Here is a 60,948-nt window from a genome sequence, read left to right as displayed (position 1 = left end):
AGAAGATGTTCAGCAGTCGCTTTAGCCTTAAGAGTTTTTGAACACGTTGACACTCACTGGAATGCCCCCTCACAAGCTATGTTTGAAAGTTCGGAGCGCCAATCATGTTGATTGGAAACACCAATGGCGAACAAGGTCTCTGCAATGCAACAAGACTTCGAACCGGCCAATTGACAAGAAATTGCATTGATGTGATGATGATGACTGGCTCTCTTTATGGGAAAATAGTTTTCATTCATCGCATTACAATGATCAGCAGAAACGAAACCAGTCTTCTGTTCCAACTCCGACGAAGACAGTTCCCTGTTTAAGTTGCATTCGCAATGACCATCAACAAAGCGCAAGGACAAGTCAGTTCATCATTTGGGATTGTATTTGCCATAGCCAGTTATTGCTCATGAATATTTACACGTTGCATTTTCAAGAGTTACGTAAATATCAAATGCCACCGTAATTATTGGAGACCCATTTTGTTCAGAAGAGGATGCTGGCTGTCATCTCCAGCGAAACGTCGTACAACAAGACTAAGAAAATCCTGCGTGGTCTTTTTTATATTCCTCCTCTTCCTCCAGTTTTGATGAAAACCCAAATTATTCGGCACATTCGCCCATGGCTTGCCAACCTGATTTGTATTCTCTCGGTCAGATGGTGGTGGATAATCGTGCTTAATTTGTTATCCTTCCTCCCCGCGCACCTCCGATTAGCACGGTTGGCTACGTATGGTGCGAAAAAAGTTAAACATACATACGTACAAAATATTACCTGACGATTTAACCCAAAATAAACGAATTATGAATCGCAATATCGTTTGTGGAAAGCCTACGTATAAAATGAAAACACGTGTGATTGATCGTGCCCCTCCTTATACTATATGGCAGTGTTCTTCATCGCAAGGCCCGCGGGCCACTGGCGGCCCCTGGTGGCCTTCAGTGCGGCCCCGACACAGCACAAAGATTGAAAACACCCCCATCATCGTCATTCTATCAAACCAAATTGTTTCAAATGTGTGGCGGCCGTCGCACTGATGATGCCTTGTCGGCGAAAGTGCCCCCCCCCCACCTCTGAAAATTAGTGACGAACACCACTCTACGCGCAGTACCTATAGAGAGCACTTGTGCCCGTTCATGTGTGGGAGCTGCTCCACACGCAGTGCACTGCAGGACTTGCTGCGTCTGCAGTGGAGCTTCACGCGCATCGATCCGTGCAAATAACAGCATGCGGCAGAGCACATCGCGCGCGTTGTTACGACTCTTAAGGGCCACCGGTGTGTGATTAAGCCCTCCTCGTACCTCTACACTCTTGCTCACACTTCCATCTCCGTGCTCATCGACCGCTCTGTCCGAGCGGCGTTTATCCGCGGCTATGCAACAGCAGCACCCGTGCGCCATCCTTCAAACGACGGCTCAGGGCTCTCACCTGTCCAGGCTCTCACCTGTCCAGGCTCTCACTCGTCCAGGCTCTCACCTGTTCAGGCTCTTCCCTGTCCATGCTCTTACATGTTCAGGCTCTCCCCTGTTCAGGCTCTCACCTGTTCAGGCTCTCCCCTGTCCAGGCGCTCACCTGCTCAGGCTCAATCCCTGTTCAGGCTCTCAACTGTTCAGGCTCTCACCTGTTCAGGCTCTCCCCTGTCCAGGCGCTCACCTGCTCAGGCTCAATCCCTGTTCAGGTTCTCACCTGTCCAGGCTCTCACCTGTCCAAGTTATCACCTGTTCAGGTTCTCACTTGTTCAGGATCTCCCCTGTTCAGGCTCTCACCTGTTCAGGCTCTCACCTGTTCAGGTTCTCCCCTGTCCAGGCGCTCACCTGCTCAGGCTCAATCCCTGTTCAGGCTCTCACCTGTTCAGGCTCTCACCTGTTCAGGCTCTCCCCTGTCCAGGCTCTCACCTGTTCAGGTTCTCACCTGTCCAGGCTCTCACCTGTTCAAGTTATCACCTGTTCAGGTTCTCACTTATTCAGGCTCTCCCCTGTTCAGGCTCTCACCTGTTCAGGCTCTCACCTGTCCAGGTTCTCACCTGTCCAGGCTCTCACCTGTCCAGGCTCTCACCTGTTCAGGTTCTCACCTGTCCAGGCTCTCACCTGTTCAGGTTCTCACCTGTCCAGGCTCTCACCTGTTCAGGCTCTAAACTGTCCAGGGTCTCACCTGTTCAGGCTCTAAACTGTTCAGGCTCTCACCTGTTCAGGATCTCACCTGTTCAGGCTTTCACTTGTTCAGGCGCTCACCTGTCCAGGCTCACATATGTTTAGGTTCACTTGTTCAGGCTTGCATGTCCAGTCTCACCCGTTCAGAGTCACCTCTTTGTTCTCACCTGCACATTCCCATCTGTTCTGTCTCACATGCACCGGCTCACCGCTTCAGTCTCACCTGTTCAGGCCCATCTCCTCATTGTCACGTGCCAAGTCTCACCTGTTCAGGCCCATCTCCTCATTGTCACGTGCCAAGTCTCATCTGTTCAGGTTCATCTCCTTATTGTGACATGCCAAGTCTCACCTGTTCAGGCTCATCTCATTGTCACATGCCAAGACTCATCTGTTCAGGCTCATCTCCTCATTGTCATGTGCCAAGTCTCACCTGTTCAGGCTCATCTCCTCATTGTCACATGCCAGGTCTCACCTGTTCAGGCTCATCTCCTCATTGTCACATGCCAAGTCTCATCTGTTCAGGCTCATCTCCTTATTGTCACAGGCCAAGTCTCTCCTGTTCAGGCTCATCTCCTCATTGTCACATGCCAAGTCTCATCTGTTCAGGCTCATCTCCTTATTGTCACAGGCCAAGTCTCATCTGTTCAGGCTCATCTCCTCATTGTCACGTGCCAAGTCTCATCTGTTCAGGCTCATCTCCTTATTGTCACAGGCCAAGTCTCTCCTGTTCAGGCTCATCTCCTCATTGTCACATGCCAAGTCTAGTCTGTTCAGGCTCATCTCCTTATTGCCACAGGCCAAGTCTCATCTGTTCAGGCTCATCTCCTCATTGTCACGTGACAAGTCTCACCTGTTCAGGCTCATCTCATTGTCACGTGCCAAGTCTCACCTGTTCAGGCTCATCTCCTCATTGTGACATGCCAGGTCTCATGTTTTCAGGCTCATCTCCTTATTGTGACGTGCCAAGTCTCTCCTGTTCAGGCTCATCTCCTTATTGTCACATGCCAGGTCTCTCCTGTTCAGGCTCATCTCCTTATTGTCACATGCCAAGTCTCTCCTGTTCAGGCTCATCTCCTCATTGTCACGTGCCAAGTCTCACCTGTTCAGGCTCATCTCCTTATTGTCACGTGCCAAGTCCCACCTGTTCAGGCTCATCTCCTTATTGTCACGTGCCAAGTCTCACCTGTTCAGGCTCATCTCCTCATTGTGACATGCCAAGTCTCACCTGTTCAGGCTCATCTCCTCATTGTCACGTGCCAAGTCTCTCCTGTTCAGGCTCATCTCCTTGTGACATGCCAGGTCTCATGTGTTCAGGCTCATCGCCTCATTGTCACATGCCAGGTCTCGTGTGTTCAGGCTCATCTCCTCATTGTCACATGCCAAGTCTCACCTGTTCAGGCTCATCTCCTCATTGTCACATGCCAGGTCTCATGTGTTCAGGCTCATCTCCTCATTGTCACGTGCCAGGTCTCTCTTGCCCCTGCACTCCTTCCCGTCCCTCCCCTACAGCCAGTTTTGTGATCTCTAAGCACCCCTCTATCGCTGTCACTCATTCCTCAATCCTTGTAGCGGGCCCTTCTCAACAACAGCATTCCATTCTGTAATCGTCTTGTGAGCCGTAACAAGCGCCTTGAGTGGAGGCGCTCTATAAATATAAATTACAGCAATACCTCGCTATGCGAATATTCAATATACGAAGTTTCAGTATAACGGACTTTAAGTTTATTTACCATTGATTAAATGGTAACAAATAATAAAGTAGAATTATAAACGAATACACTGAAATTAACAAATAAGACAATTATCCAATAAGAATGACATTATAATAAGACGTGGATTCATGAGCGTTGAGCATCGCGATGGTCAGAATGTTTACATTTGTCTCGGCCAATCAGCGCGGAGCTGTGGTGTTTGGTGGTGAACGTCACCTACGACTGCACCGTGTCAATGTATTTTACACTACACTGTTGATTGTGTCAGTTTTTTTCCTATTTGAATACTGGCACAGTATAAAATGTAATATTATTTTCACGGAGTGACCAATAAGGTCTGAATTGGTCTGTAATAAGATAGGGCACTGATATGGGGTTTTGCCTAACAGAAACATTTCTCACTCCTGCCGTCAATGACTTGCAGATTACGATTGACAACTACAACCTTTTTCGGCTTGACCGAGGATCTAAAGGAGGTGGAATTGCCATCTATGTTCGTAATACTATCGCATGTTCACCAGCTCACTCCTTGTTTAAAAAATGTTGCTTTGAAGGTTTGCTCTCAGAATAACTCTCCCAAATAATCAACAGATATTACTAGTGTGCTGCTATAGACCGCCTAGTGGGAAGGATGTTGAAGCTGCATCGGCACTGAGAAAGCTTTTTGTGGGCCTCCCTAAAGGTGAAATAGTTTTAGTGGGTGATCTAAATTGGAATTGGCTAAACCCGCCGACCGTGGCCACAAATTTTATAGATGAATTTAACCTGTTTCAATTAATAAATGTTCCCACAAGACCCAACCTAAAAAATCCGGGACAGTCATCTCTGCTTGACGTCCTATTGACAAATGCCCCTCACAATTTCGCAGTGACTGGTGTTCTGGGTAATAACCTTAGTGATCACTCCTTCATTTTTGGGGTGAGATCATCAGCCAGACCCAAAGCCCCCCCTAAAATTGTTGAGAAGCACTCTTTGAGGCACTTCAGCACTCAGGCATTTACAAATGATGTGCTTCACTCGGATATTGATAAGGTGTGTGATATCCCCAACCTGACTACGGCTTGGGAGACTTTCAGGTACACGTTTCTCCAAATCCTTAACAAACATGCTCCGTTGGTTAGATTTAAAATAAAAGGCAACCGCCCACCATGGTATGAGCCTTTGATTACAAAGCTCATGAAAACTAGGGACAAGGCTTGGGCATGTGCTCAGAAAAGTAATTTGGTAAATGACTGGCTAGAATACATGATTTTAAGGAATAGATGCGTAAAAAAATACGGCATGCAAAAAATGCCTACTTTTCCTCCACTCTCTTGGAATCACATGGAAATGCCAGGATTTTTTGGCATCCAAAACAGACAATCTGCCCGTTGAGCTTATCCGAAATGGGGAATATTTTTCAGATCCCCAAAAAATAGTTGACAATTTTAACCTTCATTTTTCTGAAGCTGGTAATATTTTTGATAATGTATTGGGAGTCACCCCTGCTCCTGCAAATTCCTACACCCCTGTCCAAACATTAAACGAATTTAGTTTCCAACCAATCCACGAAAGTAATGTTCTGAAACAACTGTCCTACCTCAAAGGGTCCTCCTCTACCGGAGGAGATAGTTTTCCCGTCTTTGCTCGACTAACTGTTGGTCACCTAATATACAAACCTATAGCCCATATTTTCAACCTGTCCATCAAAGTTGCATCAGTTCCTCTAGAATGGAAACATTCCTATGTCCGTCCACTTCACAAAGGGGGCCCTAAAGATGATCCCAATAACTACCGACCTATCTCAATTTTGTCCCCATTGATGAATATTTGTGAAAAATTATTGAACTACCAAATTAGCAGTTTCCTGTCCACCAACAATCTACTACATCTAAAATAATCTGCGTTCCGAAAAAAATACAGCACCACATCTGCTGCATTAGACTCTTTGAGTCAAATTTACAATAGCCTTGATAATAAGCAGTACTGTGCCTGTCTTTTTCTTGACCTGTCCAAAGCTTTTGATACAGTAGACTACAACACCCTGCTTAGTAAACTAAGTTGCCTCGGTTTTTCCGAGAAGACAGTACAATGGTTAAAAAATTACCTCTTTTCTCGCACCCAAACTGTATTCACAGATGGTTGGAGGTCAAACAGTGTTAAGATAACAAAAGGGGTTCCACAAGGTTCCATCCTCGGCCCCCTCTTGTTCTCTCTTTATGTCAATGACTTGGGCACTGACCTGGATCATTCCAGGGTAAATCTTTTTACAGATGACACGATAATGATTACTGCTGGCCGCTCTCCGGATGACGTGATTGCTAAGCTCCAGGGTGATTTCAACAAACTACAACATCAGCTAGTTTCTCTTAAACTAGTCTTGAATACCTCCAAAACCAAGGTGCTATGCTTCTCACCGGGACGAAAGCAGGACGTTATTTTTCCCCAATTACATTCCTTGAATAATTATCAAATAGAGCAAGTTAAGATCTATAAGTATCTTGGGGTCATCCTGGATTCAAAACTTAATTTTGAAGATCACATTGATTATATTGGTAAAAAGACAAAAATAAAAATTGGTTTTCTGTATCGACACAAGCATTGCTTCCCCCCAATGTTCCGTTTGGAATTGATAAAAGCTACCATACTGCCTCTACTTGACTACTGTGACATCGTGTATAAATCAGCCCCAAGTACTGTACTGAAAAAGCTTGATTCCATCTATCACTCGGCCTTAAGATTTGCATTGAACTGCCCATATAGGACTCACCACTGTGATCTCTACATTCGGTCAAACTTAACATCTCTTAATGTTCGACGGCTTGTGCACCAGATCTTATTTATTCACGATGTACTTACAAAAAAATCCGCAGACTACCTACTGGATCTCCTCTCTGTTTCAAAGAACAAATTTGACCTCGGGTCTTCGCTCATCTACCAGTCTCGTCCCTTCACCTGATGAAGGCCGCTTGTGTTGTAGCCGAAACGTCGTGAGAATATTATTATTTTATCAATTTATTATTTTATTCTCATTCTACGTGACTTTACTGAAAGAACCAAAGAAGATGCTCTAGAGGAGTTGTACACCCCTAGCTGCCACTGCTATTCAGTGGCCTAAAATATGGCTCTAGATTTTGGTGTTATAATTTATTTATGTAGTTTATTGTAAAAAATTGGGTCACAGTCCCTATGATCACTGTTACATTGCATTTATGGCTTTTATTTTGTTGATTTCGAAAAGTTTTTTTGAGTTTTGGCCATGTTTTTGTTTATTGTATACGGAGTTAGACTGATGTCCTTAATCTTAGTTGTATTGTGGTTGTTGTTGTTATTTTGACTTGCATCCCACTGGGATTTTTTGCACACAGCGTTGGTGTACGGTGCTATTTCAGGAATATTTTGTTTTTTTCCTGGATTTTCTGGTTGCACAGTCACATAATCACTTTAAGATGTTTTCTTGTTCATGTTTTTTTGTTTGTTGCGGTTGCACCCGCTTCAAGAGCCGAATGGCTCACAGGGCTATACCAAATAAATGAACTATGAACTATGAACAGCTTTGCGGTGTTGCTGTCGATCGAGATAGCCAAAGTGGTGACGTCATGTCTTATTGTTGTCGGTGACGTCACCGCAAAAGGCCGCCGACAAACCCTCGATGCGATGACGTCACCAGCCCCCCCTCCCCTGCGCGGCGCCGTCGAATGTCGTCACGACGCCGCTTCCGCTCATGCGCATTGCGGCTGCGTGACGTCACCGCCCATCCCCAGCAGGCACGAGAGGCGCAGTTGAAGAGTTCGCGCGAGCGGGCGGCGTCGTCGGCGCTGTGAAGAGGGGGGACAACGTGGAGACAAAAAGCAACCCGAGCGGCCAGAGAACGCGGCTTTCCCCACCACCACCACCACCACCTCCTCCCTCCTCTTCTTCTTCCACGCCGAGGTGAGCGCCTCCGCGATGTTTCGCGCCCCATCTCGAGCCCTGGCGGGCGGTGTCGACCCCCCCCCCCACACCAGCCCAGCCCAGCCCAGCCGCTCGCATTTCCCAGCGCGCATAAGCGTCCGCCGTACCGGAGCTCGCCGCCGATTGGGCGGCGCGTCCGGCACGTGGCGCCCGTTATCGAATCGGACGGCCGCGCTTGCGTGTCCGCGATGCCAATTGTAATGGAAAGGCCCAGGGGGGGGAGCTCGCGAAGATGAGTGGCGTCGAGACCGCCGAAGCGTTGCCGGCAGCTGCGGGCCCGGGCGGCGGCGGCGGCGGCGGCAGCCGCATGAGCTGGCGGGGCTGGGGGCTATTAGCGAGCGGCCTCAGCGCGGCGAGCACTGACAATTAGACGCGGCAGCGGTAGCACGCCGCCGTACTCTCCCGTGCAAGTGTCGCAGTCGGGTCACGGGAGGCGGCTTCCGTGACACACGGCTTTTGTTGGGAAGTGTCTCTGTTGTGGCCGCTGAGGGTGTGGTGGTGGTGGTGGTGGTTGTTGTAGGTCGAGAGAGGCAGCTCGCTCGCTCACTCAGCGCGGCTAATTTCCAGCGTTAGGTCCCAGCGATAATTATCGCGACGGGTAGCGTCATTATTAATAATAATAATGGTGTTCCTACAGCTGCTTGCTTCGCGCAAACGCGGGTAGAAATCTCCCCCATGTCACGCGGGCTGTTGTAATGTTTACTCAAGTGCGCTGGGGGGTGGTGGGTGACTCTGTGGGCTGTGGCTCGTGCCGCCTTGGCGCGTGAAAGCTGCCAAACACGGCAAGGCAAAGATGAGAACCCTCCGCACACGCATCCCCCGTGTAGCCCGGGGTTGAGCGGACGCCGATTGCAGGGCATCGCGGCGCGGGTGGTGATGCTTTGGTGCCCCGCGCCTCCCGATCAGCACGGTTGGTTACGTGCGGGGCGAAAGAAGTTTAACCTGCGAGTACATACACGTCGGGCTGCGTTCGTGTCCCCAGTGTTGATGTTTACACACCACGGTGTACTCAAATATTTAAGGTGGTCCGTCAAATGCAATATATACAAAGGGTACACACGTAAGCGGGTTCAACCGTGCGAGAGTAAATCCGGTGACCTGTACACATGCGAATTTTCCAACGGTGTGAGAGTTGTTGCCGACAGAAGTGAAATTAAACAAGACCCCCTTACGTGCAAATAATATACAGGTATCTAAAAAAAAAGTACACTTACATCCGTGCTTTCCTTGTTTAGCTAGCTTGGCTGCATCCTTCACGTGGCGAGATCGGTGCTGTGTACGTACGGTACCGCATCGTGACATGGAAACCTGGGCCAAGGTCGACGAGTGTACGCCAGCGTCACCACCGTCGTCACAAGCCCCCCATTGATCATCGCCACCATCGTGACAGTAGTCAACGCTCATTCGGTGCAAATAAAAACAAATATTCATAACTCGGCAATGTTTACGGTCGTACAAATGTCGAGGTGCCGCCACTGCGTCTTGCTCGGCAACAAGCGGGCATCACGAGGACGCCTCGATTCAAAATTACCTTAATTTCGCATATACAATTGACGGAATCTCCCTTCTGTTGCTGGATTTATTTGTATTTTATATATACTTTAAATGCCAAACCATGTTTCCTGTACCCACGATTGACGTTAATGGGTTTTGTATCGCCCCGTGCGCTTCGTGTACGATACAGCAATTAGCGATTTTGTTGGCTGCTCATTAACCTGGACCCTTCCGCGTAACGTGTGGCTTGTGTCTAGCCTGCGCGTTAGTTTTTTTTTGGTTAACGATGCAAACTCGAATGTTATGATCGTTTCCGTCACGTTACCACTGACGGTAAATTTGCTGCGTTCTTGGCTTAAAGATACTGATTTATGGAGTAAATATTTTTAATCGTTGTTGCTGTCATCAACGGTGGGGTTAAGTTGTAACAATGGCACGGGAGAGTAGGGCATCCGCTGGTAGCTGTCAATAAATATGCAGCACTATACAAACGGTATCGTTAGCAATCACTCCGCTGTGCTGGCTTTACTGGTCCAGATGACTCAGGTACCCTCCCTGACGGTTCATCCCTCAAAGAGATCGCCCAGAATGCGCGCGATATCGGAAGATCGCAAAAGCGAAGCAGGTTTGAGCCTGGATAGTGCTTTTAATAGACGACCACCATGAATAACACATGTTGTGTACAGCAGAAGACAGTGCGGCAAATCCATTATGCCACTGTACTATGCTCCCACATATATGCTTGCCACCTTCAATCTGCACTGACCAGCGTTGTGAAATTAGGTCAAATAATATGTGTGACATGGCATGGAGACGTCCTAATCCAGCAGTGGATTTCAAAAGGGGGGCTGTGCACGTGCTTACAATAAAAACGTCGACGATGTTCAGTGTCGTTTCATGTCCAGCTCAAGTGGTTGGACAGGAACCATCTTCTCATGCCGCTAGAGAAGCCTTTTATTTTCGGGTGAGAGCACAGGATGTGAACCCAGGACCTCAGTGGTGCTGGCTATGTTATCTGACACGGGTGTAAGATAAACCCCCACTGAGCCACCCAGATTCTGTTTCAATTAAACTGGAACGCGCCCGTGTGTCATTTTGACAGTAAAGTGCTCTTTTTAAACAACACTGCTCTTAAGTGGCAAGGCAGCGCGACATTCCACAAGTGTAGTTCTGTGCGGCAGCATCCAAATAGTTTGCACAAGTTCTGCATTATTGCCTGCGGTAAGGCTGCATTGGGCATCTCGGTGTTAAAAGTAAGACCGCTTTTGGCACTGGCGGAGCCAGTCGGGGGGGGGGGGGGGGGTGGCGCATGCCCCCCCCAATGATCCGATCGAAATTCCTCATTTCGATCGGATCATTGGTGGTTTATTAGTAATAAATCGGCATTTTGCGACCCCCACTGCCGCTGTGTAGCATATTATAGGACAATAGTCTGAGTCCATAATTGGCAATATGTAACGGAAAAGCAGTTATAAGTGACTCAGATATGTGCGCAGTTGCGTTTACAGTACACGACTTCCCTGAAGGCATCAGCACCTTCAGCGAGCGCGATGCCGATCACATACGGTTCGAATTCGACCCATCGCCGCACACGCGTCGAATAAAAAGCAAGGGTCAAGTCCTTACTCACTAAAAACGCCTCTATCATTTTTCATTGCTGGAGGGGTTGCCCCCCTACCTGAAAATCCTGGCTCCGCCATGAGCGTTGGGCATCTCGGTGTTAAAAACAAAATTGCATTGCTGACAATGACTTACATTCAAGTGGAACACTGCCCACGATGAATCCAGTCGGCACACTCGGGCAAAGTCACTGCTCGTGTAAAATGCGCTTCTGAAAGTGCATGCAAAAGTGATTATAAAAATGTGTTTTGGGTTACTAAAAAGTCAAAAGGGCCTTAACATTCATAAGGTCTTTTTTTAATTAAATTTGATTGGCACATCTTCAGTTTGCACGTCCTTCGTTTAACATATCCACGTGACTTTTTACTTCAAATGGGCCACCAACAATATTTATTAATCACTGTAAGCATCTTAGCCAATACAATCGGGTACAAGTGGGGAATATTTTCGACATGGGCTCACTTTCTTATGTTAACACAATCATTCACTAGCCACTGCCAAGGGCCCTTTGCAGTGACAGAAGTGGTTTAGGTATGTTAATGGATTTCCATGTCAAAGGTATTTTAAAGCCTGACCCAGCCGCCAGGAAGGAAAACGTTCTCCTCTCCTGTTGTAAAGTTTATTCATGTAATCGACAAGAAAATAGAACACCGCTGAAAAGTACCCAAAGTAGCATGTACAGAGATGTATTTAAATATTAATGTTAAATAACTGGTCTTAAGAAGGATGCAATGTGATGAAGGCTGATGGACGAGACTGGTGACAGAATTGCAGTCAAATGTGTGGTGACGCCTAAAACGGGGGTCGGCAACCTGTGGTTCTTTAAGGGCTGCTTCGTGACGTTATTTGTTAAGGACCACCGTTTCATATTCACCACGTGCATTGCGGCTCTTGAAATGTTCAGTTTATTTACCGAATTGAGAAAACGGCTCCCCTTGTTATTTTGGTTTCTGACCCCTGGCCTAAGAGGATGACTACTGCGGGCATGGAGCCGATGAGATAAACTGCTGCGCAGGGGCGAGATGGATTGTTGCTTTGCAGGACCGTGAGGGATGGCAACAGTGTGTGGAGAGGCCTTTATTCGGCAGTGGATAGGTCATGAATGCTGATGATGATGAATGGGAGTAATGCTGTTGAGAGCTACTAGCTGAAGCTATAAGCAACTGTCAACATGAGCAATGAGGCAGCACTCAGAATTTGAGGTCACGTGTTAATATTAATCTATGTAAATTGGTGTATTGTTTGTAGTCTAGTATACTGCCTAATATGTGCTAATATATGAACAACGAATCTCGTATTAATTGCTGTTGCTGGGAACATTGATATAATTCTGATATTCTTCACTGGTGATGTAATAGAATACATGTTTTTCTTTAACCATTGAATGATCAAATAACACTGATGCCCAGTGAATATTAACCATTACTTCAAAGTCAAAGTGTCTATATTATGTAGATTATTTTGCTGCTATAAATTTCCACACGATGGACCACTTCGTTGAGTTATCATTTGTGGCTGTGTCGCTTGTGAAAAATAAGCTAATAGCTCTGTGGGCTTTACCTGGTAAGATAACAATAGTTTACTCTACAGCGGTGGTAGTGCAAGCCTGTAACCCATCACTGTGGAGGGAAGGGTTGGTGGATCGTACAAATGTTGTGAAACTCCCTTTCCGTGGGCATCGAGGTACCCTACCCTGACTTGCCGTGAAAACATGGCTAAAGTAAATGTGAACTCCACCTGTTCCATCTATATGGGATAGTATTGCCACCTCGCATGTGTGGCTTCCTCTGGGTGTTCTGGTTTCCACCCACATGTATAAACACTTTATTTATTGACCGATAACACCCTCATATATATAAAGGACAACAGAGCTTGGGCAGTTGTTGGTACTAGCTCAACTGCGTGGCGGATGCCTTCCCATTGTTCTGGTTCCTCACATCTCTGGAGTAATTATCTCACTTCCAGAGTCATAAAATACTGTGCGTTAGCACGTTGCCAGTTGAAATACGTAAATATATTTATCTATTTGTCCCAAAAAGCTTTATCGTGCCCTAATTCTTTCAGATGGTACCTACGCTGGGATGTTACCCAATTCCGTTTTGAACATTTTTGCAGGTAGGAGAAAACGGAAAAAAACCAGAGGAAAATAAACTCCTTTAATTTTTTATAAAACAACGGTTTTATTACCTACTTTGTTTAACTCACGGTCGAGAAGTACGTCAATGGCGCCTGAGACACGCGGCGCCTGCTTTTTATGCGAGCCGATCCCACAGTTTAGGGACTGCGGCGTTTTTGACCTACACAAATATATACAGTGAGGGAAAAAAGTATTTGATTCCCTGCTGATTTTGTACGTTTGCCCACTGACAAAGAAATGATCAGTCTATAATTTTAATGGTAGGTTTATTTGAACAGTGAGAGACAGAATAACAACAACAAAATCCAGAAAAACGCATGTCAAAAATGTTCTAAATTGATTTGTATTTTAATGAGGCGCTGCAGGATTTCAGTCCTTCACGGCGTAGTGTGTTACCAATTGTTTTCTTGGTGACTATGGTCCCAGCTGCCTTGAGATCATTGACAAGATCCTCCCGTGTAGTTCTGGGCTGATTCCTCACCGTTCTCATGATCATTGCAACTCCACGAGGTGAGATCTTGCATGGAGCCCCAGGCTGAGGGAGATTGACAGTTCTTTTGTGTTTCTTCCATTTGCGAATAATCGCACCAACTGTTGTCACCTTCTCACCAAGCTGCTTGGCAATGGTCTTGTAGCCCATTCCAGCCTTGTGTAGGTCTACAATCTTGTCCCTGACATCCTTGGAGAGCTCTTTGTCTTGGCCATGGTGGAGAGTTTGGAATCTGATTTATTGCTTCTGTGGAAAGGTGCCTTTTATACAGGTAACAAGCTGAGATTAGGAGCACTCCCTTTAAGAGTGTGCTCCTAATCTCAGAACATTACCTGTATTAAAGACACCTGGGACCCACACATCTTTCTGATTGAGAGGGGGTCAAATACTTATTTCCCTCATTAAAATGCAAATCAATTTATAACATTTTTGACATGGATTTTTCGTTGTTATTCTGTCTCTCACTTCAAATAAACATACCATTAAAATTATAGACTGATGATTTCTTTGTCAGTGGGCAAATGTACAAAATCAGCAGGGAATCAAATACTTTTTTCCCTCACTGTATGTAAATAATAAGGCGTCCATACAAAATGTAAATTTATTAAAAGTAGCAAATTAATTGATGCCGAATTTGATACAGGCATGCATTGTCACCGGATCTGAGTACGTGTGCAAAATGTGGAATTGATTGGACAACGGGAAGTAGACTAACTTTTGATTACAAGATTTGACCACGGCAAACAGAGGAATCAAGTTAAGTAAAACCGTTGAAAAACACAACACAAACTCCCACACAAGCGGAAACGGCTTAAATATAGCTTCGCAGACCACCTGTCAAAAAGATACTTGCTTGAAACTACCTCTTTACAACACCTCATTGTAGAGTGGTTACAGAGTTTCCATGGTTGTGAATGCGGAACTTGATTTGAGCTGTGAGTGTAACATTTCTCTTCTCTTGTTTCCTGCAATGTATCCTTCAGTATGAGCTTTTGTGTCCCTGTTCTGTCATTCATCATTGCTTTTCGGGGAAGACCATGTAATCATCTGACCAACTTTGTGTTGTTAAGCCCCCCCCGCCACCATCTGACCATTGCGTGTGCGTGCATTTAAAGCACCAGTTATTATTATTATTGCTTCACCCTGCCGGTGAGTTGAACAACAATTCACACAATCACATTCAGCAATCGGATACGACATTTCTCTTGAAGCTGCATCATCGGCATCAGATCCAGAAAGCCAGAACATTTATGCAGGAAGTCGGAATGATCTCGGCATCTGACGAGGAACAACCAATCAGATGCAATAATTGGCTACAAAAAGCAACTTGTGAAAAAACGCTGAAGTCAAAGGAAACATCATCGGTGACGTTGATGTTGAAGAAGGGCCATTTCTCGAAATGTTGCTTATATATTATTATTCCTTTTAAAGCCACAGTGTTATTGACGAATGCGTTGAGTTTTGTTGGTTTGTTATTTATTCGCCAATACAATATCACCAATTATTGTTGGCTAATTATGTTGTTTTTCATTACCCGCCCTCGAACGCACTTCAGAAATACAATCCTGCAATGGTCACAGGGATGAATGGCCGTGCATGTTTCTGCTATTTTTGTGGTGTTGTAGCAACGGCCTCGAACGAGTATTGCTTTCCCACACTCGGCCTTTGCACAGCGAGTGAAACTGACAAAAAAACTAAAACTGAGAGCGGAATTGTGATGGCGAGGATGCCACACAGACCAAGCGGAGCAGTGCACTTCGGCCGTCTCTGCCCCAAGGAGGCGGAGGCGATGAGCTGCGAATCCATTGATGTCGACCCCTCGCCGTGATGACACAGCGTTTGCTACACCTGCAATCGTCCATCGATTAGTCTTCTCACGCTGATGATTCACGCTTCGGAGGCGCACATGTAAGAATCGATTATGTACCGTCAGTGCATGTTATCTTTGCAGCATGCATGCGTACTTCACCATGAGGCAAATATTGGGAAAACATGAGACTGACAAACATGATGAGCGTCGATGCTTAAATCAAATTGCGAACCACAAATTGTGACAGTTCATCAAACCGTGGTGTAGTTGGGGTTGTGGTGGGATGGGAATTGCAGCTTGCTTAGTGCTTAGCGTTGCTTCCCTCCCACTGTTCACGGCTGGGGGATGACAGCTGACTGGGAAATGTGGAATGGATCGATGAGATTCTTGAGTGTTTTGACTTGACCAGGAATCAAATGGGCCTTAATTTGTGTTAGTCTTGGCGTGGGTGGCGCATCTCTGCAACCCGGCATTGTGCTGGCAGGGTTGGTGAATCACGTAGAGATTATCATCATGTGAGACACTGAGCTAGTAGTAGTCCTATCAGGTGATACAGAACGTTATGCAAAATTAGGCTGCTGAACTATCCGCTGGTGGCGGGTGCGTGTTTGTTCCCCTGTGCACTTTTGTTTCCTCTGCCACTCACAAATACTTTTAATTTATTGGCTGAAAATCCAAAGCACAATCCTGTTAACAAATAACACTGCTGACTCTTTACCAAAAGCAGATTCACCGAGTGCAGGGCACTGCCTTAGGTGGCACTTCGTGACAGCCACTCTCACAATCGCAGCTTTAAGTTCAAATCCCAGTCGGTGATACAATTGAGCACACAGAGCTTTCTCGAAACTGGCCCTCGCCGTGTCTACGTGGTGTTTACACTGTTATGAGGCGGTTTTTTTTTCATTACTCAAGCCCATTCCGAGCTTTGTGTGCTTGTGAAGCGAGCCTCAGGGTGGGTGGGGGGGGGTGGGTCTGAGCTGGCGCTGTGCTCCACTGATGCTCATTTCTCTGCTTGCAAATGTCCCAATAAACTCCTGGCTGTAGTTAAATGTTCACCGAGCGCTGTCGCTTGTTAGATTGTTAGGCTGTAAAAAAAAGTCGAATTTATAAAAAATGTGCAAATAAGCCCAATGTTTGTGTTCTAATTTGCATAGCAGTACCCGCAGGTTGTGCACATGACCAGATCACCTGGAATGCACCTGGTCTCATCAGATCTTGGAAGCTAAGCAGAGTTGAGCCTGGCTAGTGCTTGGATGGGTGACCACTATATAAATCGTGGGGTTGTAGGCTGCTACTGGTCTAGTTTGTCAGCAGGAAACAGTTCAGAAAATCCATTGTTCCTGTACTATTCTCCCAAACATGTATGCCACCTTTATTGACTGGCGTGGTGCAGTATGGGTTAAATAAACTATTTTTAGTTTAACATGTAGGCTTTCGCAACCAATAGATTGCGTATATATGTGAACCCAAAAAACCTATATTATAAACTATTTTTATTTTTCGTTTTAAAGCTTTCGTGACTGCAGGGATTCATATTCTTGGTTCTTTCGGTAAAGTCACGTAGAAGGGAAAAAATTAAATAATCCAAGTAAAACCATAAAAATTATCACGACGTTTCGATTGCCACACAAGCAATCATCATCAGGTGTGAAAACGTGACTTTACCGAAAGAACCAAGAATATTTTTATTTTACCAGGTAAGGTCCACTGAGCTATCTAGCTCTTTTTAAGAAGCGACTTGGCTGCAAATGATTGCCGAGTGCATTGGCTTATCACGTGGAAATTTATAGCAGCCAAATAATCTAAACGTATGTTTCTAAATTTGGAGGGAAAAACTGGAGGACCCGGATAAAAAATCTACTCCACCACGGGGAGAACATGGAATATCAAAATATACAGCAGACGTCAGGGTCGGGATTGGACCCACAACCTCCTATATACCAGGCGAGGTGTTTAACATCTCACCACCTGCCATGCGGGGGGGACCGCCGTCCAACATGTTACTGACAGCAGGGACTGTACGTGCACTATCAGGTTGATAATTTTTTTTTATCTATCGGCCTCGAGCACACAGGAGTGGCTTAACCACCGTGCCTCATTTCCAGCGATAAAGCTGTCGCCCCGCCTGAGACTCTGGATAATCCCCCGAGCTTACGGGTGCCGTCACCAGGTGCGGCTGCGACGAGGCCGCCACGTGTTAGCGCCGCGGACCCTGGACCCCGGCCGGCCTGTGCGGCGAGCGCGGCGCGCGCAAGGACGAGAGACGCTCGCCTTGGAAGGTGGCTCAACGAGACCGCATTCCGGGGCCCAGCGACGGCGCTCCGGGGCGAAAATTGAGAGAGCGAGCGAGGCCGCGGGCCGATCGCGGCCAGTGAATGGTCTCTCTCTCAGTGGTCGCGTGCATTTTTTTTCTCCCTGTCCTCCGGTTTTTTACCTCCACTTAGAATCAACGTTCGTTTCGAGTATTTCACTGCTGTAAATGTCCACGCGATAAGCCACTACGTTGAGCTGTTATTTGTGGCCAGGTCACTTCTGAAAAAGAGCAACATAGCTCGGTGGGCCTTACCCGGTAATTATTTTTTTAAATTGTTTAAAAATATCAACCCTGAATCCACTGCTGGAAGAGGAAGGGCTGCTCACTGGCCATAGGTTGTGGGTGTTATTTGACCTTGCTTCACCACGCTGGTCAGTGCGGATTGGTGAAGGTGGGGAGCATGGGAGTGCAGTGCAATTTATTTTTCTGCATTGCCCACTTAGCCCCACACATCTTGCGACACCTGTTGCATGGTGCTCACTCGTGCAAGCGTTGTCCAGGCTCAAGTCTGCTTAATTTCTGAGAAGAGGTCGGGTGATTTAACAATCATAGGCGCCTGATTTTCGTTGTCAGCGTTCGTGCCCGCTGGACTCGCCTAATTAGTAGGCATACAAATAATCCACTCTCCACCACAATCCTCCACTCTCAGTGAATTGGTGGATTGTCATGGTTCAAGTTTAGGTTCAGAATATCAACAAAATACATTGTGTCATTTGTACCTTCTCTTACATTCAATCTTGTCTCATTTGTTCAAATAGCTTGAAGCAGTATGTTCAGGTATAATTTGTATAAATCATTAAATGATCAATTCTTAAACATATGCACCAGTACCTTCACAAATATAAGAATTGATTTAATTTAAATGATAATTGTTTCCCCGCATGTCCGATTAGCACGGTTGGCTAAGTACGGTGCGAAGTAAGTTCAACATACATAGATTCACACAGATACCCATAGACTCGCACAGAGACCCATAGTTTGTTGTCCTACCCCCACACCTCCGATTAGCACGGTTGGATACGTACGGTGCGAAAGAAGTTCAATATACCGCGATCCCTCGTCAACCGCGGGGCGTAGGTTCCTGGAAGAGGCCGGCAGTTCCGTGGTTGGTAAAGTAGAGGGGTCCTATCGGAAACAGGGGGAACCACGGCCATGGTCAGACTCATAGCTAAAATCACTTTCCTCCTTATTAACTAGACACCGATTAAAATACGGTACATGACACAATTTACTACTATAGAGCCAAGAATGTCTGTGTTCCACGTGTGACGTCGCTCCACGTCGGCCAGCCCCCCTCATTAATAGGCATGAGCAGGTGACGTCACTCCACATCGAACAGCCCCCTTCATTAATAATCATGAAGAGGCGACGTCTTCTAAATGGACACCCCCTCCATTAATAATAATTAGCGGGTGACGTCACTCCACATGGGGGGGCGAGGTGCCTCCTCCCCCCTCCTCAGCGTCAACTTACAACCCTCACTACAGAGGCAGAACCCTCACATCACACGATCTCCGTAATGCTATTGAGACGTAGAAGTAAAAAGGAAGTGATGATGAACAACATATTATAACCTTTAAATTAAATAAGTCTGTGTCACCGCGGCCTTACAAATTGCACACAAATGGATGCAATGAATATCACGTCGCGCTCTGCTTTTCGCTTGCAAGTTTCATATTTACTGAAATACACCCGTCCTTGGACGGGCAAAAGGCTAGTAACAATAATATATAAATCAACATTACATTAACTTTACGTACCTTTAATATTAACAATTGTGACGACAATGAGATGATGGTGGTTAGAAGGAAGTGGGGCTCAGCCCACCCTCTTCCTCCGGGTCATGCGTCATCGGAATGGAATCGGAAGAAAAACTAAAACAAAATAACTTCATCGGTACGAGGCTCCCACAAGGCCATGCGGAAGGGCGTGTGGTACAGTTTGGCACCAGGTATCATTGAGTGCGGTCCTATCGCTACAGTTCTCTGCAGTGAATACATTAGAATGTCTTTAAAAACAACGGTGCTATGCCTCTAAATAAAATTGACGCTCACCCCTTGCGCATTTCAAGGTTCAGCGGTGAACGAGACACCCACCCTGCAACTTGCAGAACTCTCGCAATGGGAACAGGTTAATGTGAATGCAGTTGCGATGGTGCAACGTGGTCTATGTGCTGCGAGAATTACAATAATACAGTACTGTACACCAAAAGAGACGGACGGCTGATGAGCTACGCAGAGCCAGGGGTGGCCACAGGTAGCCACCCATGTGGTCCCGTGAAATTTGTAAATGCTTGTTGCGGACCCTCTGCTGACCCATGGATACTAAAATTTCAAGGCCGTGGTCGGTTAATTGGTATACAGATAATGAACCGTGTATACATGGATCCGTGTCATCGGACCTCCCTTGCCAGTAGCAAAATATAAGAATAGATTTTACCCTTTGCGGATCCGTTGTTGGCAATTCCACGGCTGGCGAGGGATTGCTGTACGTATGTACAAACACGCCTGCTGTCTGTAGGAAGCTTTAGCGAAAAACAAATTACACTACTGTCAGCTGTGTTCAGTGCTGGTCTAAGAAAGACCTCACGTTCATAAATAAACAGGTAAGATTGTTTCAACACCAATGTCAAATAATATTTCATTCTGATTTAAAGCTTTCGTGACTGCAGTAATTCATATTCTTAGTTTTTTCGGTAAAGTCACGTTGAAGAGAAACAACAAAATAACAAAATATATATAAAACAATAAAAAATTCTCACGACGTTTCGACCATAACTCAAACGGTCATCATCAGGTGATGACCGTTTGAGTTATGGTCGAAACGTCGTGAGAATTTTTTATTGTTTTATATATATTTTGTTATTTTGTTGTTTCTCTTCAACGTGACTTTACCGAAAAAACTAAGAATATAATATTTCATTCATTGACCCACTGCAGCTCTCAGACAAAATATACATTGCTCAGAAGCATTTGCTTAAAGCAAACTCTGGAATGGTTTTGTCCTCCGGTCAACCTCGCCAGTGGTGTCTGGCCTGTTAAATCAATGTCACAGGGTAGCTTCATGTTATGAGTCTCACGATACCAGGAACCATTAATCACATTGCAGCAGTGTATACATAGTTGTTCAAACCAGCACCCTGCTGATGAAACTTGTTGAAGTTGAGACCATACTGAGATCTGCATTACTGACTTAACAAAATGCGACTGGGATACATTGGTACAAAGGCTCCATGAGTAGATGGGAGTCACAGTTATTCCATTGTAACAATGATGCAAACCCCCATAATGTAATAATAGTTATGTACAAACCCCCTTGTTAATCCACTGCTGGATGAAGCCTTCGCCACATCGTGTCGATCGTGGGGGTTGTTTGACCATATTTTGCCGCTCTGACAGGGTGGGTGAGTGATGGGATGCTGCAGGACTGGTTCACATTCCTCGCCACTGATATTAACCATGGCTTGGAATCATAACTCGGGTCGGTAAAATTCATAGCGCAGTGCACCAATTGCTGTGCCATGTACATCTCCTACAGGGATTTACTTCACCTATTAAAGCCAGCGCAAGAAAGTAAAGGTCTTGATATCTTACCCACGACTAACCCGGCATTGCTTCTTACAAGCCTGTTGATGCCACCCAATGTGGCAGTAGCTGCCTTGTTGAGTACCATTTGTTTCGCGCAGTGATTGAGAAAAAAAATATGCGAACGCAACATTAATCGTTGAGTAACATTCGGCGTTCGCCATTCGTATAGCGCAAGGCTATCGCCAAGGCGCTACGTTTCACGGACAAGTCTGCAGCAGTTTCACAATAGGGCACGAAGTTGCTACGTGTCATCCATGTTGAGTCATTTTGTACGTAATTTTTCACATTTTATTAATATGGACCATCACGTCGGCAAACAAATACCCTACTTATTTTTGAATGACATCATGGGGTCTCTAACATCCATTATAAAGCAGACTGGTGTATATATCTTTGTAGTTATTGCACCCACAGTAAAAACCAGGGAGGCCTTCTGGATTCAAACCGTGAACCTCTGCAACAAGCTGCTAACGCTAGCTGCTGGCCCACGTCACCGCCCTGTAAATGTAGCACTGTTTGCTGTGGGTTGATGCGCGCACAGCCACCCTGGTGTTTAAGCTAATAGTGTCGCAAGTTGGTGTTTTTTTTACGTCATTTGCTGGGCGAGCCATTTGCAAATCCCACCCTGCGCTTACTCGCCTCTTAATTCAATGGGGAGAAAGTGGCACTTTGGGGTCATTCACCCATGTGCGCTTTTTCCAAAAAACAACTTGCGCCTATATGATCGCAATCGTGATCAGTGGTTTCTTGGCAGAGAGCAAAGCGTTTTTTAAATTGATTCCAGATTGTTCCCCCGGGAAGAGCCGACACGCGTTGCATTCAGGAATGGCATGGTACCCGGGCAAACGTGCGTGCTTGCGTGTACCTGCGTGCGTGCACGTGCGTGCGGGGGAGCGGTAGTGCCGTGGTTAGTTCGTACTGTGCTACGAACCCGGTGGCCCAAGTTCAATTCCCGAGGTTAGGTCTGGTGCTGGTGCGTAAACAAGCACTCGGGAGACAAAGGCAGCGTGGTCTTTGCCACACTACCCCCGTAGTGAGCGCTGTGTTAACCTTCATAGGTGCAAACAACACTTGCCCCAACATTCTGTTAAGTGTAGACCAAATTACATGCAAACGCTGGAAATTACTGGGTGTGTAACGATTATCCCATTAACATCCATTTGTTTACTCTTAATTAGTGCACAGGGTGCACAGAGAATGGGGTGTACATGCGTGCAAGATTTGGCCACTTGATGTATGAAAACTACCCAAGTTTTTGTTATTACGTGCTGATAATAATGAACGCAGAAAAACAACGAAGGTAGCAGAGCAGGCATTGCTGACAGCACGACTGAAGCGCCTAGTGCAGGGGCCGGCAACCTGCGGCTCCGGAGCCACAATGTGGCTCTTTAGGGACCGCTTCATGACGTTATTTCTTAAGGACCCACCGTCTTGATTTGAAGCTTTCGTGACTGCAAGGATTCATACTCTTCGTTTTTTTTCGGTTAAGCCACGTAGGTAAAATAAAATAAATGAAAACAACTAAATCAAATCACGACGTTTCGGAGGCAACACAGGTGGAACAGTCACAGCAAAATTGCTGTATCAAGTGAAGAGAGCTCTAAGATACCCGAGACTATATACAGGTTAAGGGGGGGGAGGAGCCAGGAAGGGACGTGGGTGGGGGGGGAGGGCTCAGTTAAGCCGCCTTTTGTTATGTTGCAGGGCGTTCGGGGGCGGTGGTGCACTGCACGAAAGCAAGTACAACCCACTGGAAGTCATTTGGCCACATGGCCTCCCAGTTTTGAACCATTTCCTAAACCACATCAATTCCAGACACACCCATCCATCAAATTCACCATGGAAGTGGAGAAACATGGCAAGCTGCCATTCTTAGATGTTCTGTTTGAGAGGAGGGGACTGATGGCTCTTTGGGACATTCTGTTTACAGGAAGTCCACCCACACATATTCCTACTTGAAGCCTGATTCCCACCACCACCCGGCTCAAAATAATTATCTCATCAAAACATTATACCATAGGGCTCATTGCATTTCTGACCAACACCACCTGGCCAGTGAATTAAAACATGTACATCTGGCCCTCAAGATGAACGGATACTCTGACCGTACTATCCGCCAAGCTGTTTCTCCCACCATACAGAAGCAACCACCTGATACTCCGATCAAAATCATCACACTGCCATACATAGCAGACGTTACCAAAAAGATTTCCAAAATTCTAAACAAACACAAGATCCAGGTCCGGTTCAATACAGTACACAAAATCCGTCATCTGATCCCATCCGTAAAGGATGTCATTCCTGACTTACAGTACCCCGGTGTTTACAAATTGAGTTGTACCTGTGGTGACTGCTATATCGGGGAGACGAAACGACATATTTCTGACCGAATTCGCGAGCACAAATCAGAATTGAAACACGGCATAACGAATTCTTCGGCCGTGGCTGATCATTGTTTCAACACAGCGGGTTCTCATGACATTGTTTTCTCCGATACCAAAGTACTATGCAAACCCCTCCCGGTTATTACCAAAGATTTGTCCATGAAGCCATCCAGATATACAAACATAGACACAACTTCAACCGAGAGGATGGTTTTAAATTGAGCAACCATTGGGAAGATGTCATCAACCAAGTCAAACTTTAGCTGCCTTATAATTGTTCAGCCATTTCCATTTCTTCCAGTGGGGTGTACTCGCTTTTGTGCAGTGCACCACCGCTACCCCCGAACCCCCTGCAGCATAACAAAAGGCGGCTGAACTTAGCCCTCCCCTCCCCACCCACATCCCTTCCTGGCTCCTCCCCCCCCTTAACCTGTATATAATCTCGGGTGTCTCAGAGCTCTTCACTTGATACAGCTATTTTGCTGTGACTGTTTCACCTGAAGACGGAAGCTTGTGTTGCCTCCGAAACGTGATTTAATTTGGTTGTTTTCATTTATTTTATTTTACCTACTTGACTTTACCGAAAAAACCAAAGAGTACCCACCGTCTTGTATTGCCGGCTCCTTGAAATATTTTTTTTTGCTAATTCGAAAAGATAATGGTTATTTTGATTTGCCGACCCCTGCGACCTAGCGCGTCCGTACAAGAGAGACGGTGCCCTCGACTGGGTTAACTCTACTAGGGCATAATTTTCAAGGTGTTGCCAGCAAACTGACCCCTTCTCGGATGGCTTGGATTCAAAGGCGAGAGTTGTCTGTAAAGACTGGCCCCCAGGTCAAAGTTGAAAAGTCTTTTAAGTGTCTTCCAAATCGTGGACCTCCCATGCTCGCGTACATTAGCAACCCTGGGCCAGTGTTGAGGACATTTTCACATTTCTATGGTGGCGGCCGCTCTGTCCACAGCACAATGTGTTCTTGAGTATTTAGTAGAACACGTTACGCAAAAGAAAAGTGTTCAAAACGCTTTTGTGCTACCTTAGTGGATTGTGAGTAATGCAATTGATAAATTAATACACTCTGCAGGTATCTCCCTACTTGCAAATAGAATAACATCCGAGTCCATCAGCCAAGTGCACTCGCAAAAAATAATTATCCTTTGGCATTTGTTCTTTAAATGGGCTACACCCTGCTGATGACTCACAAAGTAAAAATCAGCCTTGTTTACAAAACAACGCAACTGAGAAAACGGTGACCCAGTTGGTGTATATCTTAAATACTTTACTGGTGTTTTTTTAGCCGAGACAGACACCTAGTCTGTTAATTTGTTTATTTCACCACAATCTGCCTAGGCCACTCATGATTACAGTGTAATAGCTCCATTTACATCTCTCCCTTTTACATCATTTAGCAAATACGTCGTCACTGTATTAATACCGCTTCCTGATTTGAGTCGCCACGGCTCACACGTCGCTGATGGCATCGTCCTTCCTGTCTCGTATCCGTCGCCTCTCAGCCTTCACCTCCACCACCTACCCTGCACACGAACTACCTTCCGTTGCGCATAAAGAATGTACTGTACTGTAGAGTACAATAAATTATTTACGTACAGTATTTTGGTGATTTTTTATAGTGTCATTTATTGAATTGTACCCTGTATAATGTGTGTTAAGGTTTATTGCTCTGCACTTGTGTTGAGTACAGTATTTTTCGTAATTTAATGTCATGTTGTGGGTACGCTGAGGATGAAGATGCCTGCATTAACACCGCTTCTCTGTACCCTCCGTTGTCTTTGTTTAGCTCACGTGGCGTACAGACTCCGTTCCACGATATATTTCTTTGATTTGCATCCTTTCGATATCCGTGATCACATCTTTCAGGAACGCGTCCCCGACGTAGCCGTTGCTATTACTGTACTCTGGTCATAGTTTATTTTTTCTCCAGATCCTTACTGTTATCATGTACACAGCTGCCGCACTCCACTCAACTCTTCAGCAGTGAAGGCGAGTGGATTCTTTCTTCCGCACTCGTTAAGTGCGGACGTACAATTCATTTTTGCCAAACGTGGTGGTGCACGCCATGTCGGAAGCGGCGCTGGTCGTTCAGAACAATAACTTGAACGTTTGACGCATTGCACAGGTACTTTCTCACTCGAAGTTAGGAATGGCTTGGGAAGTGCCAGCTGAAGCCACAGTAGAGCTGGAAGGTAGCAGGCATGTGGGGAGATGGTGTCAAATTCCCCTCCAAGCTCAGCGGTTCTCTATATATGAAGGTGTTATCGATCAATAGTGTTTATACATGTGGGTGGAAACTGGACCACCCAGACGAACCCACACATGCGAGGGGGCAATACTATCCCATACAGATGTTGTAGCCAAGTTTTTTGCAGCAAGTCAGGGTAGGGGACCTCGATGTCCACGGGAAGGGAGTTCTACAGCATTTGTGTGATGCACCAACCCTCACCTCCACAGTGATGGGTTAGAGACGTGCACCATCACCGCCTGCTGTTATTATTATTCTTTAAATAGTCACATGGTTGTACATATGAGCCTGTTTTACTCTTACAGAATATCAGGTAATCAAGTGTTTACATTTGGGAGGAAACCCAGGCGTGCGAGGGGGGAACACTCTATCCCATACAGATGGAACAGGCCGGGTCCACATTTTTACTGTACCGCATTCTGGCGAGCCAGGGTATGGCACCTCTACACCCAACGGAATGGGAAGTTTCACAACATTTGTTCGATCCATGCGCCACCGCCGCTTGGCTTATTGCGTATAAGACTCCGACCTGCAGGGCAGTTGAGTTCCAGCACAAGGCAGTACACCCAAGTTGTTTGGTTAACAGCCTCTGATGCATTTTCTGGTGTTCTCTTGTCTCTGTTGGTTTTCTTTGGCGACTATTTAACTTTATTCCCACCCAAACAAATATACTCGAATTTGAAGGTGGGGTCAAACGTCTAACACGGCTAGGCTGGGCTGGGTAATTAAAAACGAACTGGCATGTCAATCCACTCCTTTGCGCATGAGAGCTCACATGCGCTCGGTGATGGTGTGGAGCCTATTCGTCCTGCAGCTCATCTCATGTTCACTGACATTTTCCCCTCTGCGGAAACGTCGCAGCATCGGATTAGGAACCGTCCTGAACAGTGCCGGGTATGCACATTTGATGTTGTTAGAAGCGGCGGTATGACGTACCCGTCGCGTATCGCCACGTTTCCTCCACCTATTAGCACGTTCGGGTACGGACAGTGAGAATGACGCTCAACATGCAGTACATTTCCACCACCGTGTCCTCAAAGTTAAACTGTTTGCTGGGTCGCAGCTTTCGTTTTGAACGTATTTTTTTCTGTGGCGCTTGCTCAGTGTCTTTGACATGGCCATTACAACCCCCCCATCCTCCCACCCCCTTTCTCGTGCCACCCAGCGGGCTCGGGAGCCTGCACATTCTGTGCTCGGTGACGCGGCAGAGCGGATTGTGAGACCCATTCATTTGGGGGGGGGGGGGGTGGATTAGCGCAACGAAATTAAATACCGCTTTCTTGATGCCTGGCACAGTTGGCGAAAGTGCGATTATGTGACCCCCCCCCCCAGAACCGGATATCTTAATGGTGTTAAAAGGGGTTTTGCCAAGGGCGGTGCACCGCCCCCCCGATGTGCGAATGCGTCAGGCCCGTGGCCTGCGCACGCTCCCCCGTATCAATCGATGCACATTATCGCGTTGCACGCCGGCGTTGGTTGCGGGCACGCGGCTACGTGAGAGCGAGGTCTGGGCGGCAGCGGCGGTGCGTTTGTTTGTTGTTGTTGCAACGTGAGCCGTGCGACCGCACAAACACAACGCTGTTCCCCCTGTGGGGGGCAGCCCTCGGTAATGAGGATATTGACAGCCCTCGGCTCTGTTTAGTCATGCAAGGGGCCCAATTGGGAGGTGGCATCCTCCCCTCCTAAGAGTGGCATGTAATAATAAGCACTTTGGTATGGTTATGGCTAATATTTTTTTTTATTGGACGGTAATTGAAGTGCACTTTAACAAACAAACCTCTCGGCATAATTTTCTGAAAATGTATCTTGGGACGTAGAGGCTTTTCTGGATCAAGGAAATAATTGCGATATTGGTTGTTATTCCCATGATACTTAAGGGGGTGAGAGGCAATGGTAGCGCAGTGGTTTGCGCACTGCGCTGTGAAGCCAGCGGACCCGAGTTAGTTTCAAGGCCACGGCTAACATCCGTGACGCGCCTTTTTAGCCTTGCCGACCGTTCTAAAAGTTATTTAAGTGAGTGGCCTGTTAACTCCAGCTGGGCGTACTGAAGGATTGGCCTAAGTTAGTGCCACCACTTGCCTGACTTTGTCTAAATTTGACTTTCAGTGCCCATGTTTTTATGATTCCACACCAGGTACTGCTAATTTTTTTTGCTTCAAGGAGGGGGGAAGTCCAAGCCAAGTTTTCATACGATGTGATACTGTGCCATGGTGGTGAGATGTTAACTACCTCGCCTGGTATACAGGAGGTTGTGGGTTCGATACCGACCATGACTCCCGTATATTTGGAGTTTGCGTGGTCTCCCCATGGTCGCATGGATTTTTCTCCGGGTCCTCCGGGTTTTCCCTCTAGATTTAGAATCGAGATGCGATTAGAGTATTTGGCTGCTTTAAATTTCCACGTAATAACCCACTTCGTTGAACTATCATTTGTGGTCAGGTTGCTTCTGAAAAAGAGCTATATAGCTCAGTGGGCCTTATCTGGTAAAATAAAAAGTTTTTTAGAAGTTTAGTTTAGACCCTGGTCCGATGGTTTGTGAGTTCTAACCAGTAATTATCGAACCCACGTGGTCAAGATGGTTTGCGGAGTGTCGGGCTCGGGCTGCACACTTGCGCACACAATTGTACGAACACATTCATGCGTTCTGGTGCGACCTATACAGATTATAATTATCGCTATGTTGAGGCTTTAATAATATTATTTCTATCCCGGCTGCATTTCAGCTGCATGAGCTTCATCGGGATGGGCAAAGGTGGATTTAGAGAAAACAAGCAGAGTGAGGCCGAGGCGTCAGGTGTCCAAACAGGTTTGGCAGGAGGAGAGCGGCTGTGACAGACTGCCGACACACGCACACAAGAGGAAGTTACCCACAATGGCGTAATTAGTGTTTGGGTAACAATAGTAATTTCGACTTGTAACGCGCAGTGTTCACTCACTCTCGACAACAAAGAGTGACTCAGAGGCGCGAAAAGGAACCACAGACAAGCGGGAAGAGGTAGCCAGGTGATGAGCTGGCACAAAATTCTGCCTCCTCCCCCCCCCTTCCCTAGCCGTGCCATCTATATATAAAGATTTTAGCGGCCAATTGAAAAGTGTTTACGTGTGAGAGGAAACCACGCATGTGAGGGGGCAACATTCTATCCCTTACCGATGGAACCGGTTGCGTCAATATTTGTTTTTACCACCTCCTCGTCGCCCAAGGGAAGGGAGTTTCAAAGCATTTGTCCGGTGATCCACCAACCCTCGGCTCCTCCACAGTGCTGGGTTTATAGTTCGTGGGCAGCGTAGTTGCCACCACCGGGCCAGGCTCAAAGTCTCTTCCGCCACCACTTTCTGATTTGAGGAGCTGGGAACATTTGCGCTTGCAGTTCGATCCTGAAATCGTTCTGTTCATGCCTCGTTTGTAATGGCTCATTTGTGTTTCTTAATTTTTATTGTGTTCTGTCTCGCTTGCTAGATATTGCCTACACAATTTGCGTAAATGTAAATTATTCCCAGAATTAGCATCAGTCGCAATTGCATCTTGCACACACAATTTGATGCACGTATTGGTCGCGCAATAATATTTTAAACGATGAGCACTAGCATGTAGTTCCTCAACTCGACACGGAGATATACTGATCAGATAGGTGCAGGTATAGATATTAAACACACAGGCATAATTATCACATATACAGTACTGGGTTTCCGATGAGAAGTTGGGAGAAATGACCTGGCTTATTCGAAGTGAAGAGGAGTCGGAGAATGGTTCCAGCACTTCTTTATTTCTCCAATGCACAGCAACACTCGTTCCAAAACCAACCCCGAACACACGTCCCACAGCCCCTTTTAAGCCCTCCATCTCCGCCCTCGCTCCCAATACACATCCACGTCGGGCACGCCTGGCCCGGGTGACGTCACTGCCCTTTAACCCCTGACCCCCGTCCAGTGCATTCCCGCGCGTGTGATTGGTGCGTGTTGTAGTGAGAGCGGAGATGTCGTGTCTGCGTGGTGCGTGTGCGTGAGGGTGGCTCGCAGATCCCTTACATCAGCATACATTACTTGTTATTTTTTTCGTTTAAAGTTTTCGTTTTATATGCAGCGTCGTCGCTCATGCAAATTGCATCTCACAGTCGCTGCGGGCCCACAGACGCGGCGAGCTGGAAGGCAGAAGTGGTAAGTCGGCCCCACCAACAATTGTCCAAGCTCTGCAGTCCTCTGTATGTTAAGATGTTTCCGGCCAATTTGTATTCATACATGTGCAAGGAAACCGGGAGCCCCCGGAGAAAACTCAACTTGTAGAATTCGAGTCACTGACTTTTGAGTACAATGCAGCAGGGCTTCTGTAATTCATCAGATGGACAATGGGGTAATTAACAATAATTCCTGAGGTTTTTTTTTATTGTCACCAGGAGGAAATCGGCCAATGTTTTGTCCAACACATGAGGCAGGCAACTGGCCATCTTCTCTCTCATGAAAGAAGGGCATTGTGCCGAAACATCAAGATCTTTCTTTTCAGTGCCAGCAAAAACATCCCCTTGTTATTGTAAGCAGTTAACCGGTTCTCAGAGAAAAATAAATTCGGAAAAGCAGCAACTGTATAGTTCTTTGTTGGAGCGGTTAACGATGATAAAGATGCTATTTTCACTGCTTAAACATGATTGCCACTATAAATCTTACAATCTGAACTTGCACAAATTGCATTTGACTTTTTTTTGGCTCAAGAGTGCTATTTCAGATAGTAAATAAGATACATATGAAAATTCCCTTTTCTATCGCCACATAAAAATGTAGTATTTGAAGTCTCATGGGTCCAGAGCTTATGTTAACCAGCAGCATTTAACTTTCCAAAACTTTGGACCGGTTTCAATTTTCGACCTTCAGGGTCTCATCCAGGCTTACCAAACAAATACTGCTGGTTTAGGAGGCGTGACGTCAGTTGCTTCTCTCCGCACCACGAGTCGTCGGCTTAAGCAAATGCTTCTTGTTCGCGCAAGTCTGGAAGTTCAGTAGGACTTTCGGCTTTTTCTGGAGGTAAGGAATGGAAGTTGATTAATTTATTAATATTTGGCATTCTGCATGCACCCATGTGTGTGTGGGGAGCAGTGGCGCAACGGTTAACGTGTTGTGCTACGAACCTAGCGACCCGAGTTTGATTCCCGCTCACGTCCAACACCAGTGACGATTTTCTGAATCTGTCCTGGGCCTCCCCTAGGTCGACTTTCGCCTCAATTGAGTACCTGATGCGATGTGTAAACATCGCCACTGGGGAGACAAAGGTAGCCGGGCGTGGTACTGGCTACCCACCCCCTCGTGTGCTGTGCCGGCCTTCATAGGTGCTAGCAAACGGCACTTAACCCAACCGTCTGTTAAGACTATATGGGGGATCGTCGTGTTTTTTGCTGTGATGGTGGCATAGTTATTCACACATTACACTGAAAATCTGTTCCATTACCAGGATTAGATAACGCTACAAATTATGGTAAGGGCTAACACCAGTGGAGTGTTTTAGTAGAACCTGTTCGTAGTCTCTTTGAGGAGGACTCGGCATCAATGGATACCTGGTTCTGCGTGTGAACATAAGCACCGAGGCGTCGTGCTCGCCTCGCTGAGCCTTTACTGCGTCATGCTGGCCTTAATAGGTACTACTCTCTAACAGCGCTCGCCCCTATGATCTTTCAAATTGTTGTGGGGGGGGGGTTCTCTGTCAGTGTTTTGCGTGCGTTTTATGTAGAGCGGAGTGAAACTTGATGGTGTTGCATACTGCCAAGGGTAAAACTCTTCCATGGGACCTTGTTCTTTTGGAGGTTTGTTTACATGCAGCAGCAGCAGGCGTAGAGAGGAATTCCAAGAATTTTGCAATGACGAGGTCGGGGCGGTGTCCTTGTAAGTGATGTTGCATGAGAGCATGGTTTTGGCAATGCTGCAACAACATCTACATTCAGCAGGCGGGGGGCGCTGCACAATGCCGCTGCCAGCCGGGATTTTCCCACAGTTGCAGTATTGGCTACGATTCCTCGATTAAAATAGATTTCTGTGTGCACGATTCTCGTGTGTCCAATTGTGTACGCGTATAAGCGGTAGTTTTTAGCGGTTAGGGTGCTGCGCTTCGAACCCGGCGACCCAAGTTCGATTCCCGCTCACGGCCACCAACACTGGTGACGATTATCTGAACCGGTCCTGGGCCTCCCCTAAGTCGACTCAGCCTCAAATGAGTACCTGGTGCGATGTGTAAACATCGCCACTGGGGAGACAAAGGTGGCCAGGCGTGGTGCTGGCTACCCACCCCCTCATGTGCTGTACCGGCCTTCATAGGTGCTCGCAAACGGCACTTAACTCAACAGTCTAAGACTCTATTGGGGGTCTTTGTAACGTGTATAGTGTGTGTGTGTGTAGCGTTTTCTGGTGGAACAACCGGACTCCGCTCAGCTACCACCCCACCCTTTATGCCGTGGAATGGCTTACAACATTGAACCCACAATTGTGGCCCTGCTGCTTTATTCAAATGCCATACGAAATAAGAAATGTTGTCTGTAGTGTGCAATAAAAGTGGTCGGGCGTGGTGCTTGCCATCCCAAACCCGCATGATCTGTTCTGACCTTCATAGGTGCTTGCTAACAGCACTTACCTAACAGTCCGTTAAGGCTATACGGGGCGTCTTTGTATTCGCACCTGATTTGTTACAATTGAGGTAATTGTAGCTGATGGCCAACTCGCCGGGAATGCACCCGGTCTCAGAAAACCAAGCTGGATTGGGCCTGGCCAGTGCTACTTGGGTGGATGAATGTGTGAGTATTTTATTTTTACGATTTTTATTTTACCAACATTTATTGGTTAATTTTGTGTCCGTAGAGAAGCGCTGAACACAGAACACGCGAGTGTTTGTTTCTGGAAGTTTAAAGTTTACACTTGCGTCAGAGCCGTTGTTCCAGTCGCTGGAACGCTTTGGTTTATTTCTTCTTCCCTCATGCCTTTTTGTCACCTGATCTCCGTTTCGCGTTATCCTTCTTTGGTCACCCAACATTGAGAAGGCATCTGCATTTCATTGCTCGCCCGAAGATTTGGTCACCTTTAAGGTGTGGCACAGTGCTCCTCCCTCACGGGCCGTGTGTATAATGGATCCAAGTGTATGTGTGGTGTGTGTGTATGTGTTCCCTCTTCGTATAAAGAGTTGTGGCAGAGTGGTATAGCGCACTATGCTTACAAATCCAAAAACTCGAGTTCCATTCCTGTTCACGACCAACATCGGTGACGAATAATTTACCTCGTCTTGGGCCTCCCCGAAGTTAGGTTGACTCGGCCTTAAATGAGTACCTTGTGCGGTGTGTAAATATCAACAATGGGCAGACGAAGGCAACCGGGCGTTCCGTTGGCCACCAACCCCCTCGTGTGCCTTGCCAACCTTATTTAAGTGCTCGCTAATAGCACTTGCCCCCAACAGCCCGTTTGTGCTACGTGGAATCTTTGCCCCCTGTTCATTAAGTTGCAGGGCTGACAAAGAGCGTGAAGCTTAGAAGCCCGGAAGTTTTCATTCCTCTTCATGTGTTTGAAGCCACACCCACGTCTGTCTGTCTTCACATCGAGCGCTGTTCTGATAACTGCCCGGCTGTGTGTCCTGAACTCTTTAACACACGTATGAAATGTCTGTATCGACAATATTTGGTTAAAATCACCACCAGGTGCTCCGCCATAACGCTTGCGCGCCGCCGCTGCGTATGTATGTGCTGTATGTTGAACTTATTTCGTACCGTACCTAGCCAACCGTGCTTTATTAGAGGTATGGAAGTGATGTCACGGGGAAGTCACTCGAGTGCCATGATGACTTTCCTGGCTGTAGCTTTCAAGTCTCGTTCATCTCCTGAATGGAGCTTTTAACTCAGCACATGCCTGCGCCGATTAAGATGTTTATTTCTGGGTTGCATCATAGATTTAGTGAACGTTTTAACATCGGTGTTGTGTGCCGAGGCAGCCGACATTCAGCAGCGAATTGACAAAGTGCAGTGTGTGCACACGTTGGTATATTCTCAATACTACTTATTGCACTTAAGGATTAATATTTACAGCCAAATCATTAATGAAGTTTGTCCTTTCTCGCACCCCCATTAGCACGGTTGGCTATGTACGGTGTGAAAGAAGTTCAACGTACAAAGGAGAAGCCGGAGAAATATCACAAGTCAACCTACATGGGGCTGTTTAAATTTAATTTTTATTTGCTAATCAAGTTCACGGACCGTTGGCCGCCACCTTGTTTAAGAGCTTGCCATTGATAAAGAAGAGACTTTGAGTCCGTACTTGGCCGTCACGTGTTTTTGTTTTAAACGACTTCGACTTATGACCCACAGCTTTTTTTTATTGGCGCACGTGAGCTATTGAGAACAGGGCTGACCCACCAGGCTCCGAATGGTTATTCTTTCATTGGCCTTAATGGACGCAGATCGCAACCGGCCATACACATCTATATAGAAACTAAACACATTTGTCAATACACTGTGGCCTTAAAAGGAAAAGACACGTAATAGGTAATGTTTTGGGCAATAGTCCTTCATGACACATTTGTTGATGCAGCATCGCCAAATGTTACGTATATTAGGGTTGTTAAAATAGTTTTTTCCACTCATGGTTTGCCACGCATATAAATGTTTTAGCAAAAATATAAACCTCTTTCACTGAGAAATGGTTGGGAGCTGATACAGTGGTGTGTAAGGATAAGCCGCACTCAATTTGCCATCCCGAGGACGCCGGTTTGATCCCATCTCCTGGCACGGCAGTTATAACGATGGGGCAAGCTTCTAACCCCCCCCACCTCCCCTCCCACATTGCCCCTTTCTATCACCTGATTACTGGTTTTACTGGATTTTGTTTAACAACCCCCAATCTATGTTTGTACATACAACCCAGAAAGGTGCCAGAAAGATGTGGCACTACTTGAGCATATTGGCACAAGACCAAGGAAAGTGGAAACATGATGAAATGCGCAGTTTGGACACCTAGGGGCTATCTGCCCACGGATCGTGATGATGAGGATATACATCATCCCACCTCCGTGCCGCTGAATGGCCACCGTGCCGCTATAGTTCCGTGACACGGTACGAGCGCTTGTGTTGAAGCTGTCGGAGCCGTGATCAGGCCCCATGGGTCGCTCTTCTCTCACTCGCCTGTGACCAGGTGCCCTACAGCTGATATTTTTTAAAATTAATTTTACCAGGTCAGGCCCACTGAGCTCTGTAGCTCTTTTTCAGAAGCGACCTGGCCACAAATAATAGCTCAGCGAAGTGGCTTATCACGTGGAAATGTATCTCAGCCAAATGCTCTCAACGCGTGATGTTGATTCTAAATGTGGGGGGTAACAAACCCGGAGGACCCGGAGAAAAATCCACGCCACCACGGGGAGGGAGAACACGAAAACTCCAAATATACAGCAGGGTTGGGATCGAACCTTATTATGGCCTCCTGCATACCAGGCGAGGTAGTTAACATCTTGCCACTGTGGCCCAAATTATATCAACAAGCACTTACACAAAGCTGCAATAGAAGCCAATGCCACTGGGAGAGTTGAGCCAGTCTCTCACCAACAGACTGCTTGCCCCCAGTCACTAAACGGCGCTCCTTCACGACCCGCTCGAGAGCGAAGCCGCTGCCACGTGCCGTCCATTGTGGGTTTCTCCCGCTTGTTTAAACCAAGGCCGTAATTTCATATATATTGGGGGGGGGGGGGGGACACATCCCCCCCCCCCCCCCCCCAATATATCCACAAACCTCCAAAGCGTTACACCGGTCAGGCTGCAGCCCATATCCATCCGGATGCCCAGTCTTTGTACAGAGCCCAATTCTTCAACGCTTGGACACAATGAGTATTCAATTCATAGAGGTTTGATTAAGCTGGATTCCACAAGCTCCAGCAGCTTGAAAATGTGCTGCTATGCGTAGACATGGACAAGGTGGTAGACGAGTCTTCTTAATTGAATTCAAGACGACTGCAGGTGCAGTTGGCCATGTTTGGGGCTAATTACAAATCTCAAACGAGCTCAGATGTTGCTAGCATTATTAGGGAAATGGTGCCAGAGGTGAGAGGTCTCTTCAGTCAGGTGGAAGCTTTAAGGCTTCTGCTGGTCGTCCCTGCCTCCTCTGTAGAAGCTGAGGGGAGTTTCAGTGTGGTGAGGAGGCTTAAGACATGGCTTAGATCTTCGATGAGTCAAACAAGGCTGAAAAATGTGGCCATGTGTCATGTGCACCAGGAGAAATTGGACAGACTGGACCTTGAAGGAATATGCCAGTCTTCTATCGGTGTCAACGATAAGCGCAAAAAGAGCTTGGGATCCTTTGCTTGAAGAATGGCAAGTCAAAACACTTGTCATTGCCTGGAGAGGCGATGACAGGATAGGAGAGTAGAGCAGAGGAAAGGAGCAGAAATGACTGCAGAGCTGGGGAGAGGATAAGAGATGACTGGAGAAGAGAGGAGAATATTGGACCAGAGGAGAGGAGTGGAGAGGAGAAGATAAGAGAGGAGAGCAGAGCAAACGCCCCTGCTGCCCACCTAAGTTTACTTGTAAATATGTAAATAAAACAACAGTTTGCTAAACCTTGGCCACAATATCTGGACTTGTCTTCAAATAACAATGCATAGATTTCTGTTTATATGATTGTGGTTATGATTGTACTTTATTAATCCCTAATATCTACCATTACATACAATGAAACAAGAACAGGTAAAAAAAGAAAAAACAGAGCAATATAATACAATACACTGTTAGACATTGTAAAAAAAAAAATAAGTCCATCTCATGTGTTAGTGAATTTTCGAATATTTTAGGCAGGAAATGACAGGAAATTAGTTTTAAAATTTAGATTTTTTTTCTGGAGGGGACCCCCAGACCCCCTGGAAGATTTGGTCCCCCCAATGTTGACTCCATGGCTACGGCCTTGGTTTAAACGCTCAGTTATTTCGGTTGCGCAAAACTACTCTATTGGGGTTCCACAAAGCGGCAATAATCGCTCCCGACTGACAGAATAATGCCTGTTGTGTGCAAGTCAGGTGGCCGAGTCGCCTTTTGCCACGCAGGGGACAGCTGCCACCAAGGGTGCCCTTTCAATTTTCTTTAGATGAGGTGTGCAGTGTAAGTTGCTTATCGCGTGCAATTAGCTTTTGAGATGCGTCTGCATAATGGAGGGCTCTCTAGCAAATGCAAATAATAAATATTATTTACATGTCCTGTTTTTTTTGTAGTCGCTGGTGACTGGGCTGAGGACTTGTACTCGCTGCACCTGGATTGAGGGTGGCTTATTTAATCTGCTTGCTGGGTGTCTTTGACACGGCCATCATGAGCCCAGAGAGGCAGCCGGCCATTGCGGCATAGATAAAATTCCTTGGTCATTGAGTTTGTTTAATTAGCTGTAGCCTCGCTGTGCCCGGTGCTGTAAGATGATCAGTTGAGGTAATATTTACTCTTTCCGAGCCGCATCACCCACACGCGCAAAACTGCCCGACGGAAAATCTTATCATGTTACGTGGCCTCATAGTTTTTTGTTCAGATTCGTAACTTTTCCTCATTAATGTAATTTAAAAAAGCAGTCGCATTTACTTGCGCAAGCGTGAAAACTGTGCCCCTTGAGTGTCGGGCAGTGGAGGCCCCCGAATCGGCGGGGAGAGTTCCACGTTCAGAGTTTAGAACCTCTATCCTGGAGTAACCTGATGAGCTATGAAGCTCTTTTTCACAGATTTATATCAGGCGCGGGTCAGCGAATTATATCGACAAACAGTACAAAAAAAACGACGAGTGCAAAATAGTGAAAAGCTAAGCAAGTCACTATGAATAAATTCTAGTGCATATATTCCTGCCGATTTGTCGGCACCAAATGAACGCTCGGGGGCGAGGCAGTCTCCTGCATAGTTGAACTCCTTTTGACTTCTCCCCCAGTGCTCCATCAGTCTGCTCCGTCCTCTCTCGCCGATCAGTGCGTACCAGCTTCAACAGGCCAAAATCGACTTGGACTATGATCCGCTGCTCGCTGCGATCTGCTGCGTGTAAACCTCGCGCACGATATACGGCCAGCGCAGTTTCAAGGTCTCCGGCCCTAAGACGCTGGAACACGCTACCAGCTCATGTTCGGGATCCATCCCTGAGTCCGAGCCAGTTCTGCAACGGACTCCAAACGGTGTTGTTGTTCCATGGAGCCTACTTCAATGTGTTATCAATGTGCGTTCGTGATGGACAGGACTCGTGAGAGTGTGCAATAACGAATCTTTTTACCGACTTCCCGCAAAGCGGTACCAATTTTATCGCACCCAATTGGGATGATGGGCTAAGCTGGATTATAACTTTGCATTCTTCTGAGTGTGGGTCACGCTCTTAATATGCAGCTGTCGGGAATGTGTGTTTGTTTTATGGGCGTCTGACATCTTTGCTGCGTGTCCATCGCGAGCGCTCGTGCAGTTGGAGAACACGGTGCTCTTGTTTTAACTGGTACCTACATGGGGGTGGGGGGGTCGGTCATATTGTGTAATAGTTTTGTCACCTGTCGTATGTTTAAAGGAATGTACGGGGTTATGCAATCGCATTAAAGCGCCACAGTGGCTAGATGTTAACTACCTTGCCTGGTATACAGGAGGTCGTGGGCCCCACCCGGATGCCTGTTTTTTTTGAGTTTGGATTTTTTTCCAGGTCTTCCAGTTTTCCCCTCCACATTTAGAAACACGCATTTAGAGTAATTGGCTGCGATACATTTCCACACGGTAATCCCCTCCGTTGAGCTATAATTTGTGGCCAGGTTGCTTCTGAAAAAAGAGCTATACAGCTCAGTGGGCCTTACCTGGTAAAATAAACAAATTTTAGTTTACAGTTTTTTAATATGTAAACGAGCTCTCATGCCATGCTCTGTTTCAATCAGAAAAGTGGTGGAAATTACATGTTTCTCTTTTAGAATGCCAGTAACCATGTCGTGACCACTGTTGGGTGTTACGACAGGAGGACACTGGGCAAATATGCACATACCCTGGCAGTTCATCATGTTCGCCTTTATTACGGAAACTGATAAAGCAGTGACCTCTATCCCTAAACTTCTCTTCTGTAAAAGCACCGGGGCTTTGATGTCCTTCCTTTATGTCGACTGTTGGCGTGTTTTAGAGGTGGCCGGGCGGCTCGTGGAGTTTGCCCGTTGAGGAATTGCTGAGCCGCAATTTTAACACGGGTTCCCCCCCCTCCCCAGTTCAACGTGGGCATCCCACACACGTGGGTTTACGCAGTGGTCCCTCGGTTAACGATATTAATTGGGTTCCAATAAAACAACCGTGAATTTAAATGATCGTTTATCGTAATATGAACCTCATGGCGGTATCATTTTTAGTCTGTTGATGGTCGACCAGCTGTACACGATGCACTACGGTGCATACGAGCGTTCAGGGTTTCAGCGCAATCGCCCTCGCTGCATTTCGACATCGCGGAGTAGCACTGATTTCCGATTGATTGGTACCCCAGTCGCGGAGTGAAGTACACCCCTGGAAAAAAATAGTGTCCCAGAAATAAAATATTTTATTGCCTCGGCCATTTGTATTATTTGGTATCCTTGGGTACCACCATCAGGATCATATGGTAAATACACGCTCAAGGCTTAATTTGTTAAAAGACGATCGGAATAATTTCCTGCTTAGCTTGCACACTAATTGTTTTCCTCACTTTCTTGTCTTCACATCCATTTTAGGGGACATTGTTATTCATATTATTTAACTTTTAAGTAAAAAAACACAGTATTCAAGAGAGCTGTTTCCATAAGCAATGCACATCAATCGTTTAAAAGCTGGCAGCCAATTTGGTCTCAAAATGCTCACAAAAGGGCGTCGCTTATTGTCTGAGGTCTGCCTAGTCCACTTAGGGGTGCTAATAGAAACAATGGGGCCCTATGGGAGGCGAATCGTTAATCGATTGCATTGTAAACCGAGGCACCACCTGTACGACATCTGTAGCGAGGGCGATGAGCTCAACACAGTCGCATAAAAGAACTGCATCGAATTCTGGCTGCAAAAATTCGACCACAGCATCGCTCTAGGGAATTACATTTCTGAGCATTCCAGGTGACGAACGTGAAGTGAGACTTTTGCTTGTGCGTCGGCGGCGAGGGAGTGGGCCGTCCACGCGTCCAGCGAGACGAGACCGTGAGAGGAGCCACTCCTGTTGGGTAGTTTCCAGCTGTCCTCTTCCGGGGTGGCTTCCACTGACACGGAAGGAGCGAGGCTCTACCCAATGTCAGGAAGGACGCGGCATTGCCTCCTGACAACACAACTCTTGATGGCAGTAACATTTTCAATGAAATTCTTATCAACAAGTTGCATGTTCTATCCTAACCTATGTGTGTGTGTCTGTGTCTGGTGTGTCTGTGTGTGTGTATCTGTGCGCGTGTGTGTGTGTGCCTGTGCTCCTGGTCTTCATTCAGGCGACAGTCCGTGTATGCGCATGTGAGCGTGTTTTTTGCCGAGTCGGGAACGAGCGAGTGAACAAGTAGGCGAGAGAGCGTACGCGCGTGTGTGCGAGCGCGTGGACGAAGCGGTGTGGGCGCGCGAGCGAGTGGGTTGAGTGGCTCTGTGAGCGGGCGAGCGCGCGCGTCCCCCCTCGGACCCTAGGCAGACATGCCCCTGTTCGGCAAGTCCCACAAGACGCCGGCGGAGGTGGTGCGCCACCTCAAGGAGAGCCTGGCCCAGCTGGAGAAGCAGGACAAGAAGGCGGAGAAGGTGCGGTGAGCCCATGCGGGATTGTTGCCGTTTTGACAACGGTTGCTCAGAGTGGACCCAAGGGCCCAAAAACATAAAAACGGCCAACAACAAACAGCACTGTCCAAGTTGAGGTTTTTTTTGGGGTCAGATCTCGTAAATATGAATGTGTCATTAAACCTGCCACTACCCAACATGGCCAATTAGTTAGGTTTGCCACAAACAAAACATGCCAATTAAGTTACTAGTTCAGCACACCGGTGGGTTGGAGAGTAAACAAACCCACAACATTCTGGATAATATTGTTTTCGAATGCCTACATGTTAAACCGACCGTCGAAGTTGTAATAGATACTGTTGACGTGCTTCTTAAATTGAGTAAGGTTGTTAAAAGAGGCTGGGAAAATCGACGGAGGGGAATTCCAAAGTGGAGCAGTGTGAGGGAAGGAGCAGGAAGTGTAAAGTGGTCTCCACGTGTGGATTATGGTGGCGAGCCAAAGAGGTTTTCGGCACTGGGTCACGTGGTGCCGGAAAATCGATTTTCTTACGACCGTAGGAGAAAAACAAGCCAGGCCACGTTGTTGGTAAGCAGCAATGGCTTTCCCATTATCCTGTCAAACATTAGTGGAAACTTGACACATGAATTACACTGTGTAGACCAGGTCAACCCTTTCCCGTTCCGAGACGTCTGCAATTTGCAGGGTGGGTGGGTCCCATTCACTGCTGAATCTTGTTCCGATGACGTACCTGTACGTCATCGGAACAAGGTTAATGGGATTCGTGATATCTAGACACAGTCCATAAATTAACAGGCATTTAGACCTAGTTGAAAGGGGACAGGGGTGTTGAGACTGAGCGAGCAAAACGTATCACTCGATGGGACAGTGGCCGATGGAGGAGAATGGTGACAGAGTGGCAGCCAAACGAGAGAATGCGTCGAGGAGTATGATCGCCGAGGAGATGAAGCAATGTGACCGGTTGACGTGCAGGAGCGAATTGGAACGGTGGCAGTACTGGACCGTGAGGAATAACGACAGCGTATGGGGGGAGGCCTTCGTCCAGCAGTGGATAGATGGCTGATTGTACTCTTGTACTAATCTGCACTTGTGGCCGCTATAGTTTATGCTCTTGCCGCTTGAACTGCTCCCGGTGCGGCTGCTTATTCTGGTGCTGCCGCTGTGCATTCCAACGTTCGCTCGGTGGTTGCTATTGGTGATACTGATGCTTAATTACTGCTGTTGCTAATGGTTCATGATCCTGCTGCCAATGTTCGCGCTGCTGCTATTTGCATCACGACGACTGCTGCTATTGCTGCTGCTACTGATCCCACAATCACCGCTGTACCCCCTCCCTCCCCTCCGCTAATTTTCCAACACTTTTGAGGTTAAGCTTGGTGGATCGTGTAGAGATCATTGCAACTCCTAATCCCGGAAAACTCGGTGCTGGTTGTCAGGAGATGGCAGCACAGCAAGAAGTACCTGGAGCACAGCTTTCTGGACCCTGTGTTTTCCTCTCATACGTGTAGTGGGTCAACAAAAATATACTATATTTTTTATTTTACCAGGTAAGGCCCACTGAGCTATGTAGCTCTTTGTCAGAAGTGACCCGGCCACAAATGCTAGCGCAACAAAGTCACGTGGGATATTTATAGCAGCCAAATACTCGAAACACAATGTTTCTAAACGTGGAGGGAAAAACCGGAGAACCCGGAGAAAATCGATGCGAGCACGGGGAGAACATGCAAACTGCATATATACTGGCATCAGGGTTGGGATCGAGCCCACGACCTCTTGTATACCAGGTGATGCAGATACCATCTCGTTACCACGGCACCCCAGTGAGCTGGGTACTCGGGTTTCCTCGCACACAAAATAAAATAAGGCTTGCAAAGAATTTGCCAAAAATTCCAATGCAGGAATATCCACAAAAAAAACAATATTTGAGACTCAATGTGGATTTCCTGGATAAATAAATTAGAAATAAATAAATGTAATCTGCAGCATTAGCAGTAAGTGTCAACATCAGAGATGTACAGTATATAGACACTTAAGTGCAGGAAGGGTACACACCTGCAACCACAACAAAAGGTACTTGCAAGCTGCTTAAATTGAATAACCGACAGCAACCTCGCCCCACCTCGCAACTTACTGGTGGCCTAATGTCTGCTCTTAAGATCGTCTGTGCCCTCACCTTGTGCTGCTGCTGCACACGGACAAGCTGTAATCAGCTGGGCCAAAAAACACACAGCTGGGAATTTGGAGTGAATGAGAGGGAGATGTTGGTTTAAGGCGCATTTAAGCTCCTGATTAAAAAACACAGACGCTTGTCACATCATGGGGTGAGAGGAACATCTTGAGCAAGCAGGGGGAGTCAAATCATCCCCTATTACAGCAACAGGCATGTGCCACCAATGTCATATCCTATTGCTGCTGCGGTTAATAATACTGCAACCCCATTGATGGATGCTGCCTCTACTACAGTTGCTGCTCCTGCTACCACCGCTGCTGCAGCTGCTATCACGGCTACTGCTGATGTTACCACTACTGCTGCCAGTGCTGCTGCTGCCAGCGCTGCTGCTGCTGCTGCTGCTGCCGTTGCAATGAATGCAGCGACCGCTGTTGGCGCTGCTGACCGGTGCTGGCGCTGCGTGGGGTTGGGCGCGCGTGCAGGCGAGCGAGGAGGTGTCTAAGAGCCTGGCGGCGATGAAGGAGATCCTCTACGGCACGGGAGACAAGGAGCCCCAGCCGGAGGCTGTGGCTCAGCTGGCCCAGGAGCTCTACAACAGTGGCCTCATCCCAGTGCTCATTACACAGCTGCAGCGCATTGACTTCGAGGTGCTACACCACGGCATCACCCACTAACACTACACCACGGCATCACCCACCACCGCTACACCACGGCATTGCCCACCACCGCTACACCACGGCATCACCCACCACCACTACACCACGGCATCACCCACTAACACTAAACCACGGCATCACCCACCACCGCTACATCACGGCATCACCCACCACCACTACACCACGGCATCACCCATTAACACTACACCACGGCATCACCCACTAACACTACACCACGGCATCACCCACTAACACTACACCACGGCATCACCCACCACCGCTACATCACGGCATCACCCACTAACACTACACCACAGCATCACCCACTAACACTACACCACGGCATCACCCACCACCGCTACACCACGGCATCACCCACTAACACTACACCACGGCATCACCCACCACCGCTACACCACGGCATCACCCACTAACACTACACCACAGCATCACCCACTAACACTACACCACGGCATCACCCACAAACACTACACCATGGCATCACCCACAAACACTACACCACAGCATCACCCACCACCACTACATCACGGCATCACCCACCACCGCTACACCACGGCATCACCCACCACCGCTACACCACGGCATCACCCACTAACACTACACCACGGCATCACCCACTAACACTACACCACAGCATCACCCACCACCGCTACACCACGGCATCACCCACCACCGCTACACCACGGCATCACCCACTAACACTACACCACGGCATCACCCACAAACACTACACCATGGCATCACCCACCACCACTACACCACAGCACCACCCACCACCACTACATCACGGCATCACCCACCACCGCTACACCACGGCATCACCCACAAACACTACACCACGGCATCACCCACCACCGCTACACCACGGCATCGCCCACTAACACTACACCACAGCATCACCCACTAACACTACACCACAGCATCACCACCACCGCTACACCACGGCATCACCCACCACCGCTACACCACGGCATCACCCACTAACACTACACCACGGCATCACCCACCACCACTACACCACGGCATCACCCACCACCGCTACACCACGGCATCACCCACCACCGCTACACCACGGCATCACCCACCACCGCTACACCACGGCATCACCCACTAACACTACACCACGGCATCACCCACCACCGCTACACCACGACATCACCACCACCGCTACACCACGGCATCACCCACCACCGCTACATCACGGCATCACCCACTAACACTACACCACGGCATCACCCACCACCGCTACACCACGACATCACCCACTAACACTACACCACGGCATCACCCACTAACACTACACCACGGCATCACCCACCACCGCTACACGAATGCAGCGACGTCACTCGAAGGGGGGAGTTGTAGTGGCACGGTCCCAGAGTTGGTCTCCTCGTTCCCAGAGTTTCAAATTCGTGTCAGACGACCGGACGACGACTCGCAGTTGTATTCCGCTCGATGCCTCCTCTCCCACTGCCACGCATTCACCGCGGTGACCTTGCTCCTTGTCCAGAAGGTGCAAAGAAATTCAGCTGTGTGTGTGGGAAGAGCAAACTGATTTGCCCGGAGAAAACCCAGTGTGTTACGAGGAGGTAACACTGCCATGTATAGATGACCCCACGGTCCTGCAGGGCAGAGCATCGCGATGCTCATCGTGCTCACACGATGACGTCTGTGCTTGTTGTGTTTAGTTTGTTGTCATTTCCCCGCACCTAATAGCACGGTTGGCTATGTTCCTGTGCCAAAGAAGTGCATCATATGTATATACATATAGTGCCACGGTTGGCGATATGTTAACTACCTCGCTTGGTATACAGGAGGTTTTGGGTTTTATCCCGACACTCATGGCTGTATATTTGGAGTTTGAATTATTCTTTGTGAATTATTCTCCGGGTCCTCTGGTTTTTCCCTCCACATTTAGGATTAACATGCTTTTAAGAGTATTTTCATGTTTTACATTTCCACAGGAAAAGCCACTTTGTTGAGCTATCATTTGTGATCGGTCGCATCCGAAAAAGAGCTCATTCAGCTCAGTGGACCTTACACCTGGTAAAATAAAATAAAAAATAACGTAATAGTAACGTACATACATCTCTCTCATCCTCGTGCTCCCGTTCCCAGGGCAAGAAGGACGTGGCGCAGATCTTCAACAATATTCTCCGCCGGCAGATCGGCACTCGCTCCCCCACCGTGGAGTACATCTGCGCCAATCCCAGCCTGCTCTTCATGCTGCTCAAGGGGTGAGGGAAGAATCGCGATGCCCCCTACCCCCCCCACTGTCTCCCAAGCGGAAAGATGACGCTCTCTCAATCATCTTAATCATCATTGTCGAAGGAAAAGGGGCCAACCAGGAAAAAAATAGATGGAGCCATTTTATCGTCGAATTTACGCGATTATTTTTTTTTTAGGGCTGCCTATTTAAACGCTTCAAAAGTTCGGGGTAAATGGTTAATGATCATCAGTAGTCGTGTGCATAATTAATTGCATGTTTGTATGGTAAATTGAGGTTTCACCTGGTTAAACAAATACACTTCTGTGCTTCGTAATTTTAGTTTCACAACGAATCACATGATTAATGATTTGACAAACTTTGTGTCATTAAGACCTTCCTCCACCACCTGACACAGCCAAACAATTTAAATTGTCACGTACAAGCGTGTAACCCAGATGTTATCGTTTCGGCTCGCTCACCGTTAAGTTGAAGAACGATTCTCACAACCAAGCTTAGCCAGCGATTAGACGCTCGACTTTCCACTTGAAGCTGCGTCAAACATCACCGGGACCAAGATACGGGAAGTCCAAATACCCATGTCACCCGGACCAGGCTTCCTTAAAATAGCTGTCGCGACACCTTGCGGGAGCAACGGGATCATATTTAACCTCGATGTTAACCACGGATCGTGTTCCGTGCGTGTGTTTTTGTTTCTCGGCGAGCGAAGCTACGAGACGCCCGAGATCGCGCTCAACTGCGGCATCATGCTGCGCGAGTGCATCCGCCACGAGCCACTCGGCAAGATCGTGCTGTGCTCGCCGCAGCTGTACGACTTCTTCCGCTACGTCGAGGTCTCCACCTTCGACATCGCCTCCGACGCCTTCGCCACCTTCAAGGCGAGCGAGGAGACTAATTCCTTCTGCTCGGAATAACGTCCCCTGCCGCCCCCTCCCTCTACCCCCCCACGGTGGCATGGTGTGGCGCACCGGAACTTGCAATCCCCAGGGGTCACCGACCGGTTCAGTGCGGTCTCCCCGTCGTGCCGGTTGAAGCAAGTTTCTTCTTAAATACTCCGCAACCACCGCCGCTGACACTGCCCACCTTACAGTATCAATGGGCTTGCCACTGTTAGTCGATCAGCACGTTCACGAGTCGCGAGGTAAAGTGTGGGTACTCCCTACCCCTTCCAGGACGTGACCAGAGTGGGAGAGTAGGCCAGATGCCCTCGAGCAGTGGTTCTCATCCTTTTTTGGCTACTGCTGTACCCCTTGTTGAATTTTGTTTCATCGCAGTACCCCCCTTACCTGACCCAACATGGTTCTGAGAAATAAATGTATAAATAATGAACATCAATATTTTAACCATTTGTCCATTTTGTGACATTTCCTAACTAGCGAGTATCTGCAAGCGAATAAAAAAGTCAACGGCCGCTTTGCATGCGTGACGTAATGTGTTCGCTGGATACTCTTGGAAACCACTTTTTTTACGATCATTAAAGTTTTGAAATATATTTTCTATCATTCTGGTTACCATACGGATTAAAAATGTATTGCAGTTATTTTATATTGCCAGATTCATACATGATTATTCACCAATGACTCGTGTACGATATAATTTCACACATTTATAAATCACCTCGCGTACAAGCCCGGGATATTGCTACGTACCCCTTAGGGGTCTGCGTACCCCCGGTTGAGAACCACTGCAGTCTAGAGGGGCTCTCTGGGAGCCTCTCGGTGCCTTTTTGGCTCTTTCTAGCACTACCGTGGGGATCCAGGCTGAGCCCACAATGCCAGGTTTGTGAACCGGGGCTGCCACGTTTTCCCAGTGGTCGCGGAAACGTCTCACCGGTGAGGCGTCACGGGGTATAAATGGTGTGATCTTTGTCATTATGTATACACTTTGTATTGCTACACATGTTGACTGGTAGCTGTTCACGGCTGCGCTGTAACAGGGCATTACCGGTGGTATAATTTGTGCCTCCCAGCAAGAAGGTCCCAGGTTTGTTTCCCAACTGGGGGCACCTTTCTCCATGCGTGGAGTATTGTATGTTCTCCACCTGTTCTGCATGAGTTTCCTCTGGGTTGACCTCGTTTGACCCCCCATAACTAAAAAACACACTCAATATCAATCTCGCTTCAAATTATTTATTTTTGTATTACCCACACATTACGAAGCAATCCTCGCCCCATACTGGCAGACTAATTAATCCCTATTGCTGAGTCAGGTGCTGATTCACCTTTTCCACATAAGGACAGCTGCCACTGGGAGTGCCCTAGGATAAACCACACAGCAATCATCACCCCTCGGACTGGCAGACTTAATTACCATCACCAAGCCAGGTGCTGAGTCACCTTCCGCTGCACAGGGACGGCTACCTATAGGGGGATCTAGGATGTGACGTTACGTGACAGAGAGGGCCCGCCAGTATACACCATGAAAACTCATTCATTCGTCTGTATTGTATGTATGTACATAGCCAACCGTGGAAATCGGAGGTGCTTTACATGTTGAATGAGTTGCTCATTGCTTTACTGGAATCTGTTTGTGTCATCACCAGGTGACCAGTATTATGCACTGCAAACTAATTATTACGTGTTCTGTGATTTTGTGATTTCGTCTAATCAATTGCAGGACTTGCTGACCAGGCACAAAATAATCTGCGCAGAGTTTCTGGAAGAGAATTATGACAAGGTGCTTACTCCCAGATTCCACCACGACCATCGCGTGTGCGCTCCACGATTCCACCGCGACCATTGCGCGTGTCATTTGCTTGCACTCTTCTGCCACTTGCTGTGCGACTGTCTGCGCTGTGGGACCCGCCAGTCTGTAAGCTCTCATCACAAAGCCTCCTCTGCCAGATGCCACAGCATGAATTCCAGTTAATGACCGCTATCTTCGCGTGAGGTGATTTATAAACAGGCTCTTGCGCATGTGCGTGCGTGTCTGTCTTTGTGGTGGCAGTTAGCGCGCTGGGCTAAGAATGCGACGACCAGAGTTAAATTCCCACTCGCGGCCAACATCAGTGATGATTATCTCAACTGGCATCGCTTAGGTAGCCTTGGCCTCAAAATTAGTACCTGATGCAGTGTATAAAGGTCGCCACTAGGGAGACAAAGGTGGCTGGGCATGGGACTGGCCGCCCACCCCCTCATGTGCCATTCATGCCTATGGTAGGTGCTCGCTAACAGCACTTGCCCCAAATGTATGTTAAGGCTATGCAGGGGTTATTTGTATTGTCTTTATGGAGCGATCATGTCGTAGTTACCAAACTGCGCTATGAAACTGGTGACCCAAGTTAGATTCCTGGTCATCGCCAACACCAGTGACCATTATTCGAAGCCATTCTGGGCCTATTCTACGGGCGACTTCACCTCATGAGTACCTGGTGCGGTGTGTAAACATGGCCACTTTGGAGACAAAGGCGACTGGGTGTGGCGTTGGCCACCCACCCTCTCATGTGCTGTTCCGACCTTCGTAGCTGCTCGTGAACAGCACTTGCCCGAAAAAGTCTGCTAAGCATGTACGAGGTGGGGGACCTTTGTCTTTTTGTATGTGTGCAGGTGTTTGGAGAGTACGAGAAACTGCTCAACTCGGAAAACTACGTGACCAAGAGGCAATCTCTGAAGGTTTTCATTTCTAATTTACTTCTTTTCCCAGCACTGCATGGGTCGGGGGTGGGGGGGCCCTAGGGGTAACTTCTGGTGGGCCACGTTGCTGTAAACATTGAGGCCGGTGTAATTGTAGTGACTGTACTTGTCACTGTTTGGTGCCGGGACTTGCGAAGTCACGGCCGTTAATGTTGTCATTGCGGGCAGCCCGGGTTGCGGGCTGCAGTACCAACACTGGCGGTGGTTGGGTGAGCGCTGGTTAGCGCGGAGGCACCGCGAGCAGTGTGCGGTGCTGGCTTCCAGTGAGGGAGCGAGAGCGAGCAGGAACATTCGAGAAGGAGCTCGAGGAGCCTGGAAGGTGGGCGGGGCTAAGGGCGGAGCCAGCCCCAGCCCAGGAGCATATAACGAGAGCTCCGTGAGGAGCTCGGGGTTCTTCAAGTGTTGGTGTTACGTAGATCCACGTCGGGGAGAAGAATCCTCTAGCCACGCGGTCCGGGACTCGGCTTGTGGTCCGGACCGGGATAGCAAACCGTGTCTAGTTCTGCCGTAGCGTGGTTAGATGGGCATTCGAGACCGGAGCGTAGGTTGTGTTATGTTCGTGCCGTTGTGTGAATGAATAGTATTGCTCCTAAGATAATGCCTGCGACTCAGTTGGACTCACTACGTAATTAAACAGGTGGATTTGAGTCCAGTGCTGGATTCTACAACACAATCCGTGGTGCTTCTGAATCTGCATCAGCTCCCGGTCACTCTTTGACGATGCCATTCATGCCGTGCCAAATATAAGAACTAAACGATTTTTTATTTTACCAGGTTGGGCCCACTGAGCTATGCAGCTCTTTTTCAGCGACCTGGCCACAAAGGATAGCTCATCAAAGTGACTTGTATGGAAATTTATTGCAGCCAAATACTCGAAATGCACGTTGATTCTAAATGTGGAGGGGAAAAACCGGAGGACCCGGAGAAAATTCCACGCAACCACAGGGAGAACATGCAAACTCCAAATATACAACAGGCATCGGAGTCGGGATTGAACCCACAACCTCCTGCAAACCAGGCGAGGGAGATAACATCTCGCTAATGTTTGCATAGCTCTGTGTAAATCCACTTCCTGATGAATGACTCCCCAGCAAGCTATTCATCCTTGAGCACATGGTCACGGCCGTTTCCTCTTTGTGGACACCGTAACATAGGAATAGGAACTGTTTTAAGATATGCCGCTTTACATGTTTGTTGTTGAGAAATGCCGGTATGGTGTATCGGCGCATTCCGGCACAACTCCATCACTGAGTGTACTTGTGCTTGCTAAAGCATATGTGCGTGCGTGCGTGTGTGTGCGTGTGTGTATGGCATTGTATGGGGAGCGGTCGTGTAGTTGTTAGCACGCTGCACTATGAACCCGGCGACTCGAGTTCGATTCCCGCTCACAGCCACCAACATGATGATTATCTGAACCAGCCCTAGGCCTCCACTAGATCGGCTCGGCCTCAAATAAATACCTGGTATAGTGTGTAAAATCATCGCCACCGGGGAGACGACGTCAGACGTGGTGCCGGCCACCCACCCCATCATGTACCGTGCCGCCCTTCATAGGTGCTTACTAACAGCCCTAACAGTCTGCTAAGGCTATACTGGGGGGGTATTTGTCTTTGTACCTATGTGTGCGAGTACCTGTGTATGAGTGGATGTGTAATCTTGCTTAAGTACACGTGTGTGCGTGTTCCCGTGTCTCTCCACCAGCTCCTGGGAGAACTGCTGTTGGACAGGCACAACTTCACCATCATGACACGCTACATCAGCAAGCCCGAGAACCTCAAGCTCATGATGAACCTGCTGCGCGACAAGAGCCGTAACATCCAGTTCGAGGCCTTCCATGTCTTCAAGGTAACGCGACACACACCCACACGAACGCGCACACAAACATGCACACATGCACGTCCGCCCTGGGAGGGGCGTGCAATCTATCTCGCCTCACCCACGTGGTTTACTCAGTCTGGCTCTGTGCTCCTGTGGCTCTGTCCCCGTGCTCTCCCTCACCGAGCCTGCGCCTCGTTGGCAGCATGCGGTATCGAGAGCTCCGTCGCCCATTACCCGTGCTGTGACCCCCCCGGAGCCACCAAGACCTGCATCTAGGGGGCTGCCACATTCTCCACAGACAGAACAAAGTCAGACACATTACCCAATTCAGCATTTGTCTGTCAAATCTGTACATTATACTGCAAAAACAATAGCGGTACCAGGTCTCAGTGCAAATCAATTCCTGCCACCCCCCAACAAATATGCCAATTCCTGGGCAGGTGTAAATCCGGGTGAGTGAATGGGTGTGTGAGTGAGTGGATGAGTAACTGGGTGACTTGCCAAATGAATGAGAGTGAATGATTGAGTGGGTGGGTGAGTGACTGGGCTAGTGAGTGTGTGGTCGGGTTTCCAACTTTTGCAGTCAGCCTATATTTATCAAAACCGTCCTGTAACATGGTTCAACCCAATAACGGTACCAGATTCCGGTACACATCAATGCCTGCCAATTCCTGGACAGGTTGGCAACCCTTGCTGGACCCCTATGGGGTTGTGCTGTCACACTTGCCTCACTCAAGTAATAGCCTGGTGTGGTGGTGGCACACACCTGTGGTCCGGTGCTTTGCTGGTAATGGGTTGCCGACTCAAATCCACTGGGGCAGTATCGTGCTCGGGAACCCATCTGTGTGGACAGATGAGTCCTGAGATCTTTCCGCGAGCGTAGAACACTTATTAACAAAATAATGCAGCCACTAAAAATCACTGTGGGATGCTTTCACAAGAGAGTCGGTAGGGTTAGTACATAATTATATATAAAACATTTAAATATTACATTTCCCAGCTCTTTTTAATTTTACACGTGTGTGCACAACCCATGGCCAGCTCTTTTGTCAGCGCCTCAACTCGCCGAAGGGCCATGTGGGCTATGTGACTATGCCACGCTGGTCACTGTGGGTTGTTGATGGTGGGGGGGGGAGCATAGACGTGCAGTACAACAACAACTGCTCCTGTTTGTTTAAGTGACTCAGGGTCACTCTTGCACATGAGACATATTTATGTTGAACTTGTTTCGCACCATACGTAGCCAACCGCGCTAATTGGAGGTGCGGGCGAAGGACAAGAAACTCAACACAAAAAGCAGTTTTAAAGAAATAAGTTTTCAATCTAGATTTCAAAGGGCATAGCTCCAGTGGCTTCCTAATATCGGAAAGAAAAGCATTCCAGACGGCCGCCGAAGTGCATCCGAAAGCGCCGTTCTATGCAGTGACCGTATTTGTTCGATGGCTAGCCAGAAGCCGCTGCTGCCAGGCTAACCGGAGTTTGGTCTCTGCTGGAACTCTCAACTCGGTTAAATAAAATTATCTGCAGCTTAACGTCTGGATGTTAAAGCGATTAATCCTGCCGCGGCCACTGAAAGCATAGTCCCAGCACAACCACCCTTCTTCGTATTCCATATCTGATGGCGATCTCCTGGCGGGGCGGTCGCTCGCTCGCTCGCGTGCGTCCGCTTGTCTTGGCAGGTGTTTGTGGCGAACCCGAACAAGCCGCAGCCCATCCTTGACATCCTGCTCAAGAACCAGAGCAAGCTGGTGGAGTTCCTCTCCAAGTTCCAGCAGGACCGCACGGACGACGAGCAGTTCACCGAAGAGAAGAACTACCTCATCAAGCAGATCCGTGAGCTCAAGAAGCCGGCGCAGTGACGAGTGCGCACGGGCGGGCGGGCGGGCGGGCGGGCGGGCGGGTGGGCGGGCGGGCGCGGGAGACGCAGGGAGGGGCAGACACGTGCGTGCGCGTGCGTGAGTGCTCGCGTGCGTGTTCGTGTGTGGGTGCGTGTGCGCGCTGACGCGGCGATGCTGGGGGGTAAAAGTAGGGGCACCGCGCACGGGGCTGCCCCTTGCTGCTTGGCACTTCCCCCCCCCCCCCCGCAACCCTCCCACAACAGTGTGCGGTACGTGTACCACGGTGCAGTTTGCAGTACACATACCATAGCACACCGCATCACTCGCTGCCCACCCTGCATAGTGTGCAGTGCATGTACCGCGGCACGGCGCTCGCCCTGCGGCACACCTCGCAATGCGTGTACACCATAGCACGCGACACCCTGCTAGCAGAGGGCCCTCTGCAACCGCATGGCTGCGTCGCAGTCCCCCGTACTCCTCTTCTGTACTCCTCTCCCGTACTCTCCCGACTAGCGCAGCTTTGATTACACAGCACGGACTTCCCCCCCCCCCCCCCCCCCCGAGTGCAGCGTACGTCATCTACTTTGCACCACAGCTTCTTGTAGTACTTGCCCCTGAGGCAGCAATGACGTGTGACGTCTGCTCCGCAGTTTGCGTAGCACCCCCCCACACCACGTTGATTAGCTCCCTTTGCCTCCACCACAGTACACTGTGCCTTGCTGCAACGCGCACTTGAGCACAGCGCCACCCCATGGTGCTTTAGTGCGCCGAACCCACGCCACACCGCACCACACCACACCGTACCATGGGCGATGCAGGCCCTAGCACGCAGCTCCCCGTGCCACTAGCCCATGCCTGGGCGACTCAACTACGCGGTCTCATCGGTTCCGTGGCGCTATCGATTCTGGTAACTGGTCAGGCAAGTTAGGTATCGTTGAACTATGACTCAATTTCCATACAGGCAGGTGCAACGTTTAATTTCGTCCATGAAATTTTGCCCAAAAAATGTTTAATGGACTAAAGCAGCACTTATCCAAAAATGTGAACTGGAGACCCAGTAAATCGTACAAACCCCTTCCAGTTGTGTGCTATGCGAGACCGTTAAGGGAGTGAGTGCTCGTCAGTCGCCGCCTGCACTCGCCACTGAATCGGTTCGGCACGGTTTCATTCCCGACCGTAGCCATGCGGGTTCCTCCGGCGCGGCTATCGCCACCAGAAGGGGGCACACCGTTCTCACGTTAACATCAACAAGGCTGTGACAACAATCGACAAGAGTGGACCGCTTGCGTGCCTGCAATCGTGACGGCCCGAATCGATCCCTAACTTGAGAAAGGAAACGTTAAGAAATATTAAACGACATCACCAAATTATTCACCATTTATAAAGCAAAAAAGTTATTTTTTCACCCAATGTCTTGGTGAAAAGAGAAGGGGTGAATCTCGACAGCTTTTCTCGGTTGTTGGCTTGAGTCGGCTGACAGCGTGATACGCGTACACACGTGACACGTATTTGCACATGAGACGTGTACATATGCAATATGTGTACGCACGTATCACATGCATGCATGTGGTACGTGTAACGTGTGGTACGCACGCGGCGCTTGTTAACATGCGGGAAGTACACATGCGCGCATACACCCATAACGTGAACGCACGCAGCGAGGGGTGGTAACGGTCGCAGCGCGTGTCGGCGTTCATGTCCAAAGGAGAACGTAAACAAAACTTTGATTCCGCCTCCAGGCCCCCAAACTCCCCCCCCCCCCCCCCCCCCGAAGTTGGTTAGACCAACATGAATAATCAAATAAACTTGTCCCGATGTTGCATCTGGAGGGACTGGATTGCTTTGGCTAAGAAAGGCATGAGCCTGTGCATGCATCTTGAGATATTAAATGCACGTGCACGTGTGCACATGTGCGCGCGTGTGTGTAAACAAACACGGACAGTGTGGTAGCCTAGTGCATTGCCCCACCATGCACGTGCTGCTCCTGCTCACCACAGTATATATACACTATATATCTATATATACTGCACATGTACATTGCATAATGTACTTGTGCAGATATATTCTGTATGTTTGTGTGTGTATATATTTTGTATACGTTTGTGCCGTTGTCATTAACAAACTGTCTTATAACCGAAAGAGCCAACGTGTTGGGCAAGGGTACCCTTCAGCATGTATTAATTTTGTATATTTTAGTTATAAGGCAGTGTTATTAATTACAATGGTGCCAAAGAAATTTGTTTCATTTGCTACACCTCTGCTAATGCAGTCCCTGAAATTTTGATGATTCATGTGCACACACAATACACATGCAGTGTTCAATACGTTGTACATTTTTATGGCCGCGAGGTTTGTCAATCAGCCACCAATCGCTCCGTGCACCAACCTCCGTTGATTTGAATGCCGCGTGCTCTTAACGTGGATTTTCATTCACCGCCGATGGGATGATCGTTGGCCGTGGCGCTGCCCTCAATATCCCTGGGCGCTCAATATCCCTGGGCTCGCAAACCCAAGATGCGCATCGCTGCTGCTTGCGGGTGTCGCCGATGCCGTCACCGCTGCTACCGCCGGGCACTCGAACATGGACTCCAGATGCCAATGGTGCGGCTCCCCTCACCCATGGCACGACCTCCCCCACGGTGCAACGCAAGCAGAGCACGCGGCTCGCCATCGCAGCGTCACGAGTTCACATCGCCCTGTCAGCGCTCGACTAATCCCATCCTCATCGTTGTGGTCGGCATCCAGCCCCCTGCTGGGGTCAACAAAATCGAGCGTCCACTTTATGGGAAGCAAACATGGTCCTTTGGATAAGATTGGCCCCAACCATGGGAATGTGGAATTTCCAGCACTTACTCGGGACTGCTCGTTAGAGATGAGCTTTGCCGTGACGAGCTCGCGTGATGGCTGCTATTAGACTAAATACCAACGCCCCTCAGTGCTCAAATGAGCATCGATCATTGCTCGTCTGTTCTCAGGTCCGTAACCAGGAATGGAAATTTCACATTTCTTTGGCCGAGGCCAATTTATAAGCAACTCAACCAATACTGTGACTTACCAGCTCAAAGTAGTGCAGCCTTCTGACTAAATGGCGCTCATTTATTTGACTGATTTTGAAGGAATGACAATTATGATGATTTATTGGCCAGGATATCAACCCGTGCAGTGACTGTCATTCGTGAGGTTGGTGCCCTAAGCACAGTCTTCCCAGCCATGGGATATTAATAGTTCGATTATTAACAGCACAGTCCGTAAAATAACATAACGTACGAGTTCTCCCAACTGAAAAGCCTTTGCCCGATGGGTAGTTCATGGTTGAAAATGAAAGTACAGGTTATAATTGTAAAACAATTTTTTTTCTAAGATTCTAGATTAAAATCTAGGCATTGCCGTACAATTTAACCCGTGTTCTCAACCGTAGCCAAGGTTTGGTTTCGGCCGATTCGCAATAAACGCAAATCTAGTTTTTTTTTCTCGACCTGGTTTCGATCTGCAGGACAGCGTACGACTGCATTTAGTTCTTGACGAGCAGCGAATCGTTCGCCGCAGGACATGCATTGGGGAGGGTGCCCTTCGCAGCGTTCAAAGTAACTCGGTTAACCATTTTTGCATCGTCATGTTCGGGGGGGGGGGTGGGTGGTAAGAGTGGGTGGGGACGGCCTTGACAATTGTGACTTATTAAGTTTCCAAAGCGATTCTATTAATAGCACGATTGAGATAGAATTGGTAAGGAGAGTAAAAAAAAGTGTTTAATTGACCTTCATCAACTGGCTACTGCGGTGCACTGAAAGCGGCGGTGCCGGCGAAGTTGTGGCAGGGGGCTAACAGCGCTGCAGCGTTCCCCCTCAGAGTGGCGGCCCGTTGCTTTGACGCCGCTTCTCCGCAGAAGCAAAGGGGGCTGGGGGCGAAGAAATTTGTTCTCCTCAAAAACGTGACCACGGAAACAACTCCTCCCGCAATTGTACATTACCCCTCTCACTCGTCCGAAGCACACATTCATTGTTAATGTTTTCCCGCTCTTCCTTTGTTCATAATGTTGAATGAAAAACGGTCTCACAACCCTTCTAACATTTCTGGTCATTGTAACTATTTATTGGCGCAGAGTTAGTGGTGTGATAAAGATAAAAAAAAATGCAAAGCTTTTTTTTGTTGTTTTCCGATGATTTTTGTTCAATGGGTGGGGGGGAGAGGGCGGGTTTTGAAATGTTAATGAAATATATTTCTTCTTTTAAAGTGCATTCAAAAGAAAGGGCAGCTTTAGCTTAACAAAACATTCTAAAGAGCTACTGATACAATAATAAAACTCTGGGGCGGAGGGAGGGGGACCCACCAAGAGTGACACCTCTCATGTTCATTGCATTTCTCATCGCGTGGCCCGGGACACAATTTGGTAACCGCGCGCTGGTTTTTATAGTTTTGCAAAGCTTCCACGACGGCGTGCGCAGTGTTTCCTCGCCCCCCGCCCCGCCGAATCTCCGACTCGCCAGCGCCGAGAAGGGGTTCGCCCCGGCACGAGGTGTCGACTGCATCGGGCCCCACCGACCTTCGGCAACGAAGCGAGCGAGGAGGGGGGAGCGGGAAGTCAAATTCTTGACGGGTTCATTTTTCTCCCGATCGCCGATATCGTCGTCCTATCGGCATATTGCAATGGCGAATCCTTGTGGTGATGTTATTGGCCGATGCCGCCAGCTAAAGGGGATAGAGATTTGTAACGAAATCCCCTCTTCAGCTGCAAGGAAGTTGACCGGTTTCTCTCTGCTTGCGTATCATTGCTCACAATATCCCCCATTTCTGATATCGATTCGGACACTGCTACCGGTTGTATAATTCAGCTCTCCCCACCCAGGAAGGCCGCAGGATTGAGCCACGTGCAATTAAAAAATAAACTAAATGCGAGGCATCACCTTTGGTCTGCCCCCCCCCAGCCCATGCGAAAGACATCGCTGCTCGCAGGAGAGGGTTTATTCTTTCTGAACTTTTTAACGTGGCAAATGTCGCAGCATTGATGAGCGTTATTTTTTTTGTACCTAGGCTTCGTTTTTTTCTCCTGCCTTTTCTCTTGTCTGCCTCTCGCCAAGTCACTCCCTATGATTGTAAACTTTGATTATATATGTCACGTATAAGGTACACGCTTCGTTTTTTCAAGAGTTTAAATTTTATCCTTTTTTTTGTTTGTGCCTGTTTAAGCATGAATTACGTAGACCTGAATCCCCCCCACCCCACTCCTGGAGTGAAGAAGGTGTGGCTACTTATGGTTAGGGGTCGAGGTTAATGGAAGGGACCGGTCCAGTCTGTTGGTACTGGGTGGCAGTAGCAACCCCCCCCCCCCATAATTAATCTTGATGTGTGTTGTTATTCTATTTAGAGACGCGATACCCACTCACTGTCACTGATATCAGTTGCCCCAAAGTAAGGTGTTGGTTTAGAAGCAATAATATAGGCATGTCCTCAAAGAGAGAATTAATCGCGATGTAGGCAACATGAAGATTGTTGCTGATATTGAGCATTCAAAGTCAAAAACCAATTTCTCCATAGGTTTAATGAGCATCGGGCAGCCCTAAGCCAATTGTGCAGATTCCACATTCTGTGTGGTGAGGGGGGGTGGAACCGGTCTTTGTTGAAACTCATCGACCCTCGAGGGGGATTTTAACTCGCGAGTTGGTTTCTCCGCTGCATCAACACATTTCCCCGTGGCGGGAGGACCGGCCGTCCAGTGCACCGCAGCGTTGATATCGCCCCCTTGAAATCGGCACCGCTTCTGTGGACTGAGACGGTTGATTCGCAGCAACCCGAGGTATCGCGGTGTTCGTGTCGAGCACGATGTCTGCTGCAGGCTGAGCGAGGGATCTCTCTCCCAGCCGCGAGGTGCAAAGTTCTGAATTCTGCATTTCATGCCCTCCTCACTTCTGTCCCGTGCGTGCGCTCCAATCGAAATTCCTTATTCGGCGCGGTAACGATTCACCGGGCAAAGTTTCTTCGATCACGACGCGTGTGCGTCGGATCGTTACCGTCGAGAGCTGAATATTTTACGATTCGTGCAGAGTGTGGAGATCGCGGGCACGTGTGTGTTACGGTGAAGGCTAATGGAGCAAACGAGACTTTGGGGGGCTCGGCGCGGAGTGGCGCCCTGTTATTCCAGCTGTTGCAAGAGAGACCTGGGGAAGTTGTCATCACATTTTTTGTGTCAAATATACTTATTGAAAATCGATTTCGACTCGCGAGCTGCTTCGGCGCTGGTGTTTTTATACCCTGCCCTTGCGAGGTGACGATGTCGTACGGTGGGGCTTTTAACAACGACGGATTGTGGGAGACAGTCTAGTTTGGTTGGTGATGACTGATGGTAGCCTTGCATATCTAAGGGGTGGCGGGCAGATGAATGATCGCCCTCCTTCCCTCTTGAGGCCCCAAAATTTGGCTTCTTATTGATATGCAGAGTCCATTGAATATATGTATTATCCATAATAGTTTTTTTTGGTTTGGATTGCGTAAATATAAATGTCGTTAAACCCGCCATTACCCGACACAGCAATTTAGTAAGGTTTGTCATAAACAAAATTTTCCAATTCGTTACTCGTTCAGGACACCTGTGTGTTGGAGAGTAAGCCCACGGTAATTGCACACCGATGTGCTGAACTAGTAACGAATTGGCATGTTTTATTTACGTGACAAACCTTACTTATTGGCTGTGTTTGGTGGTGGCGGGTTTAATGACGCGTTTATACTTACACGATCTAACCCAAAAAAAATATCTTACCGATAATATTGGTCGTGAAAGCCGACGTGTTAAACTGCTTTTGTTATTTTTAATGTGCATCCCTATTCGCACATGTTGACATTTAGGGACTGCCTCCCACCCCCTCCCCAGGGAAGTTTATGGATCTGCCTCTGCTCACAGATTTCCCTGTAGCAGCATAAATCGCAGCATTGCCTGCACAGACAAGCTCAACAATGAGTAAGCTCAACCATTACGATATCCAGCCACTTATTTGAGAGACAGCTGATCACTACAACAAGCAATTCAAGAAACCAGCAGTCGGTTCCAAATACACTATTGGGCGCCACGGTGGCGAGATGTTAACTACCTTGCTTAGTATACAGGAGGTCATGGCTTCCATCCCAACCCTGACACTTGTATATTTGGAGTTTGCATGTTCTCCCTGTGGTCACGTGAATTTGTCTCCGGGTCCTCCAGTGTTTCCCTCCACATTTAGAATCAACATGCATTTAAGAGTATTTGGCTGCTATAAATTTCCACATGGTGATAAGCCACTTTGTTGAGCTTTTATTTGTGATGGCCAGGTCGCTTCTGAAAAAGCTCTACAGCTCAGTGGGCCTTTCCTGGTAAAATAAAAAACATTAGTTTAAAGTTTATCCGCCGCCCCCCCCACATATACAACTTGCTCCTGTGATGGTCGGTTGTCTGTCAACGCGGTGTTATCCAACGCTCACGGTATAAGTTGAATGCCGATAAGAAACACCTAAAGAGACGAGCGAGTGCACAACATCATTAGGTTAGTTACGCGATACTACGGCACACAACTAATGACACAGTGCGTGCACGCATGCACGGTGGCTGACATGGAAATGTTAGAAGTTCCCGGCGTGAAGCCTATTCATCTCGCAGCCACGTTCACTGCAGAAACAGGATAAGAGCGACTGTTCTGACAAGTTCCGGTATACGTGTTTTGTCGCTGTGCAAAGTGCCGGCTGCGGCATACCGGCATGTCCACCACTGTGTACACGTTAATATTAGTAATGCTGCATTAATTATCGCTACACATTGTCCACATGTCTCGCTTGTTGAAAGAGCTGTTGTGCTGGTGGAGGGGCGTCGGGGGGTGGGACATGTCTCGTTGGGTTAAAGTATGGCGCAGTGTTAATTCAACCTTCTTGTGCCGACGACCTTGTGCTGACGAATTGTGCAACCATGCGAGCACAGCCAGCATTATTTGTTTTATTTGCAACGCCTGCACCTGCAGGGCTTTTTTAGTGCTTAGTCAGGCAGTACAGTAAGTAGTT

At 48.0% G+C, this 60,948-nt stretch overlaps 1 protein-coding gene across 2 annotated transcripts; it reads left to right on the top strand.

Annotated features, from left to right (window-relative positions):
* The first annotated feature begins 7,552 nt into the window (after positions 1 to 7,552).
* Positions 7,553 to 52,972, top strand: CAB39 (calcium binding protein 39). Of its 2 annotated transcripts, none has more exons than XM_032971992.2 (9): positions 7,553 to 7,762; positions 40,288 to 40,575; positions 43,223 to 43,387; positions 45,536 to 45,654; positions 46,354 to 46,522; positions 48,261 to 48,320; positions 49,190 to 49,255; positions 50,978 to 51,121; positions 52,774 to 52,972. In XM_032971992.2, exons 2-9 carry the CDS (start codon positions 40,474 to 40,476, stop codon positions 52,951 to 52,953), a joined length of 1,005 nt encoding a protein of 334 aa, XP_032827883.1. In that variant the 5' UTR covers positions 7,553 to 7,762; positions 40,288 to 40,473; the 3' UTR covers positions 52,954 to 52,972. The 2 variants fall into 2 exon arrangements, with proteins under 2 accessions (XP_032827883.1, XP_032827882.1); XM_032971991.2 differs by having other exon boundaries at positions 40,281 to 40,575.
* Positions 52,973 to 60,948: the final 7,976 nt, after the last annotated feature.

Source organism: Petromyzon marinus, chromosome 47 (assembly GCF_048934315.1).
Source record: "Petromyzon marinus isolate PM22_M1 ecotype Great Lakes invasive population chromosome 47, UKy_Petmar_22M1.pri1.0, whole genome shotgun sequence".
NCBI lineage: Eukaryota > Metazoa > Chordata > Hyperoartia > Petromyzontiformes > Petromyzontidae > Petromyzon > Petromyzon marinus.
This window is presented reverse-complemented; position numbering and strand designations above follow the sequence as displayed.

Excerpts from the sequence above, each read along its gene's own strand:
- CAB39 (XM_032971992.2), top strand. The coding sequence starts at position 40,474 with ATGCCCCTGTTCGGCAAGTCCCACAAGACGCCGGCGGAGGTGGTGCGC. Across the intron at positions 49,256-50,977 it reads CCAAGAGGCAATCTCTGAAG|CTCCTGGGAGAACTGCTGTT; the intron begins GTTTTCATTTCT and ends TCTCTCCACCAG. Across the intron at positions 51,122-52,773 it reads AGGCCTTCCATGTCTTCAAG|GTGTTTGTGGCGAACCCGAA; the intron begins GTAACGCGACAC and ends TTGTCTTGGCAG.